The sequence below is a fragment of the Ailuropoda melanoleuca genome, chromosome 12 (assembly GCF_002007445.2).
Source record: "Ailuropoda melanoleuca isolate Jingjing chromosome 12, ASM200744v2, whole genome shotgun sequence".
Classification (NCBI taxonomy): domain Eukaryota; kingdom Metazoa; phylum Chordata; class Mammalia; order Carnivora; family Ursidae; genus Ailuropoda; species Ailuropoda melanoleuca.
The window spans coordinates 25981305-26045396 of record NC_048229.1 but is presented as its reverse complement, the minus strand read 5'-3'; the positions used below and the strand labels follow the sequence as shown (position 1 = coordinate 26045396).

General features: G+C 53.5%; 3 protein-coding genes across 6 annotated transcripts; all 3 read left to right on the top strand.

Annotated features, from left to right (window-relative positions):
- The first annotated feature begins 14082 nt into the window (after nt 1-14082).
- ZNF444 (zinc finger protein 444) lies at nt 14083-30670 on the top strand. Its single transcript, XM_034638071.1, has 5 exons — nt 14083-14248; nt 20026-20370; nt 27438-27522; nt 29086-29485; nt 30550-30670. The coding sequence occupies exons 2-5, from the start codon at nt 20059-20061 to the stop codon at nt 30668-30670; spliced, it is 918 nt and encodes a 305-aa protein (XP_034493962.1). The 5' UTR covers nt 14083-14248; nt 20026-20058.
- Nucleotides 30671-31951: 1281 nt separating this feature from the next.
- Nucleotides 31952-53561, top strand: GALP (galanin like peptide). Of its 4 annotated transcripts, none has more exons than XM_034639551.1 (7): nt 32222-32539; nt 36662-36753; nt 42759-42881; nt 44048-44096; nt 44852-44932; nt 45554-45628; nt 53275-53561. In XM_034639551.1, exons 2-7 carry the CDS (start codon nt 36748-36750, stop codon nt 53343-53345), a joined length of 405 nt encoding a protein of 134 aa, XP_034495442.1. In that variant the 5' UTR covers nt 32222-32539; nt 36662-36747; the 3' UTR covers nt 53346-53561. The 4 variants fall into 4 exon arrangements, with proteins under 4 accessions (XP_019648259.1, XP_034495442.1, XP_011236284.2 ...); XM_011237982.3 differs by lacking the exon at nt 53275-53561 and adding an exon at nt 46563-47398; XM_019792700.2 differs by lacking the exons at nt 32222-32539; nt 53275-53561 and adding an exon at nt 31952-32211 and having other exon boundaries at nt 45554-46330.
- A 267-nt stretch (nt 53562-53828) lies between these two features.
- Nucleotides 53829-60439, top strand: ZSCAN5B (zinc finger and SCAN domain containing 5B). Its single transcript, XM_019792686.2, has 5 exons — nt 53829-53942; nt 56020-56527; nt 57956-58162; nt 59014-59164; nt 59440-60439. The coding sequence occupies exons 2-5, from the start codon at nt 56120-56122 to the stop codon at nt 60141-60143; spliced, it is 1470 nt and encodes a 489-aa protein (XP_019648245.2). The 5' UTR covers nt 53829-53942; nt 56020-56119; the 3' UTR covers nt 60144-60439.
- The last annotated feature ends 3653 nt before the right edge of the window (nt 60440-64092 follow it).

Below are 64092 nucleotides of genomic sequence, written 5' to 3'. Positions count from 1 at the left end.
CCGCACTCCTCCTGTCTCCTCCCTCGCGGATGGTGGCAGCGGCGGCAGCGGCGACTCAGACCCTGGGGTCAGGGGGACGGGCGCCCAGGCCGGAAGTGACCTTCCTTGCCGCTTCCGCCCGCGCTGCTCCCCCTCCCCTTCCCACCCCCCCGCCGGCCTCCACCCGGTCCTCGCCGCTCTAGGAAGGCGAGCCCGGCGACCCCCTAGCCGCCGGCCCCCCCAGCTCTATGGTGCGGAGCGGGCGCCCCTGGGAGCCACTTCCGGACGCGTCTAGGACACGGGTCCTCCGTCCCCGCTCTATGGCGCCGCGCGCCGAGGGGCTTCGGACCCCGCCCCCTTTCAGGACAGGAGGCGCGGGCCCGGCCCGTTAGGCGGAGACTTCCGGGTGTCTCGGGAGGTGCCCGGCGCCCGGCGCTCGCGCCTGCGCGTTCGGCGCCCCGCGCTAGCCTGGGGCGGAAAGGTGTGGGGGAGAGTGGCGACGAAGGCCGCTCGTGCCACCCCAGGTCCTCCGGTCGTCTCTATCATCGCAACCCCTTCCGTGCCGGGGCTCGTGGCGGTTGCGGCGTCCGCTCGCAGAGGCAGCTCCGGGGCACAACCCTGCCCGGTCCGTGGTGAACTTTTAGGATGGGGATCCTGCTGCCCCCCGAGGCAAGCCCCACAAAGTGCCCTTGCTTACTGCACCTGCCACATGCCGCTCTGAGCGGCAAGCCCCCTCCTTCCCTGGGTCCCCTTTCCTCTGGGTCCAAGAGGGGAGCTGGTCTCAGGTTTCGTCTGGGAAGCTTCTTGAGGGTCGAGGATAGGAACCACCCCTGGAGCTGGGAGGGTTTCTTGTCCTCCGGCCCCGGACGGAGCGAGCCTTTCCGTCTCTTGGCCTCAGTGCCCTCCTTTTTCAGGGGTTAATAGCACATCGCGCGCATGCGAGGGCTTTGCATGCTTCAGGTCCCATTAACCTATTACCATTTTGCAGGTAAGGGACACAGAGCTCATGGCACCTGCCGAAAGCGACATGCCCAGAATACAGAGCCTGGGCTCCAAGCGTGGCCTCGCTCCTGATTCTTGTACTTGACCACGCTTACACATACTGCCTCCCATGGCAGACCATTGATCCTAGCGGCTGGGGATTCTTCTGCTTCCCTCCTGTGAGGCAGGCACTTAGGAAGCACTCACTGAATGTTAGCTCTTACTTCAGTGTCCTCAAAGAAAGTAGATATCTTAAAATTACAGTTTACACCATAGTGTCCTCATAGGCTAAGTCCCTCTGGTCACTGTCAGCTCAGAACTTGGCTGGCTCTCACATAAGTGGCAGATGACTTACCATGATTATGTATAACTGTTTTATGATCATCCTCATTGAAACAGTCACCAATAACAAATAAATATAAACAACTAATTTTTTTAAAAAGTCACCAAGCTGGGGAGTCAGGAGGATGAAAACGTACAATTCACTGGTTGAATGACACCTCTTGCTGAGGGAAAAGAAGGCAAGCTGAGGACAAAGCAGAAACCGACACCCGGCAAACCTCCCCCCCCGCCCAGCCACGGGATGTACGTGACATTCCTCAGGCACCCCTGGCTGCCTTAAAGCTAAGGAAAGGAAAAACAAATAGTTAACTAACGGAGATCACAATCCTGCAAGACCTGAGTCTCCCTCAGTTTACACATGTCCTAGTGATTTACAAGGAAGAAGCTTTCTTATCAGTAGCCTAACTTCCAGAGACCCATAATTCAGTTTCCTGAAGCCCTAACATTACCATCCCTAAAATCACAATCCTGCAAGATCTCAGTCTCCCTCAGTTTACACACCTCCTAGTGATTTACAAGGAAGAAGCTTTCTTATCAATAGCCTAACTTCCAGAGACCCATAACTCAGTTTCCTGAAGCCCTAACATTACCATAAAATTGAGGGAGGCTGAGGCAGAAGGAAATGTAAATAAAATGGAATTTCTTTCAAACCTGCAGCCCGTTGATAAGGACATGTGATAGGAGGAAAGTCACATTCTCCCAGCAAGCTCTCAATGACCTCACTGTTAATACCTGCTAGAGGGGTCAACACCCTTAACTTGACAATAGCAAGGCCTCCAGCGTCCTGCAAGTCTTCTTTAGCATATGAAAGTACTTTCTCAACCTCCCTTTCCTCACCTCCCCCAACCCCATAGTATATAATCAGCTGCCCCTCACAACCCGGGGCAGCAGCTCTTTCTGCCCACGGGTCCTGTCCCCGTGCTTTCATAAACCACCATTTTGCACCAAAGACGTCTCAAGAATTCTTTCTTGGTCATGGGCTCTGGACTGCACCCCACTGAACCTCCCCGATATTCCCCAACCACATCACTCTCACAGCCTCAATTTAGTGAGATAATCTGTGCAAATGTGCTTAATTCAGGACATGACTCACAGCTAAGTCTCAATAAAATGCTAGTGATTAGTAGGACTTCTTAGTATTATTACTTCTGCTCTGGCCACTGTATGGGTCACATCTCAGTCTGCATCAATCATAAGGTGTGCATTGTTGATCTAGTAACAGCCTTTCAGGGAAAAAAATAGTACGATATTAAATGTACTTGTAAATAGTAAGGCATGGCTGTGTCTCACCTTCAGAAATATCACAAAGGTAAATTTTTTAAAACTAATTATTATTATTGTGGGTATGAACTTTACGTCATGAAAGCTGAGTATAAGTATATCTGTGCTCCTCTGACTCAGATCATTCTCTGTGTGTCTGCAATGGCCCCATGAGGGCAAAGAGGGGGGCACAGCTTCGCCCTCTCCCCTTCCTGCCCTCCCCGCTGGCCGAACTGGTGAGATCTGGAGCAGCTATCTTGGATCACCAGACAGACGCTCTGTATTGAGGATGGTGGAGTCACAAGCTAGGAGGGGCAAGACAGACGTTTGATGGCTTTGTGAAAAACAGGTTCTGTGCCTCCTTGAGGAAAACTCCTATCTGATTGCAACCATTGATAATTCTGAGTCTCTCTTAAGACAGCCAAACCAATAATGGGTATCTCCAAAACATAGGATGGGGTTGCAGTAGAGATGGCTAAGTGATCACAGAAATCTGCCCTTCCCTTTCAAAGCGTAGAATCATCCCTGGAATGCTTCTTCACATCCAGGGACCGCAGTTACCAGTGCCGAAATCTGAGTGTGGCCTTGTGATTGGTACTTCTCACTAGGATGGCGGCAGAGGGACACAGACCGTTTCCAAGCTCTTAAAAACAAGCAAGCTTGCTCCGTGCTCTCTTCCCTCCTGCTGGCTTGATACAGAAAATAAGCAGGTCCTAGGGCATAGTAGAGTCCCGAGAAAACTGGGTCCCTCCACAGCCATCTCACCCAGTGCCCAATACCCACCCAAGGTTGTTAGATCATCAAGAAATAAGTATCTAATTTGTACCCCCATGTTTATAACAGCATTAGTCACAAAAGATGGAAACAAGTGGCTGTTGAGAAATAAACAAAATGTGGTTTACACATATATTATTCAGGCTTAAAAAGGAAGAAAACCGAGACACACACTGCAATATGGGTGAGCCTTGAGGATATTATGAGAAGCGAAATAAGACGCGAGGCAAATGCTGTATGATTCCACTTACATGAGGTTCCTAGAGGAGTCAAGTTCATGGAGACAGCAAGTGCAGTGGTGATTTCCAGGGGCTGGGAGCAAGGGGGGAGCGGGGATTGAGTGTTTTGTGAGTCTGGAGATTGAGTTCTGCAAAATGAAAAGAGTTCTGGAGACAGATCGTGATGGTTGCACAACAATGTGAACTAAAAAAAAAGGTTAAAACAGTAAATTTGATGCTATGTATATTTTATCACTTAAAAATTTTCTAAGTAAAAAAAAAGAAAGAAGCCTGTCATATGGTATGCCATTATAATGTATATCGCTGTGGCCTGAATGTTTATGTCCCCCAGAATTCATGTTTAGAGGTAACCCCCAAAACTGATACCAGGATATCAATATTAGGATATTTGGAGATGGGGCATTTGGGAGGTGATTAGGTCACAAGTGTGGAGCCCCCCTGAACAGGATTGATGGCTTTAAAAAAGAGACTCCAGAGAGATCTCTAGCCGTTTCTGCCATGTGAAGATGCAGTGAGAGGCCAACTATGAATGAGGAAGGGGCGCCTCACCAGAAGATCACCTTGATCTTTGGCTTCCCCGCCTGCAGAACTGTGAGCAATACATTTCTGATGTTCATAAGCCCCCCGGTCACAGTATTTATTACAGATTAAACCACATGCGTTTCTTTCTTATGGAAGGTTCCTCTACCCGGACTAGCACAGGGTTTCCAGACGTCAGGCACCAAACACAACGGCTGTGCTGCCCTTCAGGGACGCCTCAGCACCTAGATGGAATGGAAAGCCACGGTACTGAATAAGATGGGCGGGAGGAGAGAGAGAGTGCTCATGGAGAGAGCTTGCAGGGAAGGAAGCAGACGGTGGCCATCTGACCCGAGCCAGGCCAGTCTGTGCCCTTCCTTGGGGGTCTTGTCTCAGGGATGGAGCTGATGGCAGCCTTGCTTCCCACCCTGTGGGGGAAGCCCGTCTGCAGGAGGAGAAAACGTCCTACCCTGAGCCGTGAGAGGTGGGGAGTGAGTGACCTGGCCGAGCTCAGGTGCCCCCAGCGTCCCCTAACCCTCCTGAGGTTTGGTTCTTTGGCTCTCCCTTCCCGAGTGAGTCCCTCCAGACTCCTTCCAGGAAATCCCCATTTTGGCCCCTTGGGTTCATGTCGCTGTGACTAAAGCACTGGGCACATACAAGCCTCATTCGGGGTTGAAATGAGTGAACGAAGGCGGGCTGGGCCAGGTGATACCTGAGCGGCCCGCGCTGCCGTGCTTGCAGGGGCCCAAGCACCAGCTGCCCGCCTAGGCAACCCCCTCCCGGGCTCCCCCTGACAAAACCACCTCTGCCTGTGGTGTGCGGAGGGGACAGAGTTTGCAGCTGTCACACAACCACCCAGAAGTCCCCTGAGTCACAGAGAAAGACACACACGCGCGCGGGCACACACACACAGTTACACTTCTGGGATGCGCATTGTTATGGTAATGACAACTGTCTACAGTCTGACTCCTGGGCCGGACGCAGTGCTTCCTCCTCCTCTCCCTCCCATGGGCTCGTGCAGACCCTTCCTCCGGGTGGGGCCTCCAGCCTGCCAGGCCGCATCACCGGGGACCCGGTGACAAATGCACAGTCCCAGGCCTCACTCCCACACGCCGACCCAGAATGTGCATTTTAACCTGGTGCCCACGTGGGTCTCACCCACGAGAAAGTTCGCAGAGTCTTAGCACCTAATAAACTGCAGGACGGCCGGTTAAATCTGAGCGTCAGGTAAATGAGGAGTTATTTTTCAGTATAAAAATGGCTGATGCTTATCCAAAAAAAATTAGTTGTGTTTTATCTTAAATACAAACAGAACTGTGCATCCTATATTTTTATTTGCTAAATCTGGCGAGCCTGCGTAGAGGACGCTGTGGGGGCTTTTAGACACCAGACACCCTCCTCACCACAGGTTTCCCCAGGTTTCCACACCTCCTCCTTGCATCTCAGGTGCACAGGGGTGCGTGGGACTGAGGAGGACAATTCCACCCTTGGACTTTAAACAGTGGGCGTAACACCTGCCTTAGGTCCAAGCTAATCAAAGCAAACTCATATCCCGTGGACTCTGTCTTTGGGTGAGCCCCAGTCATGCTGGTGCGATAAAGAAGTGTTTTCAATGGGATTCCGGTCCATAAGCTTGTCCTGGCTCCCTTCCCGGATGGCGGAATACAAGATGTGATGCTTGGAATGGTGGCTCGTCATTCTGCCACCATGAGGGATGATGAGAGATAGAAGCAGAAAAATGTTCACCTTCAGCCGGGAAGGCTGACCTAGAGCCTGCAGAGTCCCGATAAGGATCAAGTACGTGCTGGCTGGTACATTCTTAAAGGGCCTCCTGATGGTCCGTACATCGCACCGATAGTTAATATCAAACTGAATGATAAGCACCAGGGGAATCTTGTGAAAGTAGTCTGACGAGTAGAAATTTGAAGGAGAAATCTATAATCAATTCTCCCTGCTTCTCCCCTCCTCCTTGAGCAATGAGCTCATAACCACTAGCTTCATGCAGCCGTCACACTGCTCTTTCTGCCCACGGGTCCTGTCCCCGCGCTGTAATAGAAACGCCTTTTTGCGCCGAAAACGTCTCAAGAATTCTTTCTTGACCGTTCGCTCGCGGCCCCAGGTCGAGGGATACCAGTTTGAGGACAGATCCACATCACAGGCAGCAGAGCAGAGAATGGGAAAGAAGACAAGCCCCCGGTGACTTTTTTTTAAAGATATATTTATTTATTTCAGAGAGAGAGACAGAAAGAGAGAGAGAGGTTGCACATGTGCAAGCATGATGGGGGGGGCAGAGGGAGAAGCCGACTCACCGCTGACCAAGGACCCTGGGATCATGACCTGAGCCATGAAGGCAGATGCTTAACCAACTGATCCCCCTAGACGCCACCCCTGCTGCTCCGTGACATCTTTAAGTGACTGAATCAAAGTGACCCTGGAGCTGGGCCCTTTCTCAGGACTTGCCTCCTGGCTGATAAACCTCCCTCGAGTTTAAGCAAGTTGGAATCAAGTTTCCGGGACCGGTAGCTGAATGCATCTCAACTACTGTGGATAGAAACCATCCTTGTTTGCATTTCCTGCAGGAGAAAAGTGGTGACAGAGGAGGGGAGCCTGCATGCCCCAAGCCAGCCTGCTGCCTTACGATCTACAGCTTTGTCTGACCCCCAAGGCCATGCCGGTAGCCATTTCCCTCTTCACCCGATTTGGGGAAGCTCTGTGCTCGTGGAGCCGCTTGAGACTTTCACGTGTTCAAAGACGTTCATCGTCAAACTCACAATGGTGCTTGAAGAGGGGGCAGGAGAGAAGCTCGGCCCCAAAGAAGCTGAGACTCGGAGAGCACAATCAAGCCCACACAGCCAGTGGGGACGGGGGTCTGAGAGCAGCCACTGAGCCCTCCCCCAGCTCCCAGGCCTCCGCGCCAGGCTCTGCCCTGTCCTACCAGCCTCTCCCCAGAACCCCTGAGCGGGAACCGGCTTTGCACTGTACTTTGTTTCCAAAACCTCTTGACACCCAGAGAGGAAAAAGATCACCAAACACAAAACAAAACACGCACACGAAAAAACCCAAAATAAAAACACAAAGACCTCCATAAAGCCAAAAAGCTTTCGATGAATTTGATTTTAAAGATACACGATGATTTTATTGTTTAATAAGAAGAATATATGATGACCCCTAGGTTTCATCCATTTCAAGTAAAACCTGCTTGAAGAGAAAGTTAACAAGAGCAGGTAAGTGGTATCGGTTGGTGTAAACAAACCATAAACCTGTTCACTTTCCTTTTCTGGCAGCGAATTGTTCCCAGAGCCATAAACTCTCATCATAAACTCCAAGTGGGTGTGAGGTTATGAGAAACCCTTCTTGTTGCTGCAGGATTCATGTTTTAAGTAACGGTGTATTTATCTCGTGCGGTTTTTCCCGGTATTATCACAGGACATCAGATGTGTGGAGTTGCTGGTCCCACATCTGATCTCGTGTCTTCCCGGGGCCAGAGGGGGGTGAGGCCCAGTGACCATGAGGGGCACTGCCCCGGGACTCTGCTCTCCCGCTGGAGGCTGCCCGACATGGCAGGAGAGCCTTGAGCCTTTGAACCTCCGCAGGCGTGAACAGCACCTGAGGTCCTCCGTATTCCAGGACAAGCGGCATTGCGGAAAGGCCACATCACACAACCTGTATTTCACATTCATACAAGAATGTTATTTTCTTTTTACTTAATTTTTTAAAATTTTGTTAAAGATTTTATTTATTTGTGAGAGAGAGAGAGTGAGTACGTGCACCCACGGGGGTAGGGGCAGAGGACGATGGGAGAAGCTGACTCACCACTGAGCAGGGAGCTGGAAGCGGAACTCGATCCCAGGACCCTGGGATCATAACCTGACTGAAGGCAGACGCTTAACCGACAGAGCCACCCAGGTGTCCCGAGAGTGTTATTTTCAAGCTTGGTTGGAATTCTCTCTTGAAAGATGAAACTAAAAATTATTTTCCAACACAAGACTTCTGGTGGAAACTACAAATGGTTTAAGTAAAAATTATTTCCCCAAAAAAAGAAAGTCAGTCCTCATTATATTTGGATTCCACACCTGAGAATTTGCCTCCTTGCTGAAAGTCGTCACCCCCCAACCAGTGCTTGTGAGAAACCAACCCTGCAGACGCCCCGATCTTGGACCTCCAGCTTCCGGACCTGGGAGGGAATACATCTGTGCTGTGTGAGCCCTGGGGTCTGTAGTACTTTGTTGGGGCCGCTCCAGCAGACTGACACAGCACGGCCGCAGAGATCGTGGAAGCCCCCCACGCATGAATGAGCCCGTTCTTCATCACAGCTTGCTTCCTCCGCCCCTGGCCCCCCTGCCCTGCACTCACCTTCCAGCCCTCCTGAGGCTCCCCTGGGACCAGGCCTCCAGACCCTGCAGTCAGCCCGACTTTGACGGCAGGTGGTTCTGGGGTGGTTGGATTGGCCTTCCAACTCTTACCCCAGGGCATCTAACTGACTTCACCCCAGAGCCCAGCCAGAAGGGGCAGAGGAGGTCGCTTTCACTTCCAACCTCCCGAGACAAGACAGGTGGGATGGAAGCCGAGAGAACCGCCCATAGCCGCCACCTGAGAAGATGCCTTTGCTCTGGGCAGGTGTGTGAAACAGAGCTGGGCAACACTTTCCAGAGAATTCTCTGTGTCGGCAGGTGAGGCCGGCTTGGCTCCCTTAGGCCATCAGCCCTGCTCACTGTACGCCGGTCCAGGCTCTCCGGCCCATGGAAGACCTGCCGCCTGGGCCGCGCAAGGGCCACGGAAGGGAAGACCAGGCTCCCCACACCTGCTGCTGGCTGTGAAACTTTGGTCTCCGCCGCTCTCTCACTCTGTCTCTTGGGGCAGCCTCACTTGTCCCAGCTGTAAAATGGGCTGATGCTTTGATCTGCTCTGCAGTCCCATGGAGAGAGCGTAGGGCGGAATAACATAATAGGCACTGTGTGCCCATCATTAAGCAATTCATTCATAATTTAACTATTCACTCCCGAGCGTTTCCTGAGGCCTGGCGAAGATGACTCACCCTTGCCGTCCAGCCCCCAGGAGCCCTCCCTGTGGGGTGCAGACTGGCTGGCGGGCTCCGGACTCCCTCATCCATCATCCATTTATTCAATCAACATCACCTGAACCTCCGGGTGCCGGGGGCTGGACACCCAGGCAGGAACCAAACCCCCTCCCCACCCTGGAGGATCTCTCTGCTTTAAAGCACCATACAAAAGAGAAAATGTTAATTATTATTTGAGTAATAATTATAGCGGTGCTACAAAGGAGCCCAGAAGCCTTGGTAGGATATGGGCCAAATTTGCTGCCAAAAGAATTTTTGCCCTCGGGCCTGAGAAGTAAGGCGAGAACTACTTTCCTTCAATCCTTATTTACTCACTCACAGGCAGGCCCCAAGTTGGGAGCTGGCAACAACTGGGTCTCTGTTATTGAGCTGCTCACCACAGGGTGAGCAGGGCAGACACAAAAAATAGTCCAGGCGCAAGACAGAGAGAGAAGGGGCACTATGGAAGCTCAGATGAGGAGCTTTGTCCAGATTTATTGGGGTGGGAGTGGTCTGGGAAGGCTTCCTGGAGGAGGCAGCCTCTGAACAGATTGCTGTTACCAGGTGAAGAAGTGGAAGGAGGACATCTAGGGAGTCGTTCCTTCTTTCCATTCCTCACCAATATTTATGGTGCACGCGAATGCTGGAGAAACAGCGCTGTGTGTGGCCACTGCACAGGTCATCAAGGTGGTATGATGTGAATGGCTACTTAATTTGTGAAGCCCAGTGAAGGATGAAAATGCAGAGCCCTGTGTTTAAAAAAATGGTTTGGGGCTCTTGGGTGGCTCAGTCGGTTAGGCGGCTGACTTGATTTTGGCTCGGGTCATGATCTCAGGGTCCTGGATTAGGCCCCATGTTGGGCTCTGCACGCAGTAGGGAGTATGCTTCAGGATTCTGTCTCCCTCTGCACCCCCCCTTCTCTCTCTCTCTCTAAATAAAATAAATAAATCTAATAAATCAAATCATTAAATTATTTTAATTATTAAATATTTAATTGTTTAATTAATAAAATATTTATAAACATATTTATGTATAAAATTTATAACTATTTGTAAAAATGATTAATAAAATAATTTTATTAATATATTAAATTTATTTTTATTTTTTATTATGTTAGTCTAATATATTAAATTTAAAAAATTGAAATTAAATAAATGAAAAATAATTTTTAAAAATTTAAAAAGGGGTTAAGAATCTCAAGATGGCCCCAGGAGGGCATTCAACTGAGCATGGGGCCCTTCTTCTTCTTTTTTTTAATCATCTCATTTATTTTTCATCATGAGAAGTGTACTCCTTAATCCCCACCCCCCGTATCACCCATCCCCTGCCTACCTCCACTCTGGTAACCATTAGTTCGTTCTCTATAGTTAAGAGACTCTCTTGGTTTATCTCTCTCTCTCTTTTTTTTAACTTTGCTTGTTTCTTTTGTTTCTTAAATTCCACATGAGTGAGATCATATGGTATTTTACTTTTTCTGATTGACTTATTTCGCTGAGCATAATACACTCTAGTTCCATCCACGTCATCACAAATGACAAGATTTCATTCTTTTTGATGGCTGAGTAATATTCCATCATATATACACCACATCTTCTTTATCCATTCATCAGTCTATGGTCATTTGGTCTCTTTCCATAGTTTGGCTATTATTGATAATGCTGCTATAAACATGGGAGGTGCCTATATCTCTTTGAATGATTTTTGTATTTTTTGTGGGTAAATAGCCAGTTTCTGGGTCATAGGATAATTCCATTTTTAATTTTAATTTTTTGGAAACCTCCACACTGTTTTCCACCGTGGTTGCACCACTTTGCATTCCCACCAACAGTGCAATAGGGTTCCTTCTTCTCCTCATCCTCACCAACACTTACTTCTAGCGTGGGGCCTTCTAAAGGTGGGACCCTGTCACATATACAGGCAGGTTGCAACCCCGTGAATCTGTCCCTGGGTAGGTGTGTGACTTCTGTCACTTTTGAGCAGACAACTTGACTTGGAAAGGCTTGAGTGGACTTATTTCATGTAAACAGAAGTCTGGAGGTAGGGCAAGGGCAAGTCAATTCAGTCATTGTACCCATGCCATGAAGGACCAACCAGTTTCCTCCATGTCTCCTCCCTTCCACCCTGAGTGGTATATCTGACTGTCACCCCTCACAGCACCCAGGTGGCTGCCACAGTTTAAAGTGTCACCACACACAGATCAAGGCAGAATGACAACTCTTGCTGTTTATCTCTTATTTAAGAGTTGGGTAAAATGCCTCCTGGAGGTCCCCACAAATCTTCCTTCATACCTAACCGGCCAGGAAGTGCCACTGGCTTGAGCCTCAGCCAATCACTGGCAAGAACAAGAGGATCCTGATTGGCTCAGACCAATAAGCCCTGGCTCCTGATTGGGGCCTCGTTTTTCGCCTAGGACTCTCTTAAGCGCTATATCCTCTCCCTTTCAGATGAAGACTGATTAACTGGTTTGTCTAGAGTCTGGAAGCTGAAGCGGGTGGGTGTTGGGTGGGGTTCAGACCCTGACACACCCATTGTTCAGGGTCCTAGATGTTGATGGACTTGGCTTCTGTTTGCCCTATTTGCCTCTGTGTTCTCTGTGCCTGCATAGCATCTTAGAATAGGTGCCCCCGGGGCACCTGGGTGGCCCACTCAGTTAAGTGCAGGATTCTTGATTTCATCTCAGCTCATGATCTCAGGGTCTTATGATCAAGACCTGCATTGGGCTCTGAGTTCAGCACAGAGCCTGCTTGAGATTTTCTCAATCTCCCTCTTCCCCTATCAGTTATCAGTCATGTTGACTGTAGGTAAAGTAAAAAAAAAAAAAGCTAATGTTTATCAACTCCTTACTCTCTACGGGGCATGATCTAAGAGCTTTGCATTATTCATCCACGGAGCAGCACAAGGACCCCATGACTAGTCTAATGTGCTGCTGGGTGCCAGACGCAGGGATGCTGACGGGTGCATCACAATCTCCTGGAGGGCTTGTTAAAACAGAGTGCTGGGCCCACCCTGAGTTTCTGATTTAGAGGATCTGAGGTGGAGGCCGAGAATGTGCATTTCTAATGAGCCCCCAGGTGATGCTTTGTGGCTGGTCTGGGACCTGACTCAGAACCCTTGGGCCACTATGGTGGAGCACAGTGATCATACCTGAAGGAAAGTGGTGTTGGGCTGAGGGCTGGGGTGAAGTTAGCACCCTACCTACATGTGCCTGGCTGCATGGGAAGAGGTGGCTGAATCCTGCTCTCCATCTTCTTGCCACGCCCATCCCTTGGCTCAGGCTCACAGTCCTTCTGAGGGCACCCTTTTCTGATTTGCACCAAGGCATCATATAAGCTAGAGGAATACTGGATCTGAAGGGGTCCAATTATGTGGGATCTTATAGGCCAGAGTCAAGGGTTTGCACTGGACAGTTTTAAGCAAAAGAGTGACATGTTCCTGTTTAAGATTTAAGAGCCCTCTGATGAATGGAAAACCAAAATGTAATATACATATATATAATGAATTATTAATCAGTCTTAAAAAGGGAGTTCTGACACACACCATGTCATAGATGAACGCAGAGGACATCGCGTTACATGAAATAAATCAGTCCCAAGAAGACAAACACTGTCTAATTCCTCTTATATGGAGTACCAGGGGCTGGGGCAGGGGGCAGGAGGGAGAATGGGGAGTTGCATAATAGACAGAATTTCAGTTCTGCAAGAGGAAAAGAGTTCTGAAGATAGATGGTGGTAACAGTTGCACCAAAGTGAATGTACTTAATGCCACTGAACTGTATACTTAAAAATGGTTAAAACGGTAAATTTAATCACACACAAAAATGATCCCTCTGCCTGCTGTGAGAAGACTGGGGTGGGAGGAGGCCAGAGTGGCAGCAGGACACTAGGCAGGCTGATAGCAGTTGTTCAGGTGAGAGGTCAAGGGTACATAGGCCAGGTGACAGCAGTGGGAGAAGTGGACAAAGTGTGACCACTCTGAACGCAGCGCCAACAGGACCTGCTGATGGACTGGATGTGGGGAGTGATGGACAAGTAGAATCAAGGGCGACCCCTCCATGTCTGGCCTGTACATCTGGACGAATGACGGATTCATCTTCTCAGAGGCGAGTAGGAGGGAAGCTCCAACCCACCCTAGGTTTGCGGTGTCAAGTGGGCGACGGGATGTGAGTGGGGAAAAAGATCAGCTGTGTTCCTGCAGCAAAAAGGAGGCCGGTATGGCTGGAATTCATGAAGCAAGAGGGAAGAGGGGGCAGAGAGGTGGGCCCTTAACCTCAGGTAAGTAAACCTGGGGGAAAGTTACTGTCTGTTTAATGAACGGGGAGGTGCGGACGATGTCTAGCGCTGCGCCCGGGCCCACGCGGCTTGTGTGAGCCGTCCTCAGACAGAGCTTCGGCCCATCTCTTAAGATTTCTTCCCGCTCTAAAAACCAACTCTTCTCGTTTCCGAGATGGGGAAACTGAGGCAGGTGTCCTGTCCGATGGGAGCAGGCCAAGGACCTGTGACCAGCAGCACCCTTCTCCGATTCACGCAGAAGGGGACACTGAGGCCAGACGCTGTGCGCCGGCCTCACACCGGGGGAGCGGAACCAAGGTGCGCAGGTCGGCCCCACCCACGCGCGTCGCAATGCGAGCCCACCTCGGACCTTGTCAGCGCCGCCCGGGCAGAGTAGGGGACGAGACTCGACCCGTTGTCAAGGAAGCGCAGAACTCTGGCCGGGCCCCTCCTCCTCGACTGCCGACCGCTACGGCCCAGGGTTTTCATTTCCCGAGCGCCCGCCGGCGTCCAACCTCCACCTGCCTCAGGACAACGCCGCCATGACCCCGCCTTCTCCCTCCCTCGACCTCCCCGTCGGTACGTCTGCGCATGCACGGGTCCGCGCGAGAGCCAATGGGAAGCCCTGCGGGTATTCTGGGAAATGTAGTTCAAAGCCTGGCGCTCGAGAGGCCTTGTTTGCTTGGGCTAATAGGCCGCTGGCCGTGCTCGATGCACCTTGGAAAGTGTAGTTCAGAGCTATTTGGAGACGGGCGTGCGAGATTCTTCACGGCGAGCGGCCAATGGGAAGCGTCCTTTGCCGCGATGCTTCCTGGGAAATGTAGTTCTGGGTGAGGCCGGCGGGGCGGGGGGTGAGGGACCGAAGGTGAGGGGCGGAACGGACGCCTCGGTGTCTGAGTGTTGGAGGGGAGGAGGCCGGAGGGGTTTGGCGCAAAGCCTGCCGGGGCATGGAGTCCCGGTGAGCTTTGTGCGCATGTGCACCAAGTGAGGGGACTTGGGGGGCCTCGTCTGGGAGAGTGAGGTGAGCGAGGGGGGGAAAGGGGTGTTGGGCCGGGTCCTGGGGCGGGTGGGGGGCTTCCGCGGGCGCTAGCCCTTGCGCGGAGTTCGGGGCGTCCGAGAGTGAGGGTGACCGCCGCGCTCCTCTCTGCGGGTGCCGAGCGCCCACGACGGGGGCTTGGTGCACGGGAGGCGGTTGGCCGGCGGGTGGAGAGTGCACCAGGGTGTGTTCGCGTCCCGAAGCTGCCCCCCGGCCAGCCTCCAGTCACCCTCTGTGCCCCCTGTTGGAGGGCTGGTCCCCTCTTGCGGTGGCTCGTTAGGTTTGCGTGCGTGCGCCTTTTGGGTGGATCGCGGTGTCCGCATCGCCTCCCGGGGTGGCAGTGGGTGCAGCTCCCACTCCGGTAGAGCGCTTAGGGGGCGCCCCGTACTGCTCTCGGCATCTTTGTTTTCCTTGCGTCTTGCACTCAGCGGCGACTCTCGGATCAGTAGGGGTTTTCTCCCCGTTTTACAGCCCAGGAAATGGAGAGCCCGTGTGTGAAAGGTGCTGTTGTACTTTGTCCAAGGACAAATAGCTAGTCGGCTGCAGAACCGGGCTTTGCTCCAGAGCCCTTGTGCTCCGAGTAAATATTTGTCCAGTGGACCAGTGGCTTTCAGCCGGGCGGGGTGGGGGGGCATTCTGCCTCCCAGGGGATAAATGGCAGTATCTGGAAACCTGTTGGGTTGTCACAGTTGGGGAGTTGGGGAGACAACCACTGGCACGGGGTGGAAAAGGGCTAGGGATGCTGATAAACCTTTCACATGGCATGAGGATGGCTGCCACCACGCAGAATGACGCTGCTCCACGTACCAGTAGCGCCGAGGTTTGGAAACCCAGCAGCAGACACGCAGGTCTTCATTGAGACTTACTGTATGCTGGGCCACTGCTAATTCATATTCCTAGCAACCCCTTGTGGGGAAGGAGCTATTATGATCCTGGTTTACAGGTGGAGAAATTCAGCCCACAGAGAGGCAAGTCATGGGTCCAGGGTGACGCACTAGGTAAATGGGAGAGCTGGAAGTGGAAGCGAGGCAGCCAAGGTCCAGAGCCCCCTCTTAACCGTTTAGTTAACTGAACGCGCCGTGCAGAGGTGCTGGGTGCAAACAGCATGGGCTCTGGAGTCCCACAGTTCCAGGTTTGAATCCTGCCTCTGAGTGTTCGGTTCTCCTCACGGGTGCCCAACGCACAGGGCTGTTGGGACGCTCTTGTGGGGCAGTGGGAAGCAGAGCCCACTCAGCGGCTGTCTCCTGAGGCCTCCAGGGTGCCTGGCTGGGCTGGATGGTGCTCCTTGACACGGCAGTGTTCGTGTCACCTTAGCACACAGCGCTCTGGCATCCCCAGGGGGCCCTGAACCTGCAGTGGATGATAAGGATTGGTTTACGTGGTGGAATGGCCTTACTTACCGCTTAGTATGTGGTGACCCCAGGACCCAGAGAAGGGACCAACTGGCCCTGCTCTCAACTCACAGTGGACAGCTGGTGGATACCCATAACACCCCCCCCCCCGAGACTGTGGGACCCTTCAGCTTGCTCCCTGAGGTCTGATTCCAGTCCCATCCCGGAAGGATCTTTCTCACAGCAGGGCAAGCTTCTGTGAATCTTTGGAGACTCAGCTCTGGCCCACATCTTCTGGGAAGCCTTCCCCGCCACTCCCAGCCTCGGCAGTCCTCGCATGGAGGGATGGGTGGGCGGGAGGTGATTGCAGACAGGCCGTGGAACCAGGCAGACCTGGGTGTGAGTTTAGGCTCTATTAGCTGGGTGGCTTTGGGCAAGATGTCTTCATCTTCCCCATTTGCAAAATGGGGGCAATGATACTAGTCTCATAGGATTGATCATCCCATAAATTTTCTTGAGTGCGAGCCAGCATGCTGGGCTCTGTGTATGTGGTCTCTTGCTCTCCTGAAGCTTCAGTTCTCGTGAGAGAAGACCACACAGAAATATAACACCGTCTTGTTAAACACTAAAAGAAAGTTAGTAAAGGTGATGGGATAGTAACTACAGGGTAGGGTGTGTGGATGCTATGTTAATCGGATGATTGGAGGAGGTTCTCCGAGTAGGGGAAATTGAGTGGAGGCCTCAAAGAAGAGAAGGAGCCAGCTGAGCCAGCCAGCAAAGAGGAGGGGGGAGAGAATAGCAGGTACAAAGGCCCTGAGAATATAATCAAGGAGCCAGTGTGGCTGGAGTAGAGAGAGCCAGAGGTAGAATGATAAGAGACAAGAAAGGTAGGCAGACGTGAGACCTTGTGTAGCAAGGAAGCAGTCAGAGGGTTTTGAGTGGGGAAGTGACATAATGTGATTTGTATTGAGGGTAAAAAACCCTTTCTCATTACTATGGGTTGATTTGCATCTAGGGTGGCAGGCTCGGGAGCAGGGAGGTGCTGAGGGGGGCTATGGGGGCCGGCCCAACGAAGAGATGATGTCCATGGTCAGTGGCATTGCAGTTAAGAGCCCGGGCTTTGGACTTGGGCTCTCAGGGGGTCCTTTCAGCCCAGCCACTCACAGCCTGTGCCTCAGAGCCAAAGATATTCTCTCTTGACCTCCTTTCTCTGCTGCAAAATGCGGGTGGCCGCAGAAATATCTCGTATCAAAAGGGAAGTCGTTCCAACACAGACTTTCTGTTAAATTTCATTGGTCAGAGCCCCTGTCTACCTCCTGCCTTGTGGTCAAGAGAACTGTTCTGTAGTCGTGATCGAGAGCAAGCTGCTATGGCAAGGAGGCCCCAAAATACAGTGGCTCAAGTCAGGAAAACTTGTTTTCTGACAATGCAGCGGTGTTCTAGGTTGGGTCATCCAGGATCCCTTCTGTCTTGTCTCCCACTGTCCTTTAGGTCAGGGGTTGGCAAACATTTCTGGAAAGAGCCAGATAGTAAATATTTCTAACATGTGGGCAGCTTTGGGGGCTATTCAGTCTGCGAATCTATTCAGGTTTGCCTTCCGAAGTCAAAAGCAGCCATGGACGGTGCATGAGCAAGTAGGCATGGCCATATACCAATAAAACTTTATTTAAAAAGAAAAAGCTGGCAGCTGAGTGGCTCAGTCGGTTAAGTGTCTCCCTTCGGCTGAGAGTCCTGGGATCAAGCCCCATGTTGGGCTCCCTGCTCAGCAGGGAGTCTGCTTCTCTCTCTCTCCCCCTTGCTTGTGCTTTCTCTCTCGCTATCTCTCTTTCAAATAAAATCAATAAAAAATCATTTAAAAAATTTTTTTAAAAAAGGGGCAACTGGCTGGCTTACTTGGTAGAACATGTGACTCTTGATCTCAGGGTTGTAGGTTCAAGCCCCACATTGGGTGTAGAGATTACTGAAAAATAAAATAAAAAAAAAATGGGGCGCCTGGGTAGCGCAATCGTTAGGCGTCTGCCTTCGGCTCAGGGCATGATCCCAGCGTTCCAGGATCGAGTCCCACATCGGGCTCCTCCGCTGGGAGCCTGCTTCTTCCTCTCCCACTCCCCCTGCTTGTGGTTCCCTCTCTCGCTGGCTGTCTATCTCTGTCAAAAAAAAAAAAAAAATCTTTAAAAAAAAAAAAATAGGCTGCAGGCCAGATCTGGCCCACAGGTGGCTGTTTGCCGATCCCAGTCCTAGTGGTTCTCAAGCGTTTTAAACTCAGGACCCCTTTATATTCTTAAAAATTACTGGAGATTCCAAAGCATTTTTATTTATAGCAGTTATATCTATGGGTGTGTCTCATATTGAAATGTAAGGTCAAAAAAATTTCCAGGTATTAATGTATTTAGAAGTAGAAATAATCGATCTTTCATATATTGACATAAATAAAATTTTTGAAATGGAAAATAACTGTTTTCCAAAACAAAAATTGGAAGTGTGGGATTATTTTTCTGTGAATCTCTCCAATGCCTGATGTAAAAGAAGACGGCTGGGTTTTGCCTCTGCTTCTGCATGCAGCCTGTATTCCTGCAGCCTCTGGAAGACCCCTCAGGAGACACTCAGGAGAGGACAGTGAAAGAGGCAGATAATGTCTTACTGTCATGATGAAACAGTTCTGACCCCGCAGTACGCCACGGGTCCTTGGACCACATGAGGACCTCTCTTCCAGGCCGGGGTCTCTCAGCCTTAGTGCTGTCAAGATTTGGGGCTGGATCATTCTGTGCCGTGGGCTGCCCTGGGGGCTGTAGGATCCCCAGCTGCTCGCTGGATGCCAGCAACAGTGTTCCCCTACCCCCATCCAACAGTCAAAAACCTCCAGACATTTCCGGTTGTCTACTGGGGTCACGTCACCCCTGGTGGAACCACTGCTGCGTCTGGGTCCCCTTCTTCAGGAGCAGGGAAGAGGAAGTGGAGGGCACACAGCTTCCTTGGGGGGGTGGGGGGATTACACAAAGGAGGAAGGGGAGAGTGGATGTAGGCCAAGTCCTGCAGTCCACCACGTTTCCCAATCCCCAGGCATGAGTGGGGGCCCATCAGTGTATCAGGCAGCTCGGGCAGCCGCAGGAATACCACAGACTGGGGGTTTCCACAACAGACCTTTGTTTCTCTCGGTTCTGGAGCCAGAGTCCAAGGTCAGGTGCAGGCAGATTCATGTCTGGGCTGCAGTGGCAGCCTGCTTATCTCACGTGGCAGAGTGCGTCGAGAGAGTTGTGTTCCTCTAAGGGCACCGATCCCGTCAGATTCGGACCTCGTCCTTGTGGCTTCTCTTAGTCTCTTTTTCCGTTTTTACTGAGATGTCATCAGCATATAGCGTTGTGTTACACGTGATGATCTGACGTAGGTACGTTGTGACGTGGCCGCCACGGTGAGTTCAGTTCACGTCTGTCAACTCGCATAGTCACCCCGTTTTTTCTTGTGATGAGAACTTGTAAGCTCACTCCCCTAGCAGCTTCCAAGCAGGCAGCACAGTCTCGTGAACCCCGGTTGCCATGCGCTACGTCAGACCCCCCCCACGACTTACTCGTCTTCTAACCGAAGCTCGTACCAGCTTCAGCCACCATTCATGTGCACCCGGTCGTCTCCCCACGCCCACCTCCGGATACCGTGGTGCTGCGGTTAGAGCTTCATGTGCATTTGGGGGACCGTGAATAAGGAAGCGGTTGGGGGTGGCTTTGGAATAGGCATCCTGAGGCATCTGCTGCAGGGGACGCTGGGGACGCGGGGTTTGCGTGTCATCGGGGCGAGCAGTTACAATGACAGTGGCACTGACGAGAGCTCAGGGCGCTCTGAGCGCTTGCGGGTGCTGTGCTCTGGTCCCAGCTGTCTCCGTGTCTGTTCCTCACACGGAGCTGAGGAAGGAGACTGAGGAACAGCAGGGCCCACGGCCACCCGGATCTGAGCCCGTGCCGTGCCAGGACGGGGATCCGAACCTCCCTTCCTTTGGCACCTGTTGCGCGCAGGGCTCCCCCCGGGCCCAACAGCCCATGGGCATCTTCCTTCTGAGGCACTCCTCCCTCGGCTGCGTAAGGTAGGTGAGCACCTCGAACTGTGGGGGAAACTGAGGCGCAGAGGCTCCACCACTTACCCCAGGTCACTAGTCTCCTACGTGGGCACGCTCGGGGTGCACCCAGCAGGAGGCACTGGTCTCTCGAGTGACTGAGCTGGGCTCTGACCGTGCTGAACTCCCCTCCCACAGGCGCTGCTGTCCCTGTGGGGCTCACAGACCCCCATGGAGGTCCCGTCTCCCCAGCCCGTGAAGCAGGAAGCCCAGACGACCGAGGGCCTGACGCTGGACTCGCCATGGCACCGCTTTCGGCACTTTCACCTGGGTGACGCGCCGGGCCCCCGTGAGGCCCTGGGCCTGCTGCGTGAGCTGTGCCGAGACTGGCTGCGGCCCGAGCTGCACACCAAGGAGCAGATGCTGGAGCTGCTGGTGCTGGAGCAGTTTCTGAGCGCCCTGCCTGCCGACATCCAGGCCTGGGTGTGCAGCCGGCAGCCCCAGAGCGGCGAGGAGGCCGTGGACCTGCTGGAGGAGCTCTGGGTGAGCGCGGGGTCAGCGGGGGTGGGGGGCCTGCTCGCACTCGCGTCCCTTAGCCGCTGCCTCCCCTGGCTGGAAACTGGCTTCGCCCCTTGCTGCCTCGGCTCTGCTATCTGGAGGGCCGCTGGTCTCGGGGCACAATTGAGAGTGGGGAGGCTTTGGGGCGGGCGTGAGCATCAGGCTGCTAGCGCAGTGCAGAGGGGTGGTCCCCGAGACCGCCCTCCCTTCTGACTCTCACGGCAACTTTGGGGGTCTCCGAGGCTGCCCTCCTGTTGAACGATTCAGGAGAGGGACCCAGAACCGTCCGAAAACTGTCTTGCTCACATTTGGGATTTGTCCTGGCCGAAGGACCCAGATCCGGTCAGTGGAGGGACGAGGTACAGGGCTCCAGCCCAGCCCCGTGCACGGACCTCCAGCTGTCCTCTCCTAGCCACAGTTCGTGACAACGTGCGTGCGGGATCGCCAGCCGGGGTGGCTCCTTGAGCCTTGGTGCCCGGAGTTTCTGTTGGGCTCCGCCATGCAGGCATGACCCCCTTTGCCCTCCAGCCCCCCGGAGGCTGAGCAGATCCTGGGTGTCTGAACGTCTCCGATATAAACTATCCTGTTGGACTGTCCCGTGTCGCCCAAAGCCCCCACGCACAGATACTCCTGTCGGGTAGGATGGCCCAGGGCCTTAGAGGTCACCTCCCAGTGGCTAAGGGCAGAGGCCAGCCCTCCCTTTGGGTGAGGCTAAATGCTTTACTGAAGGCAAGGGGTCACCCGACTGGAGCCTGTGCGCCAAGCCTGCCCCCGCCCGGTTTTGTGGAGCATGACAGAACCTCCCGGGTTGCACAGCCAGGCCTGTCCCTTCACGCGGTGGCCACAAGGACTGAGTGGGGCAGTGTGGATGCAGACAGACGGCCCGCAAGAGCTGAAAACCTTTACTTTTGGTCCATTGCAGGAACAGCCCGCTGACCCCCAGTTCAGAGCCACGCTGTCCAGTGAGAAATAGTTCGTGAGCCCTGTCTGTAATCCTGAACGTTCTAGTAGCACGTTAGAAAGGGTGGAAAGGAACAAGCGGATTTGATTTTTGAACTCAGTGTATCCAAGCTGTTACCATCTTGGCAGGTGGCACTTGTCACCTTCTCAAGTGCTCAGCAGCCACATGTGACCCTGTGGTGAGCGGCGGCAGCTACGCAAACAGCCATGAGGAGCGTGAGCAGGCTGAGGGAACAGCCAGTGCATGGGCCTCGAGGCCGCGGAGAGGCTGGCGGGCACGGGGGGGGGGGGGGGCGGGGNCAGCACGGGGTCAGAGGTCGTTGGATGGCGGGGGGAGGAGTCAGAAAGATGGCAGAATGTCCAGTGTGAGGGCTGTCGGGTGCTCGGGATGCAGCCGTGGTCTTGTCAGTCCCCTTCCCCTCTCTGGCCCGGCTCCCTGTGATATGCTGTCCCCCGCTTCCTGGGACCAGCCTCACCCCTCCGTTACCTCTCTTCGCTGCCGCTTCTCTGTTCCCTGTCACTGCACCGTAACACATCACCGCAGAGCCGGTGCCTTAAAGACAGCGCAGACGAACTTACTTGGACTTCTGCAGGCCAGGCGTCAGACTCGGGTCTGGCGGAAACCTGGGTGTGGGCAGGGCTGTGTTCCTTCTGGCGGCTCCAGGGAAGAATCCATCCGTGGGCCTCACTCGACCTCTGCTTCCAAGGTCATGTCCTCTCCTGACCGTCATGATGATACTGGGCCTGTCCACATAATCCGGGGCAGTCCCCACATGTCCGGACCCTTACCTCGGTCACACCTGCAAAGTCCCAGCCCTTTTGCGACATGAAGTCACAGGGTCACGACTCCGGGATCAGCGACTGTTGTGCGTGCCAGAGGAATCGGAAGTGGTGTGCGAGCACGGCGTCAGATTCTCGTGCAGTCATGGTTTCTGGCGCCTCTCGGACGGCCTCCGGGAGGAGATGTCCCTGCATGCCGGCATTTCGTTGCTCTCCTCTCTGGTAAGAGCAGCCGCGGGCTGGGAGCCGGCCAGAGCGTCGGTGGACTGGGGTGATGCTGTTCTGTGGATCGCACCGAACCGTCCACGGCCCCTCTGATGCTGCTTCCCCGTTGCTGGTGGGACGGGCAGCTATTTTATTAAAGCAAAAGGTGTGAAGAGTGATGGTAGCCTGGGCGTCAGGCCATTGCACTCAGACTGTGGCAAAGGGACCTGGAGCTGGAGTCTGGGAAACGCCTCTGGGACGAGGGTGTCTGAGGTGTGAGTCCTCCCTGTGAGCGGCAGAGCCTGCCCTGATGCGTCGTGCACGCGCTGGTGTAAGGCCGCGGCTCCACACCCGGCTGCTCAGAACACGTGGGAGCTTTGAAGAGCGCTGTGGTGGGTCTCTCGGGCATGCGAGGGGCCATGGCTTCAGTGGATTTTTTTTTTTGAGACTTTATTTCTTTGCTTGAGAGAGTGTGCAAGTGAGGGGAGAGGCAGAGGGAGAGAGAGAGAAGCAGACTCCCCGCTGAGCAGGGAGCCCGATGACGCGGGGCTCGATCCCAGGACCCCGGGACCGTGACCCGAGCCGAAGGCAGACGCTCAACTGATTGAACCACCCAGGCAGTTGGCTTCAGTGTCTTTTTAACTTTTGGGGGGACGTACAGTTTTCTGCATTGTCGACAGTCGGTGGTTCATTGTAACGGTGGTCAGGACGCAGACCTGTGCTGTCGCCTCAGACCCCCGTGTGCCGCCAGTCCATGGTCCGTCTTCTGGGGAAGCCCAGAAAGGAACTCAGTGTGCGAACTTCGGGGGCTGGGTCTTTGGCTCAGCACGAGGCCTTTGAAATTGACACATGTGGCTGTGTGTGTCAGGAGTTGGTTCCTTTTTCACATCAAGTAGATCCCTGTGGTGTAGACACCAGTTTCTCTGTCCCTCCCCCCCTGAAGAACCCAAAAGCGGTCTCCAGTGTTGGGTGGTTTTGAATACAGCTGCTTTAAATGCCTGGGTGTGCATGTCTGTGTGAACACGAGTTTTCCTTTCTCCAGAGTGGGTCGCGGGGAGTGCGAGGGCTGGGTTTTGTGGCAGGTATGTTTGGTTTTAGAAGAAACCACCAGACTGCTTCCCGAAGTGGCTGTGGCATTTGGCATTGCCACCGGCAGCATGTGAGCCTCCACGGTTCTAAGGGCCCTTGTCAGCTGCTCGGATTCCAGGGGCTGAGAGAAATCCCTGCCTGACTGAGCTGGCCTCGTGGAAATCATTCCTTTTTTTTTTTTTTTTTTTTTTTAAGATTTTTTTCNTATTAGAGTGTGAGAGAGAGAAAGCACAAGCATGGGGAGCAGCAGGCAGAGGGAGAAGCAGACTCCCCACTGAGCAGGGAGCCCGATGCAGGACTCGATCCCAGGACCCTGGGATCATGACCTGAGCTGAAGGCAGACGCTTCACCAACTAAGCCACCCAGGCGTCCCAAGGAAATCTACTTTTTTATGGTTTGTGTAGCAGTGACTGGAGCATAGGTACTCGAGTGCAGGGACCTTGTCTTTCTTGTTCACTAACGTGTCCCTGGTGCTTTCAGTAGCGTCTGGGGCATAGTAGGTGGTCAGAAAAGGGCTTGCCAGGGAGCAGTGAGTGACCCCCAGGCTTCCTTCGTTGGATGCAGGTGGGCAGTGCAAAGTTTCCTGTCACGTCTGTGGAGGCAGAGCCTGGACTGTTCTGCAGGTGACGGAGGTGGACGCGGCGGGACCGACCCGGCCACGGTCAGTCCCCCGCATCCGGTCCCAGGCGCACAATAGCCAGGGGCCGGGTATCTGCCAGCCCAGGAAACCCAAAGGAAGGCAGGGGGGCGGCAGGAGCAGAGAGGCGGGGAGAGCCCGGGCTGTAGTCAGCACAACAGGAAACACCCACTGGTCTGTGCCTCCGGGAGGTCAGCTCTCCGGGAGTCCTGGGGCGGCAGCCGGCAGCACAGGAAGAGAGCCCCGCGACCCGGCAGAGGTGAGAGCCGAAGCCGTGGTGCGGGCAGGAAGGCGAGGGCAGCAGCGCGGCCGCAGAGGTGAGGGCATCCGGCAGGGCTTGCCGAGCTGATGAAGTTGAGTGGTCAGCGGGACTCTGGCCAGACCCCGAGTCTACGGGAGAAAGACCCCCCACCTCCTCACCGCGGCCTGTGCCCCCTCGCCGGTAGAGCTGCAATAAATACGTGAACGAGCTGCAGGGTGGGAAGTTCAGACTTGAACCCAAGTGACCTAGCTGCCCCCAGACGGGCATTGCTGGCCATCAGGCGGCTCTGTGTGCGGCGCTTGGGTTCCCCCGAGGACACCTGGCTTTGATACCGGCTGCAAGTTCGGGGGTCCCCAGGACCAGCCTGGGCGCAGTTGTGCATGAGAAGGACTCAGGACTTGATGAGAGCTGGGGTGCTCACAGTTCGATTCGTTTCAGTGAAGGGACGCAGAGCTCAGTCAGCCGAGGGAGAGGCACACGGGGCAGGGTCCAGGAGAGCTCCTCTCTGGGGGGCGCCGTGGGGACAGCACCAAGTTGTGCTGACCATGCTGATGAGGAGGCTCCCCAGCCTGGCGTCCAGGCTTTTACCGGGGGTCAGCTGTATACCCCCATGGCTGACTCTAGTCTTCAGCCCCTCGGGAGGCTAAGAGCCCCCTGTAAATCCCATTGTGTGCCCGGCCTGCCTGTCTTCACCCAGCCCTGAGGGGTCAGTGCTGCATACTGTTACTCTCTGTCTCCAGATGATGGCATGAGTCCCAGAGAAGTCAAGCAACTTGCCCGAGGTCACAGGGCTAGTTAGGGGGCAGCAGGAGGAATAGAACCCACAGGCCCCGACTCTAGATTCTGCTTCTAACCTCTGCTGTACCCCAGAGACTGAGCCCCCAGTGCCTGGTGCAGGGCTCCAACCTCATCTCATGGCCACTCTGCCTATCTCCTTGTGGATGGGGCTTGGTCTCTGCACAGTCCTTATCCCATGTCTGGGACCCCAAACCAGAGGGCCCCAGGCCATCCAGAGGATGTGTGCCCTGGAATCACCAGGAGAGCCTGTTGGCGGTGCGGCGTCCCGGGCCCTGCTCGCGGGGGGGGGGCCTGCAACAGAGGCCAGTGGTGGCGGGCACCTGGCATGTGTCCTGCTGCTGGCCTCCCGCACCGGGGCAGACGTCACCTGTGGGTCGCTGGAGCCCCACCGAGGGCCAGGGTGCTGGGGAGTTTCCTGCTGTGCCCTCAGCACCTGCCAGTCTGGGTCAGGACTCGGCGTGAGACCGAGTGCCACCTCAGGCCCGCGGCCCTGACCCCGGGGTGGGAGGTAACTTGCTTGGGTCCCACAGGCAGGTCTGTGGCTGGAGGCACCTAGGTACCTAGTCGGCCTCATGCCAAACCCTGACTCCACACCTCGGTACCCCCTTATCTTGACCCCCTTCTTCAGGAAGTGTTTCTTCATCAGAGCAAAGGCAGACGGTTTGACCCATTTCCCCATCCATCTTTCACTCACTTGGTGTCTGCTGGGGACTGTGGGAAGAGGCACCCGGAACTGGAGCCCTGCCGGCTTCCCCGGTGGTGGGAATGTGAAGTGGGGCAGTCGCAGTGGGAGACGTCTGACAGTTCCTGTGACAGTTCAGCACGTGCTGCCCTGTGAGCCAGCAGTTCACTCCTGCGTGTACGTCCACACACAGCTCGTCCTGATGGGAGGTGAGTGGCAGCAGGGCAGCAGCCTCCGTAATCAGCAAGAAGTGGAAACGACCCGTGTGCCCACTGGAACGAGCAGAACGTGGTCTAGCCACGCAAGGGACTGAAGCACTGACACCCACTGGAGTCGAAGACACGACGTGGAAAGGGGAGGGGGCCAGTCGGAAGGGACTGTGGGCTGCGAGATTCCGTTAACGCAGCATCCCGAACAGGCAAATCCACAGACACAGAAAGAAGACGAGGTTCCCGGGGCTTGGGAAGGGGAGTGGCTGCTACTGGGTTGGGATTTAGTTTGCAGGTGACGAAAATATTCTGAAACTGGCGATGGTCGCACGACTCTGAATGCACTGAGAGCCACGGAGTTGTATTCTCAGTGGGCGAATTACGTCTCACGACAGCGGTTATTAAAGTGACTGGCGCTGGGGATACCACAGAAGGAAGGCAGGCCGGGCCCTGCCCTCCAGGAGCCCACAGTCCGTAGGAGGAGATGGGCAAGCACAGGCCTAAAAATGCGGTGTGACGGTTCCGCTGGCTCTGTCTGCCGAACGTTTCAGGACAAGTGATAGCAGCTCCAGACGAACTTGACAGCAGTCGAAGAAGGTACACTTCCCAGATCCTCCTGTGGGCCAAACCGAAGACACCACGAGAAAGAAAACTGTTGGCCAGTATCCTTACACTCAAAATGCTTATGGTGCATGAAAGAACCCCCCTGAAAGTACCTATTTACTCTGTGGTTCTGTATCGTTTCTAGAATCTGAAAACAGCCCTGTAGCGACGGGAACTGCATCAGCATTTGCTGATTGGCAGTGCGGGGAGGCAGAGACCCCAGCCGTGCACAAGGAAGCTCTGAGGGGCGGATAGATACGTTCGCCATCTCAGCCGTGATGGTAGTTTCGTGCGTGTGTACCTGTGGAAACTCCCTGGATCATATGCTTTAAATGTATGCGTTTATAAGTACATCCGTCGTAAGTTCCGTGAAGCTGTTAAGTAGTGCAGTGTGGTAGGTGGCAGGCTAGGGGCTGTTCGTCCGTCACACAGGGCCGTGGTGGCAGGGAGGGGGCTCGGTCAGGGCCTGGAGGGCATGTCTAGGATTTAAAGCAGCTGTATCAGTTGTCCGTTGCTACGTATCAGATCACCCCAAACTTAGAGGCTTGCAACAACAAACACTTGTTGTCTCACACAGTTTCTGTGGGTCAGGAATGTGGGGCGGATCTGACTCAGGGTCTCGTGAGGGGGTCAGCTGGGGGCTGGACGACGGTCTGCTTCCCAGACGGGTCCCTCACATGGTGACCGGCGGGAGGCCTGGTGGCCGGCTTCCCCGGAGCACGTGATAGGACTTGACTGAACGTAGTCGGGGTCATGGGAGAAAAATTCGAGGTGGCTTCTCATTTCGCTGTGGTTTCTCATTTCTGAGTGTGGTATCTCTCATTTCAGGGACCAGCGATGAGGGTACCTCAGGATGTGACAGAAGGCTCTGGGGTGACCGTTGGCAAGGATGATGTGGGCATGATGCCCTTAGGTGAGTAGCTCACCCCCTCTCCCACACAACGCTCCTCTCCCACCTGAGGGTGTCCCCGTCCTGCTCAGCATTCATTTGCTCAGTGAACATTCCTGGTGTCCCTGCCACCTGGCAGGCCCCGAGCTGGGTACCAGGGCTGGAGGCGGATCAGACATGCCCCCACGGAGGGCACAGTGAGGTCAGACAGGACAGCCTGCGCTGGGCCGCGCATACCCGCTGTCGGTGTGCCAGCCACTGTCTTCCCAGCTCTCCTGCAGCCTGTGTTGCCACGTGGGAATGGGGCCCACTACATCCACAGTTTTTTGTCAAGAAGAGACAAAAGTTTGGGTTTTTATGACACTGCCTGATTTTCAAACGTTTTTTACATTTTTAAATACACTGCTGTGCACCCAGCCAGCACTGCCTTTGGCCGGCCCGCTGGTGCACTCTGCTCTCTAGAAGCCCACGGCTAGCCGTAGAAACCCCCATCCAGCGAGCTCAAGCAGCTTGCCTAAGGCCACGCAAGTCAAGGCCAGAGCCAGGGTGGGGACGGTGGCTTCTGCCCCCATAGGAGGCATCTCTGCACCCAGGAAAGGAGGCCCGGACGCCGAGGCTGGGGACCTGGTGGCCGGTGTGGAGGAAATGTATGGGTGGGAGCAGGAAGGTCACACTCTCTTTGTTGCACTGGGATCGTTTTTGTAAACTGAGTCATGAGCTGGGGCTTATGTCCCTGGAACTCCATAGAGCAGTTTAAAAACCTGGAAAAAGGAAATGTGAGGTTCATTTGTCCACCTGACTTACCCCCCCATCATTTGTCTACCCCATACCCACTCAGACACCACCCACCCCCTTCACACATCATGCAGTCCACCCACCTACTCTTCACACATCAGTCCACATCCCTCCTCACTCATGCCTCTGTCTCCCATTGTCCCCTCTCCTCCACCCATTCCCGTCCACCCATCTGTCCACCTATCTATCCATCATCCATCTATTATTTTTTTTTAAACCAGGAATTTTTTTTAAGATTTTTATTTGAGAGAGAGAGAGCATGAGCAGGGGGAGGGACAGAGGGAGAAGCTGACTCTGCACTGAGCAGGGAGGCCGAGGCAGGGCTCAGTCCTAGGATCTGAGGTCGTGACCCTAGTGGAAGGCAGACGCTTAACCCACTGAGCCACCCAGGCGCCCTATCGTCCATCTATCACTTATCCACCAATCCATCCATCCGTCGGCCCTTCACCCCGCCGTCTGTGCCCTCTTCCATCTACTCTTCCAACCACCAGGGCGCTGGTGGGTACACCCCTCCTCTTCCTTCACGCATCCTCTATCACATCTGTGCCTCCGCGTGCATCCGTGTATTAGGCACTGACTGCCGTGCATAACGAGCCTGGGCCGTCCCGGGACACAGGATGCCTAGGAAGCCTGCAGTCAGCCCTTCCCGCTCCCCCGTGGTTTCCTGACATTAGGCTTTGCAGCAGCAGGGCCCTTCCTAACTGATGCCGTGATCCCCGGCTTGCCCCCGCCCGCTGTGCCCTGCCCTGCCCGCCGCGTGCAGAGCCCTCACTCTGTGCCTTTGCCCGGCAGGAGATGCAGCCCCCGGGGCTGAGGTGCTGGCGACGGGGGACGCCCAGGCCTCCCGCCCCTACAAGCAGGAGCCGGGCAGCCCTCCACCGACCCCCGCGGCGCCGCCTGCGCCCTGCCTGCCCCCCTTCATGGCAGCGGCGGTGGCGGCGGCCCCGGGCACCACTTCCTGCCCCGAGTGCGGCAAGGCCTCCCTGAAGCCCGCCCACCTGCTGCGGCACCGGCAGAGCCACTCGGGTGAGAAGCCGCACGCCTGCCCCGAGTGCGGCAAGGCCTTCCGGCGCAAGGAGCACCTGCGGCGCCATCGCGGCACGCACCCCGGCGGCCCCGGGCCGGCCCTGCGCCCGCTGCCTGCGCGCGAGAAGCCGCACGCCTGCTGCGAGTGCGGGAAGACCTTCTACTGGTTTTTTTTTTTTTTTTTTTTNCAGCCCCAGGCTGACCCCTTCTGTTCCCGTTGCGCGTTCTGCCCCGGGCCACACTTCCTCTTCGGTTCCCGCGGCCTCCTAGGCCTTCCCACTTCGTGCAGGTGCGTCCACGAGCCCCGCCTCCCCCTTCCCTCCACCTGCCTGCCGCCCCAGGGCTGAGCGAGGCCGCGCAGGAGCCCAGGAGCAGAGCGCAGGGCAGGGGCGGCTGGTGGGCCCTGGATCCAGAGGAGGCTGGAGGAAGAAGACGGGATCTTGTCCCTAGGAGACCCCTCCCCAGCGGGGGAGGGGGGGAAGGGGTGACGGATGGGGCTCTGCTAGTGGGCTTCTTGGTCTCGCCCCTCTCTGCGGCCGGGAAGGCACGTGATGGACAGAAATGCCTGTTCCTGGGAAGCACCGCGGAGACAGTTCACCAGCATCTGGAGAGTAATAAAGTTGTCGATGAGAGGTGTGGTCAGAGTCCCAGGTTCTGTGTGGGCGGCCCCACCTCGGACTCCCCACCGTGTGGGAGGCCCTGGGCACCAGTTCCTCGTCCTTGAGCCTGGAGAGGAGGTGGCGGGAGATGGGTTTCATCCAGCCCACCTGGGGGCCCAGAGCAGGTGGCCCCACTGCTGTCTTAGAGACCAAATGATGCTTAATGGCAGGACTGGCCTGGTGCCAGACCTACTTGGGTTCTCATCTCGGTCTGTGGCTTCCTGGCTGCGCAAGCTTAGGTCATACCCGCTCTGGGTCTCGGTGTCCACATCTGCAAACAGCAGTGGTCCCCACGTCCATTGCTAGAGTCTTCATTGGGGGGGCACCCATTCATGGGGGACCCCCAAATACCAGTATCAGTAACTGTTGAGTATCCCACTTTGCCAAGAGAAGAGTCCAGTCTCTTGCTGAGGATCGGTTATGAGCTTGGGGGCCATGGGTCTGGGACCCCCTCACAGGGGGAGGGACTGGTGGTGCAGACCCTGGCCTGCCTCATCAGACTCCCCTCCCCCCTGCCTTGTTCTCTGTTCAGCACAGTCCTGGGGTTCAGACCCTGGTGTTTTCTCTTCAGGAAGATGCTGCTGGACCTGACCAGTCCAGGCCCTAGCTGCAAGGGAGTCCAGGAGGGGGACTGTCTGGACTGTCAGGCATCTGTGGCTAGAGGCTGGTCCCCCCCCTTCCAACACCTGTGAGGCAGGACAGTTCCCAGACAGCTGAGGGAGGCTTGGGTACCAGCAGTCTCAAGGAATGCCACATGTTTGCCAAGGGGCCCTGGACCAGCCCCTGGGCCCAAGCACCCACCTTGTGAGACAGGTGGGAAGGGCGGGTCGGAGGTGAGCCCCCACATGCACTCTCGTCACAGTGCCGTGTCACCATGCCCACGTCCAGCAGAGGAATCCAGCTTGGAGAAGCCACGTCTGCTGCTGCAGGACCTCAGGGGGTGGGGTGGGGTCTGAGGATGGGGCTCCGGTGATAACAGGACAAACACTGCTGGCTGTGGATCAGGCCCTCTGTCAGGCATTGAAATCTGCCCTCTCGTTTTTCGCCATAGTCCCTCCCCCATTACACAGATGGGGAAACGGAGGTACCGGAAGGGTAAGTGGCTGTGACCCCACTGGCCCAGCGCCCGCTCATCACGCAGTGATCATAGGGACTCCAGCTCTCACGTAGCTCGGGGCTCCCCACTTCTGCCACCGGCTCGAGCTCGGCTTTGGCAGGTGAGGCCCCACCCCTTCTGACGAGCTCCCCTGGACTCTGATTTCCCTGGGGGAGCCCCTTGACGCACACCGCCGCCATCAGTGTGGACTGTTGATGAGGACATCCTCACTCAGGACTCAAAGTCCTCATGAGCCCCGCTCCGCTGGTGGTTAGGGTTGGCAGAGCCAAGGCACAGCTAAGCAGATGCGGCGGTCGGCCCTCAGGTGCTCGCCCTCTCGGTGCCCACCAGGGGGCGCACCCTTCTGGCCAGCTTCCGTGTGTCTCCCTCCAAGACTGGGGGGGGGGCAGCCCCCCAACAGGAAGGCGATGCTGGAAGGCTGAAACGGAGACCCTCCACAAGGGCAAGAGGAAGCTTTGTGCCAGCTGGTGGGGGTGCAGAGTGCTGCAGACAGGACCCCCCCAGCAGTCCGCCCTGCCCCCGGACTCACCAGGGCCATAGATGGCCATCTCCGTGTTGCTAGGGTGGCAGCTAGTGGGAGCGACCTAAATGTCCACCCCCAGGAGAGTGGGGAAGAGGGGGTGCACCCACATTCTCGGGAAAAGCCCCAAACTCGGAAATAGGAACATTCAGTGGTGCCTCCTTATGAAATCATGCAGAGCATTAAAAAAAAAAAAAAAAGACCTGTCTGAGGGTCATCTTGTAAATGACGCTGTTTGACTAACAGTTGTTTGGAGGCCGTCATTGACCACTCCTGCCAAGTTCAAGGTTAACTTGCACAGAGCTGGTTCGTGTGACTTTTTGTTCACACTGATAGACCAGATACCCCCAGGTGTTAGGGTTCACTGCCCTGCGGGTCATTAACCAGTGTGGACGCAGTGGCCTTGCTCTCCCATGCCCTCCCACCAACCAGACGGTCCCGGTCTTGCTTTCCTCTTCCCGGCAAGGTCTGGCGTTCTGTTGGTCGGCCATGAATGAGCTAAACACAACAGGGCTTGGCACAGACCAGCGGTGACGGGGAGCCGAGGAAGGAGGGTGTGACGGTCGCAGGCTCCACATGTGAAGAGAAGCAAGCAGGTAAAACCAACAGTGTGCCCTGCCTGTTGCCACTGTGATGAGGCCAGGTGACCTTGGAGCCCTCCTGTGACAAGCCACCTCCTCTGCAGTCCTTCTGTCTCCATCCACCAGCACCGCACACCAGGGAGCCTGGATTGTGCTTCTGGACGCTGGGCCTCGACTTCCCTGCTTCCTTCTTTAGTGACGAGGGGCGAGACCGTGGCCTGTCATGGCCCCTGTGGGAACTTGCAGGTGGCCAGAGGCTCTGGTCAGCCACGTGGGGTTTCCCTCCTGCTTCATTCAGCTCCTTGGGATCCTGGCACAGCAGCTCTGTCAGGACCCGGTGGGGGTGAGTTGGTTTCTCCTGGGGCTCCCCCTGGCTGCTGCCTCCTCACCCCTCCCTTGTCCCCAGCTAAGGGGAGTCAGCACGTCAGGTGCGAACCCCAACTCTGCTCCTTACTTGCTTGTGAGGAGGTGAACCACAGGAGCTCCCTGGTTCCCTGAATCCGTTCCGATTTCACTTCCAAAGTATTCCCTGAGGCTGCTTCCTTCATTACTGCCTGCTTAAAACCTTCACGGCTCCCGGTGACAGCATGAGAACGTGAGGAAGAGAGGAGGAAAGACATGGGAGTGAGTTACCAGTAAGCAAAGTCAGCCTAAGACAAGGCGCCTATTCTCAGAGCAGCCTGGGCTTTTTCCCACAGCGGCAGGGTTTCGGGAGTGAGCAAGCAGAGCAGAGATGCGCAAGACCTCGTGGGGCATAGCCTGAAGTCAGCACCGCTTACTTCTGCCCTGTTGTCTTAGCAAGCAAGCTGCGAGGCCAGCCTGTACCCAAGGGGGAGGAGAAAGTCCCCAAGTCCTGATGAGGAAGTCAGAGAGTCACCTTGCAAACGGTTTGTGGGAAGGGGTGGGGACTCCAGGGCAACCCCTCTGGTAAGAACTCTCCATTGTTCAGAAATCTTCAACGAGCACCTGCTGTGGCCACGTCCCTATCAAGTGGCCCATGGAAACAGCAGTGAGCCAAACGAGTCGCTGTGCAGTTGAGCTGACACTAACGGTCCAGGGCATGTTTGGGTGCAGACAATGGAGGCTGGAGAGTTGGGGAGGTCTGAGTAGGGCCTTGGGGGAGGTCTGGGGAGGACTGGACAGGAGAGGAAACAGCCACATCTAAGGCCCTAGGGCAGAGAGGGCCTGGTGCTGGGAGGAGGCCAGTGCGGCTGGAGCGAGGAGGGAGGGGAAGGTGAGTCATGAACGTCTGGGCAGACCTGAGAGGTTATATTTTCAGCATGCTGGGAAGCCACTGGAAGATTTGGGGCAGGCACTGCATCATCCTGCTTGTATTTTAAATGCAATATTTTGGCTGCTGTGTGGAAAACAGGTGGAGGAGGGGGGAAGAGGATGAAAGCAGGGACTTGGAGGCATTGGTTGAAGTCAATAAGATGCAAGTGAGGGTGAATCCCTTTTGGGAAAAGAGCAAAGTGTCTTCCACGTCCTCACTCGTGACTTTGGATCCAACCACGTCCACTCTTCTCCAGTCTTGCCAACAGGGAGATTAGTAGTACTTTGGGGCAGGGCTGCATGATGGTTAAGCAAATAGGCTCCAGAGTCCCAATGCCTGGGTTTGGATCTGGTTATTTACGATCTGTGCGATCTTGGGAAAGTTGCTTAACCTCTCTGAGCCTCTGTTTGTCATTGTTTCGGTAGTACCTACACCACAGGGTTATCAGGAGGATTCGGTGAAGCAGTCCTGCAATGTTCTTAGCACATCACCTGGGGCCCGTTAGTGCCTGTGATTACTGTAAATGTGATTATGATATTTGATGAAGGCATCTTTCCACAGTGGGTCCCTTCCCAGGCTGCTTTATATGCAGAGTCCCAACACTTAATTGTTCTCATAACAGCTCCGTGAAGATATTTATTTTTTAAAAATAATTTCTAGGGGCGCCTGGGTGGCACAGCGGTTAAGCGTCTGCCTTCGGCTCAGGGCGTGATCCCGGCGTTATGGGATCGAGCCCCACGTCAGGCTCCTCTGCTGTGAGCCTGCTTCTTCCTCTCCCACTCCCCCTGCTTGTGTTCCCTCTCTCACTGGCTGTCTCTATCTCTGTCAAATAAATAAATAAATAATCTTAAAAAAATAATTTCTAAAGAAGAGGAAATCAACAGTCAGCTACCTAGGAAGTGGCAAAGCTGAGATTCAAACCTAGGCATGTCTGGTTCTGAAGCTCTTCTTCCATGTCCCTCTATTGCTCGGAAGAAACACAGAGCAGCCCAGGGAGTGAGAGATGCCAGGACACTGAGGCATCAGAAGTGCTGAATCCCACGGCGGGGAACCAGTTAAAAGCCACTGCATATGCCCCCTTCTCGTCGTGGAGCGCAAGGGAAAGTCTCAGATTCATCTTTCAACCTTGAGTGTCAGAGGGCTTCTAGGGCAGGGGGTTCCAAATGACATATAATGGGGACCAAAGAGTGCAGAAACAGGTGAAGGAGCCAGGGGTACACGATAGGGACGGGTGAGGTCTGTGGTGAGCTGGAAAGAACACTCTGTACCCGACACTGCTCCTCAGCCCCGGCTGGTGGCTGCCCGCTGGACGCTTGGACCCAGTGTTCACAGACCTCCAACACATGGAGAGAAGCCAGAGATCCAGATCCTATGTGAAATTCCTGAACGCTACAATCCGGTGACTCAGCCTGCAATTCTTCAAAAACACTGCAGAGGAGACAAAACAGGGAAAAAACATACAGCAAACAAGCTGGCACACCCAAAGCATGCCCAAGGGTCTGGTCGGGGCTACCCCTTTGCAACATCTGACCCGATTCCTCAGCTTACTAGCGAAGCAATGGGGTGTGACCTCCCACAGCTGCCTGGCGGGGCAGTGAGATGTGAGGATGTCGAACAGAGTCAGGGTGACTGGCTGAGTCCTTCCTTTGGGGGGTGTGGGGGGATGAAGTGGTGGACACAGGAGTGGAAAACCCAGAGGTGTTGGAACAACACTGGTCGTTGTGTTATGGGCAGGAAAGGGAGTGGGGTCTTAATCCTAACCCAAGTTCCCAGCCCCATGGGGCACCTGGGTGGCTCAGTCCGTTGGGCATCCGACTCTTGGTTTCAGCTCAGGTCATGATTTCAGGGTGGTGAGATCAAGCCCCATGTCAGGCTCTGCGCACAGTGGGGAGTTTGCTTCCCCTCTCCCTTGGCCCCTCCCCTGCTCACATGTGTGCTCTCTTGCATGCGCTCTCTCTCTCAAATAAATAAAAATAAAATCTTTAAAAAAACAAAGTTCCCAACCCCAAGTGATAACATACCTATGTCGTTTAGAGGATTAATTGTAATCCTTTGATTTTGGTCAAAGACAATGAAGCCCTGGTTGAGGGACACTGAATATTCAGCACAATGGACAGAGGTGATTGCGCAAGGCTGAGCTCCAGGAAGGAAGGATGCTTACGACCTGACTCCCCCAGACCCATTCTTACTTCCTTTCTCAGATGGGAAGGAGAAAAAAAGCTTTCACGCAAAACTGTTTTTGAGCTGTACAAGGACCTCCATTTCACTGCTTTATTATGTGTATGTGAAGGGATTTCTTTGGTAAGATTGAAAAAAACAAATGTGGGTCTAAATTTTTAGACCCCAGGAGAGTTTTATGAATGCCACATTGCTGGACAACATAGGAGGTGAGCACGGATTTGTAGAGCCTGCCTAGCTCGAAAGGGGTAAAATTTGAAGACGTTCACATGTATATTTAGAAAGAAGTCCCTTTCTCTGTGATAACGTGTAACAATCCCTCCGCATTACACCTCAAACCATCATGGTAACCAGAGTTATTAAGAAGGAGGACACAGCCTCCCATGGCCATGTCAAGGTCCTGCCCCATCTTCTTTATCATCTTTTAGCTCTATTTTATTTACCCTATTTTTCAGTCTACTGTGTTGCAGGCGTTGAAGGAGGGAAGCCATCCGTGAAATATCTGGTGGGAGCGGTCCAGGCAGAGCCAGCAGCAGCTCTCGCTCTCTGTCCGTTCCTGTCAGTATGCTAGCCCTTTCCAATTCCACTAATAGTATCCATGCCCCTACAAGGGAAGCAGAAGCCAGATAGAGCCCACCCCACTAACATGAGGGAGCCCATCCTCTCCCACACAACCACCCCTGTACCGTTTTCCACACACCCTCTGATTCAGTATCAAGGAAGGCTGACACATCTTCTGCACTCCTAAAATTTTCACAACTTGGTATCTACTCACATGCTTTTCCACCTTTCCCCGTCCCTGCCTTTGTCGGTCGTCTCTGGCGACGCTGGCCCGTGAGTCCACCACACCACCCGAGTCTGTGCCTGTGTGCGTGTCAGCAGTGCCCTCGACACCAGGACAGTCACTGGCCCCACTCCGTTCTGGCTCTCCTCAGCTTCACACAGAAACATTCTTAGGGGAGTCCATTCCGAAATTCCTCTTTCTCACCACAGATTCCTATCCTGTCGTTTCAGCATCTTGGTCCTTCTGATATCACAAGTCCAGCCTCACCAGCTCTAGCCCTTGAAAATCTGAGCATTCAGCGAATCCCGGGTCAGTAATGCAGGTAGGTGTTTCTCCTGCAACCCCAGTGAGCCACCCAATGCTCTTGGTTCCCCCCCCCCCCCCCCCCCCCCCGCCCACCAACAGTCGTAGCTCTTGGAGGAAATGGCTACCCTCCGTGGTGCTGCTGGAACCACAGGCCGGTGCACTCTTGCTGACAGACGACTTGGAAATACACCTCCAGAACCTCAAACCGTGTACAACCTTTGACTGTGTCCCCTTCTTCTAGGTTTGGGGCTAAAGAATTCATCAGACATGGGGCGCCTGGGGGGTTCAGTCAGTTGAGTGTCCGACACCTGATTTTGGCTCAGGTCATGCTCTCAGGGTCGTGGGATTGAGCCCCACATCAGGTTCCGTGCTCAGCAGAGAGTCTGCTTGGGGTCCTCACTCTCCCTCTGCCTCCTTCTGCTCATGCTCTCTCTCTCTCTCTCTCAAAAATTTAGGAAAGAAGACTTAATCAGACACCTGTAGAAATATTTATGTACGGCAATGCTCATTTCCTGCTTCGCACGATTGAATGCATGCCTAATGCAGTGCTTAGGGGTGCCAGACAACGAGCCAGCCAGTCTGTGGCCAAAGCTTGTTCCTGTGCCCTGGGCGATGCGTGATCCTGGGCATGTTACCTCAGCTCTCAGAACCTACGTTTCCCCTCTACAACGAGGTCATAGAGTACCGGTTTTGTAGGGCTGTTTCTCAGATTAAATGAGATGATCCATATACAGATACCAGTGCAGTCCCTGGCGTACGGGGAAGGTCTGATACAGAAGCTCTCATTTTGATTGTCCGCTTAGCATTGCTCTGCAAATGTCTTCTCTGTTCCCTGAACTCTGAGGAGGAGCATGAATCTAATCTTAGATCCACATATCCTCTCTGACCCTCTGTGTCTTTTTCTTACTGTCCGTTTTATCCATCCATCCATCCATCCATCCATCCATCCATCCATCCATCCATGCATCCATGCAGGTGTCTAACTGCATAGCTCCCTAGCCATATGTCCCATTTCCGAGTACTCCCTAAGTAGCAGGCACTGCGTCACTACTTTAAATAAGAAGTCACTCAATCTTCACAGAGCCGTGAGGTGGTTGTGAGCTCTGTATTGTTCCTCAGCTAGGTAACTTTCAGTGATCTTCCATTTATGTCTCTATCAATTATCTCTGTCATCTATCTATCATCTAGCCATCCTTCTGTCTATTATATGTCAGTTGTCTCTATCTGTCATCTCTAATTCTCTATTTTTTCCCAACTCTGTCTCTCCGTTTACAACCTTCACCCTTTGGACACTTAAACATGTTATTAGCTGGGGGTGGGCTGAATCCTCCTCCCTCATTTCTTCGAGTACGTGATGGAAAACAAGTGGGGTGGGCAAACGTGTCCTTTGGATGCTAATGGGTGTTTGCAGCAGAAGCAGAATGAGTGGGGAGCGTGGGGTGGGGAAGGCCTCTCCCCACATTAGCTCTTTTTCAAGTGCCCGCAGCACATAATCACCAGAGTGCGTGCTCTGCCCCCCTTCAGATGGGAGCACGGAGGACGAGCTGCCTTGGGCGCCCTGACCTTCCAAGCCCATCCTGTGACAACTGGGACAGGAGGGCGGAGGTGGGAGGTGTAGTCTCTCAGGACATGTTCAGTGCAAGTTCTAGAAATCGACTCACCTGACCTAACTCAAGACATTTTCTGATTTCCCTTTCGATTTCTTCTCCTCCCTGTTGGCTGTTATTTAATTTCCACGTGTCTGTGATCTCTCCAGTTTATCTAGTTCCACACCCTCACGGTCAGGGAAGACACCCAGTTGTGCGAGACGCTGTGTTCTGCAGATCGAGGTACCGCAGCCTTGCCCACATCGGGATTTGTTCAGGGGACAGATTTCACGTTACGTGTTCTTGCGCACACACGCACACGCACGCACACGCGCACACGCACGCCAATGCAAAGGGACACAGGAGACTCCGGGAGGTGCTGGTACGTCCGTTACCTGGAATGTGGTGATGGCGCTATGGGTGCTTGCCTGAGTCCAAACTCATCGGTACGTGCAGTCCTTTGTACGTCCGTTAACCTCCACAAAGCTGTTCTTTTAAAAATCCAGCTGAGGTTGGCTTAATGACAGCGTAGGAGCAGATAGTTGGAAGTGCAGGAACAGGGTGACTCGGTGGCCCAGGGTTGTCCTGACGCAGTTTCTCTGTCTTCCCATCCTGCTCCCTGCGCTTCAGTGTCAGTCCTGCGTCTCGCTCCCCCTCATGGTGGCAGCAGAGCAGCTCCTGGGGCTTTGGGCTGCTTTTTAAGGAAGACCTAAAGAGGAGCACATATCTGTCCAGAGATACGCTTCCAGAAACTCTCTCAAAGGACTGAAGAAACACGCTTATGTAGTCTCAGAGCATCTCCCCACAAGACACTTGCCAATTACAGATGGACAAGAAGTCCCTTTGCAGTGGAGACATCTGGCCAACACTGCCTTAATCAGGCGGTGAAAGTTCACCCCGCCAGCAGCAGGGGGGGCTGAGGGGCCGAGCTCCCAAGGCGGGATGCACCCAGAAAGACGTAACTGATACGACACCACCCTGATCTCTTCTGTGGCTTCCATGTGCAACGTGCACGACCCACATCTACTCCCGAGAAAGTGTCAGACAAACCCAAACTGAGAAGAAGCATGCTGGTCCTCTCACAGATATGTCAAGGAAAACGTCAAGGTCGTGAAAGATAAAGTAGAGACAATCTTCTAGTGGTAAAGGGCACTGAAGAGGCATCGAGTAGGGGCGTTTCTTTTGTTTTTTTGTTTTGTTTTATTTTGTTGTGCTATAAAAGGCATTGTTGGGAAAATTGGTGAAATTTTAAGAAGGTCTGTAGCTTAGATATTGGGACAGTGACAACACTCCTTTTATTACCTTGATAATCTCACTGTGGTCACATTAGAGGTTGCCCTCATTTTTAGGAAGACGCATGGAGGAATTTAGCGGTGAGGGGGCATAAAGTTTGTGACTTATTCTCAAACAGTTCAGAATAAGTATATATGTGTCTGTGGGGAGGAGAGAGGTGGAGGTAGGATCAGGACGTCAAATGTAGACAGTATTATAAACATTTGGAGAATCTGAGTATCGGGGAATTATTTGGACAGTTTTCCTGGAAGTCTAATATTATTGCAACGTAAAAAGTTAAAAAAGGAAGAACTTTTTTTTCTCCCCAGAAGCTCCAGCAAATACCTTTTCTGCTCTGACTGGCTAGAACAATTGGATCATTGGATTGTGGACAGGGACGCGGTACATTCGGGCTCCCAGTTCCTATCTTTGGAAGGTAGGAGGAGGGAAGGAGGAAGGATAAGCCACGACTTCAGTCTCCTGCCGTCCCCTGCGGCATGGGAATGGGTGAGCATCCCCCACAGCATTGGGACCCGTACAAGAACTGTGGCTATTTAGCCAAAACCCGACCGACTCCTCAACAATAGACCCAAATAAACATCAAATGGGAAACTGCAGCATCCACCAAGGGAAGGGGCCTTCGTGTCCGCATTTCCGAACTACGAAGAGGGTTACAGGCTCGAGACAGACAGCGGGCTCCGTCACGGAAACGCGAAGAAAGTGCCACTTCTCGCACAGCTTAGTGTTTTGGAGGGTTTTTTGCATGAGATTAGGCTGCCTTCATTTATTTTTCCAGAACGGGTTAAGTGAGGAAGCGAGGACTGGTGATTCTGTCCTCTGACTCTCCATCGGTCTCCAGGTAACCACCTCTGGGCTTCCAGCCGTGTCTGTCCTTCCCTCCGTCCCCTGTGAGCACCACCCCTCCTCCTCCACGCTCTTTCCCAGCAAAGCCATTTACATCTTCCTGTGACTTTCCCCCCCTTCTCCTCTAGGGGAGAAATGATGGATGCCCGGAAACAAAGATGGGAGCAAACCGGGGTCTTCATGGTCCTGTTTCTTGCTCTCCCTCGGCCCCTGTCACAGGGCCGTCATTTTATAACTGAGATGAGACAGCTCCCTTCCGCGGGGGTGGAAGGAAGGTACGGATGAGCCATGGGCTCTGCCGGAGGAGACAGGAGACGCCGTGTCTGGCGAGGACCAGGACTTGCTGGAAGCCAAGGGCAGGTGTACAAGCCCCTCGTCGATTCTGGGGTTCCTTCCTCTGGAAAACCGCGTATCTCTGGGGCCAAGAAGGAGAGAAACAAAGACACAGATACATTAAAAACAAACAGAGTGGGAGAGCACACGCGCGCGCACACACACACACACACACACACACAGCGCTTTTGTTCATCCCACAAATCCTGACTGAGCTCCAGGCACTGTTTCAGCACTGCTCCCAGCCTCGGTGCCACGGATGCCTGGGGCTGGATTGTTCTCTGCAGCGGGCCGCCCCCTCCCCTGGAGGCCGGAAGCACCCCCAAGTCACGACGCCCCAAAGTGTCTCTGGGCATGGCCAAATGTCCCCGAGGAACAAAACCATGCTGGCGGAGTGCCTCTGGGCTCCAGGCCTCATGAGCAGCAAGACGCGTTGCCGCTCGTCGCCGAGCCTGTTTCCCAGCGAGAGGGAGACGCTCGACGAGCAAGGACACCTGAACAGGTGCATCGTGCAGGACAGAAGCAAGGACGCGGCGGGGGCCCTGAAGACACGCAGACACTAAAGGGAACCCAGGCCGCAGGGCTAGAGAGGAAAGGGCTGTGGATCGAAATGGGGTACACGGGCCCAGAACACGCAGACCCAGGCTGGGGGACACTCGAACAAACGCAGAGCCTGAGACACAAGTGACAAAGAAGAGGCACAGAGACGGGAGGGAGGACAGCGTGTGCATCTCAGAGCAGAGGGTCTGCAGGGGGAAACTGAGGTGAAGCAGAGAAACGCTTCCACGAGGGGAGCGTCCTCTTTCTGACCTCGCAGGCCAGCTCATGCAAGCCTCACTCCCCCCTCCTTCCTTGGCACTGTCTCCCGTCTTCCCCCTAATTGCTGATGCCCTCCCTCTCCCCTGCTCTTCCCGCCTCCTTCCTCCTCAGGAGCCATAAAAGCTGGCATCGAGGAGCTGGGCCCCCAGAGAACTGGGGAGAGCTGCCAACTCCGGTGAGGTGAGAGGAGGGGTGGGGGAGGGCAGGCGAGGGTGGGGGCACCCCAAGAAACGGGACGTGCTGATGGGGAAAGCAGGGCAGGCACTGGGCCAGAAAGACGGCCAGGGGTCAGTGCCTCTGCGAGTCTTGGACCTTGCTCACGGGGGTGCCTGGGGTCTTGGGGGCCCATGTTTCACCGGTCTGGTGTCCTGTCGCGTACCTACTTCCTTCGGGGCCGTCCCTCAACCAACGCTCTCGTTTTCCTTAAATAAACGTGTTCCGAGGTGGAGCGCCACGAGATCGGCCATAAACTCAGGGGTGTCCCTTTCACTTTTCTGCCACATATTCAAGGCAGGAAGACACGGTACGGTGCCGTGCTCTCACGGTTCGTTAGAAGTCGGACCAAGAAAGACGAACACTGCATGATCTCACCTCTGGGTGGAATCAGGGAACAACAGCCGCTCGGGGGAAGAGATCAGATGGGGGGTGCAGCCGAGGCGGGTTGGCCCGGGCCCGCAGGTGCAAGACCAGACGTGCTGGGGATGCCAGGGACAGCATGGTGACCGTAGTCGACACCGCCGTGTGGTATCTTTGCAAGCTGCCCAGAGAGAATAGATCCTAAAACTCTTCCACACGAAGAGAAAACAGTTTCTGTCGTAACGAGACGAGGGGACGGGTGTTAAGTCATCACGCTGCTCGCCTCGAGCTGACATGGTGTCGGACGTCTATGGCAGCTCAAGAAAACAGGTCAGGAGGACAGAGCTCATGGTAACAAAACAAACAGAAACCTAAAACAAACAATCGTGAGGCCGTGTTTGACGGCGGCGGACACGCCGGCCGCCCTGACGATGGCGGAGCTGTCTCGCGTGCGTGTCGCTGTCCGGGTTCGTGGGAGTAGTGCGTTCAGTGCGTGCCCTTCCCTCCCGTAGCAGCTGTACCTCAGTGACACTAAGAATGTATAAATGCACTTGTCACCCTCTCTTGGCAGCGTCCCGTAGCTCCAGGCGCCCACCCCTCTGGCCCTCAAATGGCTCCGTCTGTCCGTCTGGCCCTGCTTCTTGCCGTCTTGCTCAGCCTGGCGGAGACTCCCACCTCTGTACCTGTCCGCCAGGTGAGACCTCCCTTCGCCCTCCCCACCTGCGGCATCCCCAGTCACTGACCTCCTAGAAGAGCTTTCTCACTCTCTTGGCTGAGCCAGGAGCCACGTGCTGCGGGGCGTCTTGACCCCGGGTGGGGGTCGGGGCGGGCGTGGGGTAGGACACATGACACAAGGGTCAGGACGCAAAAATGTCCCAAGGATTGGCATGGCTCAGAGGTACAAAAAGATGCCTTCAGTGAGCTCCGGGTCATTCTAAGTTGTTCGGTCCCCAAGACTGGGCCCTGCCCCTAGGGTTTGTGCCAAGCCCTGGCTGATGCTGCTGGACCCAGGCCCACATTCGGGGAACCCTTGATTGGGAGCATGGGCTGTGGAGACCCGGCTGAATTTGGAATCCTGGTTCTGTGACTTTTTAGCTGCATGACTCCTGGCAAGTTGTCTAATTAATCTCTCTGTCCCTCCAAGTTCTTTGTAAAATCTTTGTAAAATCGCAGCACCGCGAGGGTTCACTGAGTTCCTCCATGCCGGGTGTATTAGCTGGCACATGACCCGATCCAGAGACCCCGGCTTGGCGCTTCGCCGCCCTGGGTTTGGGTTCCGTTACCAGCCTTGCTGCCAGGGTCCAAGTTTCTCGGAGCTTGCCGGGACCGGAGCCAGAGCTGGGCTGTCCCCCAGGGCCGGGACCCGGAGCGGGACCCGGAGCGGGAGCTGGGCTGTGGGCGCGGAGCTGGTGCCAACGCCAGGGTCGCACGCCCGGAAGGCACCGGCGCCGGGTTTTGTGGTCTGTGTTGCCATCTTGAAACCTTTCATCGTGTTTGAGCAAGGGGCATATCTTCATTTTGCTCTGGGCCCCCTTCAATTATGTAGCCAGTCCTGCTTAGCCGTCTAGCGATGTAGCCTGTGTTTGAACCTGTGTGTGTGTGTGTGTGTGAGAGAGAGAGAGAGAGAGAGAGAGAGAGAGAGAGATTCGTAACGATATGTAGAAGGCTTGTAGACGTGGTTTTTACAGCTCTCTCTTCATTCCGAGCTGCTGCGTTTTAGGGAGGCTTCACTTTCCTCACTGGTGAAATGTGGATTAAGCAAACCCACTTGCCATGCTCATGGCAAAGTGGCCGCTGGCCTGTGGGATGCCTGCCGCCCTTTCTGCCTGCCTAAGCCTTGATCTCTCGGTCTCTGTCCAGGGGCGAGGAGGCTGGACCCTCAACAGCGTGGGCTATCTCCTGGGTCCCGGTGAGTGAGCCCGCGCTGAGCACTCCCCCTGCCTAGTGCCTACGGGCAGTGGGTGTGCGAGCCTGTGAAGACCCTCAGCTCACGGTCCCTGAAGTCCACGGGTTACATTTCCAGATCCTTGTTGAGAGCTAGTCAAGCGGAGTGACGGGCGCGTGGGTCCCAGCTCGCCGCTGGCTTGGTGTGCCTGCCTTAGTTCCCTCATCCTTGACGATGGGTACGATGGTGCCCCCTGCTGCCCACAGGGGCTTAGAACAACTCCTGGTGTGCAGGGGTGCCCCTGACACTCAGCGGTTACTCCCCCCCCCCGCCCTGCTCTCATGCTCCTTCACCCCGGGCTCCCCATTTCCCCACGAGCACCTTCGCCGTGCATGTGTTGCCTACATGGCTGTGTGCGTCAGGGACAATGGAAGCCATATGTCCCTGTGATGCTCCAGGTGGGGACCACTCAGTGGTCCAAGGAAACTCAGGCTCCCGGGACCGCGGGGCAGAGCAGCAAGGACTTGAGGTTTGGGTCCAGACATAGGTGGGCTCGGCTGGGCTTCTAGTGCTGCCGCTTAGCAGTGGGGTCACGGTGTGCGACTGACTCGACTTCTCCAAGCCACAGCCTCCTCGCTTGGCCGGACGGATGCTCGAAGCTCGCCGTCCCACGGATTTGGTGGCAGTGCGCCGTGCAGGGAACGGTGTTACAGGACTGCTGGACTCCCTGTGTTACTGTTGCCATTTCACAGACCACGGGCCCTGTCTCCCCCCCACAGTGCCCCACCTTCCTCAGAGCGCGAACCACAGCAGGAAGGAGAGGACAGCCCTGGAGGTCCTAGACCTGTGGAAGGCCATTGGTGAGTGAGTGTGGGGTTCCTCTCCACACCCTCCCCCGCGGGCCCACTGCTGGCCTTGGAAACTGGCAGATGTGGGCTCCCTCCCTCCCTCTGCCACTTGCTGGTCTGGGGAGCTGGGGGAAGGGCAGTTCCTGGCCATGGCTACGTGACATGTCTGAGATTCCCCCTCCTTCCCAGCCACATCTCAAGGGAAAGAATCACAGGTGTGTGGGGGTTCAGACACCGACCCGGGGGCAGGCACGCCGTGAATGCAGCATGTGACCTGCACCGAACCCCCCCATTGTTGTCGCCTGCCAGGCAATCACGCCTATCTGGGGCCGGTTCCTCACCCTGGGCACCGGTGCCCATCACTCTGCTGTGGGCTGTCCACGTGCGGGACGTTTAGCGCCATCCCTGGCCTCCACCCCCTTGGCCATAGCTCCTCCCAGTTGTGACAATGACAGATGTCCCTGCCCGTTACCAAAGATCTCCAGGGGGCGGGGGGAGGGCAAAATGACCCAGGATGAGAACCACTAAGTACCACAAATGCCAAGGAAATAAGGGAACCACAGCCACGTTGCGTGGTACAAAGCGCCAGACCGAATGGTGCGGAGGCATAATGACTTTCGGCCTTGTTCCCAGGGCTCCCCTATTCCCGCCCTCAGCAGCCCTCCAAGAGGAGCCTGAGGGAGACCTTCGCCAGACCAGAGACTGCAGGTGAGCACGGGAAACGTGGAGGAAACAGGAGACAGGGCCGGGGCTCAACCATGTTCTACTCCCGTTCTGAACTCTGGTTTTCTTAGAACGCCGGTCCCTTTGCACCAGCTGATACCTTATTCTAGAATGTGCTGTTTTTAGATCTTTGCATGGCGAGATCCTTCATGTCCTCCAGAAATCATTTTAGCCAGCCCCTCCTCCTTAGCGTCTCCCCCCGACTATTTATCTGACATAAACCTACTTCTCTGTTCCTCTCTTGTCATCCCGTCTGATTTTGCTAGTGATGTTTGCCCGTATGTGCCTCTCTGCATCCTGTATTACCTGCTTGTTCTCTGTCTTCTCCTAATAAAATCGAAGCTCCACGTGTGTAGGGACCCTCTCTGTCTTGCTCACTGCTTACGCACAAGGGATGATGCATCGTAGGTGCTGGATGTGAAAGGCATGAATTAAACCGTCCAAGGGCAGGCTTCCCTCTCAGCCGTGACCTGAGTCAGCTTCGCCTGCCTTCCTTCCTCCAGCTGGATCTTTACCCCAGTTCCGTCTCCTTCAACCTGAAGCCTGTTTTTGGAAACGAGTGCCATGCTTTCGTTCCAGCTCTGCCAGCCCATCTGGAAGGCACTGGTCGGACATCTACCGGTGTCGGAGCTGACACACCTCCCTAGTTCACTGAGCCCCACGCCAACCTTTGCAGCCCTCTGGCTCTTGAAAACACCCACCACCACCACGTGTTGCGTGGGGTGGAAAAGGGCAATATGTGGGTGGATGCAAAGAAAGGAAGATTAGAGCGAGAAGGAAAGAGGGAGAGAGGTTGGGAGGGCAACTGGCTTGGGACGAACCAAGCCGTCTTCCTCCCCCATTTCATTCCCAGCCTGGACTGGTCTGGGTGGTGGTGGTGAGCTTAGCCATTCAAAATCCACCTCCTTCTCTCCCACAGATCTGGGCAAACTCAGCGAGGAAGCCCCCAAGGAGGGAGATGCCCTGTGGTCCTAGATGTCTCCAAACCTCTGCTCTGTCTCCTCCTAGCCCCTGTCTAGCTCCCTCCGCTGAGACCAAGATCCTGAAATTAAGTCCCCACATCTCATGCAGAAAATTTAGAGTGTTGGGAGAATTTTCTTGAAGTCGCCAGATGGCCTCAGGTTTCCCCTATTTGTCCTTGGAATAAGTGTAAAGCGTTGTTAACACACTCAAGAATTAATTCTGGAGCCGTTTAGGAGATGAGGGGTAATGAGGGAGTGTTTCCGCGGTCCGCATGAAGTAACTGTGTTCTTTGGGAATCATCCCAATCGTAACATGAGCTGTTGACTAATACGGTGTGAACATCCCATTTGCCTCTGACAGTCTGTGACATCTTGACTCAGAAAGATTCTGCCAAGTAGTAGGCTTGCCTTCCCTCCTTCCCCCACCCCAGCCGAGCACCCTCCAGCTGGAAAGGGGGAGAGGTACTTGGAGCAGAGTGGAGGGAATAAAACATTTCTTTTCAAATAATCCATGGTTTCTCATGTTAGCATGGGAATTCGTGGCAGGGGCCAAGTCGAGGCTGAGAGCGTCAGGTGTGTGGTTGGGAGACTAAATCCTGTTGGAGGCAGTGGATCTCGGGTTATCTCATGAGAAGGCCTAATCACATTTCCGGTTTCCGCCAGCTGTTCGTACCTGGATACCTGACCTACTCTCCGTCCATTAGTTCCTTCGTTTTAAAACTTTTACATATTTCAGGGGCGCCTGGGTGGCACAGCGGTTAAGCGTCTGCCTTCGGCTCAGGGCATGATCCTGGTGTTCTGGGATCGAGCCCCATATCAGGCTCCTCCTCTATGAGCCTATTTCTTCCTCTCCCACTCCCCCTGCTTGTGTTCCCTCTCTCTCTGTCTGTCTCTATCTCTGTCGCATAAATAAATAAAATCTTTAAAAACAACAACAACTTTTACATATTTTGAAGCTATGTTTTGTCATCATATAAGTTTATAGGTTTTATAAATTTCTGGAGGAATCTTTTTATCATTACAAGATGCCTCCCTCTATCCCCTTTAATGTCTTTTGCTTTTGGACTGATCTGGGGGTCACATGTCTGGTGCCTTGATGACTGTGGGTAGGAGGCTGGGTTCAGCTGGGGCAGCTGCCCCAGGGCCTGTATGGTAGTCAGTGCTCCGGCCTTAATATCTGGGACATTCATCGAGGCCAAGTTGCTGTAACAAAAAGCCCCCAACATGCCGTAGTGCAAAGATACACATTTATTCTGCGCTCACGGAACGGTCCAGAGGAGGCAGTGTGGGGCTGGCAGGACGGCTCTGCCGCCTTTGGCCGTGAAGCTTCATCTCCGAGTCTGTTCGAGAGGGATGCTTCCCCGCCTCTGTGAGAAAGGAGGCCAGAGGGGCCACACCCGATTCTTCCAAAAAAAGTCTTTGAAAGGCACAGGTGGTGTTTCTTCACACACCTATGCATGCCTATGCTCAGTCACAGGGAGGCTGGGAACCATCGTCCGGAGCTGGGGGTCCCGTCCCACTTAAGACACAAAATACTTCAGGAGATGCACGGCGGTGGGCAGTCAGTCACACAATCGGAGTTGCCATCGTCCTTCGGATTTGCCTCTTTCTCAGCAACACCACGTGGTGGGGACAGCTCGTGCAGTGCTCTGACGTTCCCGGATCTCCGGCCGTATGCGATCTAATATCAGAAATCTCATTTAAAGCCCTTAGCAACTTTAAATAGCAGAATGGGAGGACAGAGGCAGCATCAAGCCTCAGGGACAAAAGAAGACCCAGGCGCTGCCTTTGAGGGTCTCACAAAGGGAGAAACCAGACAAACGAGTTGACAGATGCAGGGTGGGGACAAGCTTTGAGAGCAGGGGCACAGGGACCAGGACAAGGAGCCTCTGACCAGCTTTGGGAGGGCAGAGACCACTTGGGATGCTATAACCCTGGAAGGTGGTAAGAAGCAGTCACGTTCTGGGTGTGTGTCAAGGCAGAGCTGCTTGGACCCCCCAGCAGACTTGCGGTGGGATTTGAGAAAGCAGTCAAGGATGAATCCCCGCTTTCTGGTCTAAGCGAATGGAGGGATGGAGCTGCCCTTGAGGGTTATGGGAAGGATGCACAGGGCAGGTTTTGGAGGAAGAGCAGGAGCTCGACGTGGGACACAATAAGCCTGAGGTGCTTACTGGTTACGCAGCTGGGGTGGGGGATGGGAGTCGGACGTGCGCAGCTGGAGCTCAGAGGGAGGGTGCAGGATGGATATATGGTTTGGAGCCTTGTCGGTACTTAGATGGTGAATAGAGGAGAGAAGGGGTCTAAGCGCAGAGCTCTGGGAATTCGATGGATTGCCAGTCCCCATCATGTTCAGAGACCAGGGAGAGAAAAGGAAGTGGAGTGAGGTTAAAGAGGGCAGGGGCACTGCCGTTATTGGGGGTGACAAACTCACGGGTATGGGTTCATGGAGTGTGGGGCAGAGGGTTGAGAGCGTGTCATGGGGCCAAGAGCACCAGCATGGTGATAGCCAAGAATTACAATCACAATAATGTCAGAGATGGGAGCTCAGCCCTGCAGGGAGGGAGGGTAAATGCCTGAAGGACACTCAGAGGAGGCTGAGGGGGAGGCAAACTCTCCTTGGAGGAGACATTTCAGGAGTTGGGAGGCAACGGGGGTATTGCCATAGGGGATATCCCGAGTCGGGCTAAGTCTGGGGCCTGGGGGCTGAGGCGTGGCTGGGGGTGGGGGGGGCCAACTAGCTTTCTTTTGGAAACGGACAAAAACATAGGAATAGGATATATTGAGATGCGTCCTTGTGGCCCCAAGGCAGATGGTCAGTCTGAGAGCTCAGAGGTGAAGGAGGAAGGGTCGGGGTATTGTCCGGGTGCTGGAATTTTACCCATACCGATGGGGGCTTGGAGCCCCACGGAGGGCTGGTCCTAATGTCGACTACATGGGGCTCATATCGCATGCAATATACTCATACTAGAAGAATCCCCATTGTTCGTCTTCAATCCGAATGTACTTGGATATCCCAAATGTGCCATGGGACATACTTCTGCCAAAAATTGTTTGTGGCTTCTCCGAAATTCACATTCACCTGGGCACCTGGAATTTTCACTTGCTGAGAGTCGAAAGCCAGGACAGCTTCCTTCCCAGAGTGCCATCGGTACCTAACTGTCCAGGATGCTGTTCACTGCCCCAGAGCAGCTGTGGGGTCAGAGTCCCATCCTTAGACATCAGTCCTCACTCCTGCCCTCCGGCTTGGGAAGGAAAGGGCTGAGGGCAGAGAAGACTCGGCTCTGCCCAACCTCTCAGCACAGCTCAGCTGTCTCCCTCCCAGGCTGGACGGCTAGGCCGCCAAGGGCCACTCCCTGGACTGGTCTTGGCATCAGAGGCTATATGCAGAGTGAGGGGGAAGCTGGACCAGAGCCCTGGAGCTGCCCCCACACCTCCCTTGCAGGGAGTGGGGGAGGGGAGCGGGTCCCTTTAGGCTTCCATGTGTCCTTATGATGGATGACTGAGTCCTAGTAAGCAGAGACAGTTGCCTGGGCCCAGAGATCAGGTGAGGGACACACGTGAGTAAGGGGAAGGCCATGGTCCCTCCTTCATGAAGTTTCCCAAACTTGTGTCTTAAAAGTACTTAATTAAGGGGCACTTGGCCAGCTCAGTCAGTGAAGCATGGGATTCTTGATCTCGGGGTTGTGAGTTTGAGCCTCCCATTGGACGTAAAGATTACTTAAAAATAAAATCTTAAAAAAAACTTAATTAAAAAAACCTTTAAATTGTGGCAAATACACATAACATGCAATTTACCATCTTTTTTTTTTAAGACTTATTTATCTATTTTAGAGAGAGAGAGAGAGAGAACGCTAGCAGAGGGAGGGTCAGAGGGAGAGGGAGAAGCAGACCCGAGCTGAGTGCGGAGCCTGACTTGGGGCTTGATCCCAGGACCCTGAGATCAGGACCTGAGCTGAAACCAAGTTTCAGATGCTTAACCAACTGAGCCACCCAGGTGGCCCTGAAATTTACCATCTAAAATGCATGTAAGTGTCCAGTTCAGCGGCATGAAGGACATTCACACTGTGCAACCATCACCACTATCTGTAGAGTGCTTTCCATCTTGCAAAACCGAAACTCCGCCCGCATTAGAGGACCACTCCCAGGACGCCGGCCCAGCGCCCACACCGCAGTCCTGCTTCAGTCTTGAGTCACAGCATCTGTCCTCCTGGGTGTGCATCATCTCACTTAGCACCCCTGTCTTGGGTGTGGTAGGACTTTCTTCCCTTTAAGGCTAAATGCTGTTCCATATCTCCTGGGTGCTTAAGAAAAAATCTGTCGAAGCCCCACCCTAAACTAAGTAAATCAGACCCCATGATCTGAGGGTGGGGCCCAGCCGTGGCGGTCTTTGTTCTGAGTTTGTTCTCGGCTTGTTCTCGGCTTGTTCTCCGTGTTTCTCACCAACGCTGGCTAAGAACCTCAGGTGTGGCGAGTGCTTCCTTCCACTCTGGTTTCCAAGGGGGGTTAAATTGGAGGCCCCGATCTGAGGTTTTCCTTGGTAGGATTATAGCGACGGGAGCGTTAACCGTGGATTAGTCTGTCCCTGAGGGTGTTGGGGCTGGAACAGGTCAGCCTCTGGCTTCCTGGACTTGGCCAGGTTTATCAGCTAGAGCCAATACCCCTGTTCCGGGGTTTCGCAGCCTCGGCACTCCGGACGTTCTGGTTGGGATCTTTCTTTCTGTGGGGCCGTCCTGTGCATGACAGCGTCCTGGTCTCCAGGGACAAGACGGCAGGAGCACCCTCTCCCCAGCTGTGACAGCCAAACACGCCCTAGACATTGTTGAATGTTTGAGTGGGACAAAATTACCCTGAACTGGGAAATTATCCTACCCTAAAGGATACTAACTCATGGGGCCAAATAAGGACACAGCTAATGTAAAAAATCAACAAAGCATAAAAAAGCCGGAGGGACACCTGGGTGGCTCAGTCGGTTAGGCGGCTGACTCTTGATCTCAGCTCGGGTCGTGAGTTCGGTTCCGTGCTGGGTGTGGAGCCTACTTGAAAATAAATAAAATAAAATAAAATAAAATAAAACAAACCAGATTCATGAAGGTTCTCAACTAGGGCAAGTGCACCCCCCAGGGGACAATTGGGCACCATGTGTGGACATTCAGGTTGTCCAGCCGAGGGGGCTCCTGGCGTCAGGTGGGTGGAGCGGGGCTGCCATTCGGCATCCTGGGAGGCACGGCACAAACCCCACAACGGACGATCGTGGGGCCCAAAGCCAGGCTGAGACGGCGCGGCTGAGGCCTCAGAGCCCGGGGGTGTGGTGCTGGTTTGTTCCGCACAGGCCTCTGAAGAACGTTGGAACTAAATGCAAGGGTCAGCCGTGCCTGCACGGGGCAGACAGAGCCTTCCAGACCGCAGAGCAAAACCATGTGGACGACATCCCAGCGCAGAAGCGGGCCAGGCTTGCTCGGGCAGCCGCAAGGCAGCTGGGGAGGGGACTGAGGAAGGGAGAGCGTCTGCAGGCGAGATGCTGAAGGCCGCTGGGTGCTGGGAAAGGGCAAGACTTCTCCACGTGCTCTGCAAACTGTGCTTCAGTTCCGAAGTGGGGAGTGAAATGTGCGGCTGGGGTCTCATTGCACAGCCTGGGGTGGTGGGAAGCACAGCCCTCAAGGGCAGGAGGGCAGAGGGGCACCATTCTGGAAGCGGCTGCAAAGGTCTGGGTTCCAGACAGATTAGAAGAGGCAGTAGTGAGGGATGAGTGGTCAGATTCAGAATCCCACGTGGTGGCCAGTCACCCATGCACTGGACTCAGGATGAAAGGGAAGAGTTTATGTGGCCAGAAAACCAGCATCCCGCTCTCAAGGAGTCTGATGTTTGCAGGGTTTAGAGACTCCCTTCAGCCCCCCGTGGACTGAAGCCAGAATCACCCAAAGCCAGGAGCCTTCCAATTCATCTGAAATGTTACGCAAGAAAGCTCACTTTCTGAGTGGATTTATTATGATTTGACGGACACCGAGAGCTTCCAGAATTGTGACCCAGTCACGCCCAACCCTTGATTAAAATTCACACAGTAGGGGCGCCTGGGTGGCACAGCGGTTAAGCGTCTGCCTTCCGCTCAGGGCGTGATCCCGGCGTTATGGGATCGAGCCCCACGTCAGGCTCCTCTGCTATGAGCCTGCTTCTTCCTCTCCCACTCCCTCTGATTGTGTTCCCTCTCTCGCTGGCTGTCTCTATCTCTGTCGAATAAATAAATAAAATCTTTAAAAAAAAATTCACACAGTAACATGCAGACCCACCATGATAGCTTTTCAGAATTTATGAGATCTAATTCAGGGGGACAAGAAGGTCCACGGAGAAGCCTCGTGTATCTCAAAACCACCGACCCCACCAGGGAGAAAAAGAATGCAGAGAGTGTCTGCGAGCTTTTGTTTGCTTTCCATTGCTTTTATAAAAGGGTAAGTTGGTGAATATCAAATCAGTGATTTCATCTAGTTTGAGCAAAGCTTTAAGGTATTAATCCCCAAATATTGAAAAATAGTAAAAATAAGTTTTAAAAAATCACCAATGTTCCTTATGTATCAATAATGAACTTCACTTTTCAGTACCTTGGATTGGGTAATATGCTAGGGCTTTGCTTGAGCTTGATTATTGTTTTCAAAGATTTTATTTTTTATTTTTAAGTTATTTCTATACCGAGTGTGGGGCTCAAACTCACAACGTCAACATCAGCAGTCGCATACTCCGCCGAATGAGCCACCCCGGGACCCTGAACTAGATCACATCACTGGTTGATACCAGTGATTACATCACTGGTTGGTACCACTCTTCACACATTCTGGACTTGAGGAGTCAGACTTGCCTTCGGCATTTAGGAAAAGCTCGGCCTGCGAACTTGATAGATGTCGGACTTTTCTCTACTTGGAGACAACCTCGGGTTGTCTAAATACTTACTTCTCACGCTTTGCCTTGTCAGCTCATTTTAAATAAAATCTTGACCCAAAGTGCTTAAAACTTGCAGCCCTACGTTCCCTGACTCCTTTGAACGCTTCAGGCACAGGACAAATAATTCAGTAGACTGGGAAAACCAATATTGTTCCCAAGTAGACTTATTTTAATAATTAGTTTTTTTTCTCGTGATGGAGTTTCAGTGGGAAATGTAATCCAAGCCACCATCTTAAATGGTTCATTCCATGGCCTTAAACTAATCCTTGGACCGATGAGGTAACAGGAAGTCTGGGGTTTCTCTAGCTGTATATAAACAGAGCTGTGTGTTTCGGCTCAAGGCTGTTGGAGAGCCCGTCTCAGGGGCGAGGAGGCTGGAGGCGGGAAGACGTGAAGACGAGAACGAGGTAAGTTACGGGGGGGACGGCGAAGGGTGCTTGGAACCTGGGTCGGATGGAGGTTGGTACCAGGAGGATTTGGGTCTATATTCACTACGCATTATCTCCCAGGCCTTGCGAAAGCAAGGATCTTCCCACACCCCGTTATTAACTGAATCATCGTGGTGTGATTTGGCTCATGGTATGTGTGGTTTGTACTTTGAACCAGGGTTTTTCAACCTCAGATGGTATTTTTGGCCAGATAATTTTTTTGTTGTTTTGTTTGGGGGAGGGGAGTTGGGGGGCTGTCCTGTGCCTTGCAGGATGTTTAGTGGTATCCCCCCCGCCCCGCCTCTCCCATGCCGGGGTTATGACAACCAAAAATGTCTTCAGACGCTGCCCAGGGTCCCGAGGTGCCAGGGGAGTAGGGCAAGTGACCCTTAGTTGAGAATCACACCTCTGAATGCTGGTCACTCCGCTGGGTGAAGATGTGCCGGGCATGCCTTCGGCATCTTCTTATGTTATCCTCAGACAACGTAAGAGGCAGATTTATCGTCCCCATGTCATGGAGAAGGGTTATGGCCGCCCAACAACTGATTGACTTGCCTAACAGCGAATTAAAGCTAAAACATGGGATTAAAACAACACTGAGCGGAAGCAGGCTTCCCCTGCTTCCACAATAACTGGAATAGGACAAAAGTTGACTCTCACAGATTTTAGGCAAATGTGTTCGCTGTGAATTCCGTGTGGCACGTGCTTCTCCTGAGATTCCTGAACTTGCCATACTGTTGCTTAAAAACACATCGCTGGGTTTTTGCTATCCACAGGGTAAAAATCAACCTTTAAATAAGGACCTTTTTATCAGCCTATTAGCCCAGCCAGGATTAAAACCCCTTCCTCTACCCGGGTGCCACGTGGGTCTCAGTGGCCTGCCAAGTACCCCCAGTCTTCTCTCCCTTCCCCAGGTTGACCCCTGATCTCTCACTAGAAGGAAAGTGTGGGTTGAATTTTTTAAAAAAGATTTTATTCATTTATTTGACAGAGAGAGAGAGCACAAGCAGGGGGAGCAGCAGGCAGAGGGAGGGGGAAAAGCAGCCTCCCTGGCTGAGCAGGGAGCCCGATCGCCCAACAAATGAGCCACTCAGACGCCCCACATAGCTGTGTTCTTGGAACAAAATGGTTATCTGCAGAGTATCAGGGTGGCTCTTGCCTTTGGAAGCTGGGTTGAAAACCTCCTGAAAGCTCTTCTCTTAAAATCTTGCTTCTCTGAAAATTTCAAAGAGCCCTGGATTTTAAATCCGTTTTCTGGGATGAGATTAAGTATTTAACCCATAGAGACCGCGAGCAGATTAATGGATTGCCAGGGGCTGGGGGTGGGCGGGGGAAGGGGCCGCGCCTGCTCCATGGGGACGGGTTTTCCTTTGAGGGGGGTGAATAGATTCTGGAACTAGACAGTGCCGAATGGTTGCATAGCATTGCAAATGTGAGTAGTGACCCAAAGTTGTGCGTTTTAAGAGTTAAGATGGTGAATGTTGCGTTAGGTGTACCTTCCCACCGTAAGAGTATCTGTTAACCCTGTTAGGATTCTCCGGAGTCCTCCCCTTCCTGGAACAAAGCAATACCCTGGGATCAACAAGGAAGTGTGTTGGGGGACAGTCTTAGATTAATATTTCCAATGTTACTACACCACATGAAATTCTCAGGTTGTAAATATTTTTCTGTATTCTGCAGAATTTTAGCTAATACAGTTTTGCCTTGTATGTTGTCTCTGATGGAAAGCTATAAAGACTGACATTGTTAAAATGGATTTCAGGAGCTTTACACATAGTTACATTTAATTTATAGTAAAGGATGATATTGTCCCAACTTACAGATGAGAAAATTGAGCCCACTTCTATACATTTAGAGCTCAGAATCCAGGGGGCCATTCAGACATTTAAACCACCTTTTACTATAAAGGTGGACATTGGAAAAAATAATAGTGGGGGTTAGTTTCCACTGTATTAAATACAGGACGAGTTGGGAATGGTGTCTAGTGTTGGAGCAAAGGGTTTGGGGGGGGTGGTAAGAAGTTAAACTAATCTGGTTCATTCCTTTCCCCCCCCAGACTTCTGAACAAACAGCGGGCCAGTTACTGAGGAAAACCAGAGTAAATCCCTTTAGGGAGGTCTTAATTAGGCACCAGCTTCCAGAGCGTTTGCAGCGTCATGCTGGAAAATTCTCCGGTAAATATGGCTGCAGACCAGACATGTTCAGGGGGTCAGGAGAAACCCCGAGGCAGCCCCGGGTCACAGCTGCCGCAGTCTGTGCCATCACGGGGAGCCCTCGCTGGGGGGCAGGACAGCAGCCGTGAGACATGGCACGTGAACTTCAGGGCGTTCACCAGCTCGGAGAAGTCGGACCCCCTTGAGGACCTGAGGAGGCTGTCTGAGCTGTGCTACCTGTGGCTGAGGCCGGACCTCCACACCAAGGAGCAGATCCTGGACACGCTGGTGATGGAGCAGTTCATGATCTCCATGCCTCGGGAGCTCCAGGTCCTAGTCAAGGAAAGCGGTGTGCGGAGCTGCAAAGATTTGCGGGACCTGCTGAGAAGCAACCAGACCCCCAGGAAATGGGTGAGCAGGACTCCCTGATGGGAACGGGGAAGGGGAGCCGGTGCGGGGGCTGCACGGTGCCCCAGAACTGGGAAGGACATGGGGTCGGTGGCTCTCGTGTGGGAGACGGTGTGCCCCTCAGGAGACCCTCGGCAACGTCTAGGGACATCTCTGGCTGTCGCGACAGGGAGAGGGGAGGTGACTAGCATCTGGTGGGTTTCAGGAGTCTGCGTGCTTTACCGTCATTCCCCCTGCCCGACCTCTCGTGGGGACAGTTGTGTAAGGGACATTCCAGAGGCTCCAGGAGAAAGGAGCCTGAAACCAGTCCAGGCCATTACATTTACAGTTCTTGACATCGCCAGAGACCCTCTTAAGAGTGGTCCTACTTGAGTAGAGTAGCTACAATTTACAGAGAGGTGCGCTGAACACGTTGCCATGGTAACTAGAGTCCCGGGATGATGCTGAGGAAAGAAGGGGAGTGGGATGGTAGGCTTTCGACTCCATTAGGGTCTCTCAGATCTACCAGTGACACTGGGATGGACCATTCTTGGGGGCTTTCCTGGGCATCGTAGTGTCTAGCGGCATCCTTGATGTCAAGGGCGACCTCCCCCAGTTCTGAAAGTCAACAAAACGAAATCTCTTGGTGGTTGCCAAATGTCCCTCTGATGGCGTCAAAATGGCTTGCAGGTAAGACTCTCCAACCAGCTGAGACCTTCCGTGGGAACATTTTCCGTCGTGGTGGAAGGAGTGCGCCTGTATGCTTTGTAGAGAAAGCAAGGGTCAGAAGGATCTAGGAGGGAATGGGACCTGAGGTAGCACCAGTCATGGGGCGACGGCTCCTCTGTAGGTCATTCTGTAAGCGGGCAGGAGAGGACATAGGTCCAGCACAGCAGTCCTTTCCCTGAGCGCTCCGGCAGGTGACGAGATTCTCCCACCGAGAATGGCAATTACGAGCTTCAACAACACTGTGGGAGAATAGCCTTGGGAACTCTGACGTGTCACTCTGGGGTAGATCGAGGAATTCTGAAGGCGGGCTGAGTGAGATGTAAGCCAAACGCGGGAAGTCTCGCTTGGGCGCGGTGTTGGCCTTCTCAGCCACCACTCGTCCCATGCCGGGGTCAGGAGGGGCGAGGCTGGCCTTGGGACGGCGGTTTGACGGCTGAGTCGTAGCTGAGGCACTGGGGGAGATCGGGGGGCGAGGTGTTGTTGTTGATTAGATATTGTGGCTAGGCCAGTGGTCCTCCAGCCCAAGAGGGTGGGCTCAGTCCACCTTCACCCCTAGGCTGCATCTGACTCTGGAGACAGTTCTCGTCGTCACAACTTGGGAGGTTACCATTTTAAACAAGTAATGCCAACAGAGTGTGGGCGTGTGGTAGCTTCATACAGGGGGGTCAGAGCTACGTTCTGGCTCTCAGTGAGTCTGATCTTGGTTGACTCTTGCCCCCCCAGACCATAGTCACCTTACAAGGACGGGAATTTCTTGTGCAAAATTCATATGCTCAGATGGCTGAAGCTAAGGTCAGTGACATGGACCTGGTGACGGACTTGTCCAAGAAGCCCCGATTGCCTGTGAGTGAGACACGTCCAGAGGGCAGCCAGAAGGTCAGCGGAGGGCTGCAGAATTTGCCAGGAGTCAGTGAGCCATCGAGGGGGCAGGTGAGTGTGACGCCCTCCCCCATCTCTAGGGAGCGGTGGCAGAAGGTACGAGAAGACGTGGTGGCTGTAGCGGCTGGAGTAGTTGGGACAGCGGCAGAGCACAGAACCGGACCCCTTTACCCCAGGAATTCCCATGGCTGCATCAAGCCCGTAGACATTTCTGAGCCTCTGTGGAGAGTGAAAACTCCTCACCCTTTGTCCCTCTGTGGGGACCCTCAGTGGTCAGGGTGGGGAGAAGGAAAGAGTCTCAATGAAGTGCTAGGTAGTTTGCTACCGGCTAACAAACCCAAGGCTGATTTTTCCATAGCCGATTTCCTCACACATTCCATGAAATGACAGTCGGACAAAGGACACGTTCTGGGAGTATCACCAATACCTTACATTAAGGGAGCGGTTCTCACCCGGGCATTTTGCCTCTGGAAGACATTTGTGGTTGTCAGAATGGAGGTGGGGTTGGAGGGTGGACTGGACGTGCAGCGGCTGGAAACCAGGTCAGTCATCCCACGACGCACGGGACGGCCCCGCAGCAGGGAAGCATCCAGCCGAAATGTCGGCAGCGCTGAGCAGGGACCCCGGGACCTAGAGCCACCCTGCTTCCCGAGTCGCTGGGGGGGCCTCACGACCTGAGGAGGAGTGCTTAGAGAATCAAGCGAAAACGGTGGGTGGGCATGATTTAAAGGCTCGGTGGGTACTGACTGACGCCGGGGAGTGATGAGTGGCCCAAAGGAAGTCTGGGCACATCCACAACACGGTATGATTAGGGAGGTGGGCAGGACGCGGAAAGCAGAGACGAGAGCTTCCCACGCCCCAAGTCCGACACGTTGGTAATGCACTTGCCTGCCCATTGTCAGGGACAGAAACTTCTCCAGCTGGAGACCATTCCTGGGAAAGGTGTGCAGGAGGGTCTGAGCCCCAAGGAGAACTCAAAGAAGAATCTGATGGAAGATCCGGAAGAGACGGCAATACTGAAATCCCGAGAGCCTCAGCTTCTGAAGGGTCCTGGTGAGCACGGAAACGGGGAATTCAGCAGAGTTAGTGGCTCTTCCTACGCTGGGGAGGGGGCTGGGGATCGAGCATTGACATCTCTTGGGGGGAGAGGGCTCTGAAATGTCAAGCCTTCTCTGTCACTGACTTTTCAGTGTCATACGTACAACCCCATCCCAGGGTTGTTGGTTGATGGGAAGTCCTCAGCCCACAGCAGTGTTCGGTTCAGACGAGGCTGGTGTCCTTGAAAATGGTCTTTATCAAGTATTGTGTGTTCACCGTTCCTTCAACAGATTCCATGAGGGCGAAGGGTGGGAAAAATCTCCGAGAAGGAACCGGTATTACGAATGTGGATGCCGACACACCTTCTTCCGCCCCCGTTTCAGAGAGACAGATTTCCACTTGCAGTGGGAACAGAACAGATTCTCAGAAGAAGAGTCCAAGAAATCCCAAAAGAAGAAAACTGGACAACACCTCCATTTCTGAAGAAGGGAGCCCGTATTTGGACAAAGGAGAATTCTCAGCTCAACCTGCATCCAATTCAGTCCATCCTGTTGGGAAAGAAGCCCTGGGACAGACACCAACCGTGTGCAGCATATGCAAGAAAGGATTTCGGTATAAATCTCAGTTTTACATTCACTGGAGGACGCACACGGGAGAGAGGCCTTTCAAATGCGAGGCCTGTTCTGGGGCTTTCCTGCAGCCTTCAGACCTCCGAGTCCACCAGCGAATCCACACAGGGGAGAAGCCCTACTCCTGCGAGCTCTGCCCCAAGACGTTCACCCACAACTCCACCCTGCGGAGTCACCAGACGATCCACACGAAGGAGAAGCCTTACCCGTGTGAAGACTGCGGGAGAGCTTTCAGCCACAAAGGCAACCTCAACGTCCACCGGCGCACGCACTCGGGATTAAAGCCCTACACGTGTCACGAGTGTAACAGCGCCTTTCGTCAGCTGGGAACTTTTAAACGCCACCAAAAAACACATTCAAAGTGAGTGCCTGATGATTCCGCGATCAGGCCCGAGGCCCTTGTGCCCCAAGAAGGAAGTTAATGGTGATCTGTCACCGATTTTACAAAAATGCCATGGGACATCTTGAGCACTTAGGAGGTTTCTGGACCACAACAGATGTTCCGTAAAGGTTAATTGTGAGGCTCTTGGGATGATGACATCTTCCCTATTGGTGTTCATTTTCTGTTTGATTACGTCCCATTGTTCCCTCGTAAGCTTTCTGGTTTATGTTGCTATTCTTGCCATGAAGGCAAGTCTCATTTTCAATATTTCCTCATAAAATTGTGGCTGCGGATTGTCTTCCTGTTATCCTTTATTCCTTGTAAAATAGGCTGATCCAAGCAGGGCAGATAAATAAACAGGAGGTACCCAGTGACATTTGAATTTCAGATGAGCATGTTTGAAGTACAAACACATCCTGAATTATTTATCAAATAACACTCAGCAACGTATTTTTATTTTTTTAAAGACTTTATTTGAGAAAGCATGCGCCCACGAGTGAGGGGGAGGGGCAGAGGGAGAGGGAGAAGCAGGCTTCCCGCTGAGCAGGGAGCCTAATGCGGGATTCCATCCCAGGACTCTGGGATCATGACCTGAGGCAAAGGCAGACACTTAACCGCTGTGCCACCCAGGCGCCCCTGGAGTTGTTTTTGAAATAGATATAGATTCACAGGAAATTGCAAAAACAGTACACGGAGAGCTCCTGTATCCTTCATCCAGTCTATAAAAAAATGCACGAAGCCAATGAACTTCAACATCTAGAGGGGACAGAACGGAGAACGCAGGTGTGGAGATAGACGTGGTTTTACTTCTTCCCCCTGTTCTCCTCTCAGCCCGTCCACTCGGGCCTTCTTCCCACAGCTCTTGGCTGAAAGAACTCTTATCAGACTCAGTGATTTGGGTCTTGTGAGTCAGCAGTTGTCCTTCAATCCTCTAAGTCAAACCGCGCATTCCACCCTCCCAAAACCCCGCGTTCCCTTGGCTTCCTCTTCTCTCACTGGCCTCTCCCCCTCCCTCTCTGCTGCACATCCCCTTTTCTCCCAGATTTTAAATAGCGCATGCCTTTGTTACGCATTAAAAAAAATTAAGGTTGTTAGCATGAAAAAAAGTTTTAATTTTATTAAGATGTACATACTCACGATGGGGTAATTATAAAATACGGGGACGATAAAAAAAATTTTTAAAAAGAATACTTCCAATATCCAGATATGTTAGTTGTTAACATGCTGTATTTCTTCCCTTTTAATAATTTAATTTTATTTGAAGTCGCAGAATTGTATTGACACTATTATAAATTGGTCCAGTTATGTTTCTCTTTAATTTATACTTATTTGTTAAACTACTTTTGTAAAAAAAAAAAAAAGTATCCAAAAAAAAACCCGCCAAAACTCTATCGTCTCGGAGAAACAGAATATTGACAATAACACACATCTACATAGAGGCTCCCCTGAGAACACGTCTCTCAGCTTCTTCACCTGGAGGAAACCACCATCACAAATCCTAGCTCATCATTACATTAAAAAATAATTTTATTAAAGACGTGTGCCTGCCTAAGAATATATCAGTTTTGCTTTTTTTTTTTTTTTAAATGGAAGAATAACATATCGAAGCTACTTGGCAAGACACAAACTGGCTGGGGGTCGGTTATGACATTAAGGACTGAATCAACCATCTTTAAATGTTGGAAGGTTAGCAAAGTGAGATCTCCTGATGAGAGATTATCTTGTGTCCATTGACATTAAAGAAAAACATTCCCTCGAGGGGGTCCAAGGTCTGAGGAGTGGGTAAGAATCGGGAAAAGCCGGGCGGCAGCGTCCCTTTGCGGGTTGGTTCAGAATTTTCATGGTGCAAGGTGTCTGGTCCCAGCCGGTGACATCGGTATCCAGCACATCTCGGTTCTTCTTATTTTGAACGTTTTAAAATATAAAATTGTCATTGTTGATTTTAGGACCAATTTGTGTGCTTATTATGACAATGACCAGGAGGTGGCAGCAAAGACCGTCTAACAGGTGGAGCTCGCGGCTCCTCTACCAACATTTAAAATCACCAGGGCTTCAACAGGGAAAATGTTCTTCTGATCACCAAGGAATGAGGATGTCTTAAAAAGCAAATCTTTCTGCTGCTAGTGTGGGGCTGAATTTGATCCTTCGTAGGGTATAGTTCACGGGGTCTGCAGTTGTTTTCCCTTACTAGAATTGTGTATTTAATTTCATGGTGATGGTGGAGGGAGGTGGGTGGAGGATGGGCTGGATGGGGGATGGGCATAAAGGATGGCGCCTGGGAAGAGCCCGGAGTGTTGTATGGAGGTGATGAATCGCTAAATTCTACTCCTGAAACCAATACTACACTGTGTTTTAACTAACTGGAATTTAAATAAAAACTCTAAGAAAAAAAATTTCATCATGAAATACTTTGTTACACAAATTGCTTTTTATTAACCCCGATGTATGACACAGTGATAAAATTGTGATTACTAATAATGATCTTCTAATTAGATTAGAACCTGTTTTATTTATTTATGCATTTTATGAGACTGAAATTATTTTCATTTTACATACGTTTAATTGTAACACATTCTAGGATAAACTCTGAGCTATTACCTTATTTCTCCTAATGTCAGAAAGAATTTATTTTAAGATTTTATCTATTTGAGAGAGAGAGCGCACACCCACACACATGGAGGGGGAGCAGAGGGAGGCGGAGAAGCAGGCTCCCCTCTGAGCAAGGAGCCTATGTGGGGCTGGATTCCAGGACCCTGAGATCATGACCTGAGCCAAAGGCAGATGCTTAACCGACTGAGCCACCCAGGTGTCCCAAGCATCTGACTCTTCATTTCAGCTCAGGTCATAATCTCGGGGTTGTGGGATCCAGCCCCACATAAAGCTCTGTGCTCAGCACGGAGACTGCTTGTCCCTCTCCCTCTGCTCCTCCCCTGCTCATGCTCTCACTCTCTCTCAAATAAATTAAAAAATCTTCAAAAATATATATTTTGGGGGGGACTGGGTGGCTAAGTCAGTTAAGCATCCAACTCTTGATTTTGGCTCAGGGTTGTGAGATCAGCTGTGCGCACAGCCTGCTTAAGTGTCTCTCTCCCTCTCCCTCCCTATGTATCTGTAATTTTTTTAACAATTTTATTTAGGTATAATTGAGGTACAATAAAGTGCACATATTACTGGTTTATGATTTGCTGTGTTTTGATGTCTGCATAGACCCATGAAGCCATATCGCAACCAGGAACACGATTTCCCTCCTCCCCACAAGTCGCCACCTGAGCCCCTCGCCTTCTCCCCCCACCCCCGCCCACGTGGCCATTAGTCTGCTTTGCATCGTGCAGGTTAGTTTACATCTTTGAGAAAAAAACCCAGTTTCCTTCAGCAGACGTGGTGTGTCCCACATTTGCATATTCGATACAGGTGCGTGCAGGGGTGTAACACAGGTGTGCAAATCCACGCACGCGCGCGCGAGACTACACGGACTGCAAACGGGTTACGGTGAGGAGGGAATGGCAGGAGGAATGAGCGGGGAGGCCTGAGCTTTCTCTGCTTTTTTAAAGCTGCGACCTTTGGAAGCAGTAAAGATACTTTTATTTTAGTTTAAAAGCTTTCGGTGACTGTGTAGTGAAAAAATGCGCAAGCCTGTGTCTAAAAGTAGAGCCTGAGTGGGGCCCAGATCCAGCTGGGAACCTAGGGCGGGGGTCGGGGAGGGGAAGCTGACTTGAGGCGAGAAAGCTTTGCCCTCTGGCCACGGAGAAAAGAAACTCCGAGGGCAGCTCTGGTCCTTGGCAAACGAGAACAGCCTCAGCGTTCCCAGGTGCGAACTGCGTAACTTTCCTCTTGCTATTTCGAAGTTTTATCAAATGGATTTATTCCCAAAGCTCGCTTGCCTGTGGCCCAAGGGGTTTTCCCTTTGGCATCTCAACGCCACCCTCCAGGCC

Excerpts from the sequence above, each read along its gene's own strand:
- GALP (XM_019792700.2), top strand. Across the intron at positions 44,097-44,851 it reads GGGCTATCTCCTGGGTCCCG|TGCCCCACCTTCCTCAGAGC; the intron begins GTGAGTGAGCCC and ends TCCCCCCCACAG. Across the intron at positions 44,933-45,553 it reads AGACCTGTGGAAGGCCATTG|GGCTCCCCTATTCCCGCCCT; the intron begins GTGAGTGAGTGT and ends CCTTGTTCCCAG.
- ZNF444 (XM_034638071.1), top strand. The coding sequence starts at position 20,059 with ATGGAGGTCCCGTCTCCCCAGCCCGTGAAGCAGGAAGCCCAGACGACC. Across the intron at positions 20,371-27,437 it reads ACCTGCTGGAGGAGCTCTGG|GGACCAGCGATGAGGGTACC; the intron begins GTGAGCGCGGGG and ends CTCTCATTTCAG. Across the intron at positions 27,523-29,085 it reads TGTGGGCATGATGCCCTTAG|GAGATGCAGCCCCCGGGGCT; the intron begins GTGAGTAGCTCA and ends TTTGCCCGGCAG.
- ZSCAN5B (XM_019792686.2), top strand. The coding sequence starts at position 56,120 with ATGCTGGAAAATTCTCCGGTAAATATGGCTGCAGACCAGACATGTTCA. Across the intron at positions 56,528-57,955 it reads ACCAGACCCCCAGGAAATGG|ACCATAGTCACCTTACAAGG; the intron begins GTGAGCAGGACT and ends TTGCCCCCCCAG. Across the intron at positions 58,163-59,013 it reads GTGAGCCATCGAGGGGGCAG|GGACAGAAACTTCTCCAGCT; the intron begins GTGAGTGTGACG and ends GCCCATTGTCAG.